We start from the raw sequence: 72,089 nt of genomic DNA, 5'->3' as shown, positions 1-72,089 counted from the left end.
GATGTTACGGTGCTGGAGGTGGGAAGTACAGTGCCTGCGCTCTGAAGGATGAGTGAGGATGTTACGGTGCTGGAGGTGGGAAGTACAGTGCCAGCACTCTGAAGGATGAGTGAGGATGTTACGGTGCTGGAGGTGGGAAGTACAGTGCCAGCACTCTGAAGGATGAGTGAGGATGTTACAGTGCTGGAGGTCGGAAATACAGTGCCAGCACTCTGAAGGATGAGTGAGGATGTTACGGTGCTGGAGGTGGGAAATACAGTGCCAGCACTCTGAAGGATGGGTGGGGGATGTTACGGTGCTGGAGGTGGGAAGTACAGTGCCTGCACTCTGAAGGATGAGTGAGGATGTTACGGTGCTGGAGGTGGGAAGTACAGTGCCAGCACTCTGAAGGATGAGTGAGGATGTTACGGTGCTGGAGGTGGGAAGTACAGTGCCTGCGCTCTGAAGGATGGGTGGGGGATACCGCAATTCAGAAGGCCATCCGAGCTCTGATGTCATCACACTTCTGGCAAGACAGCGATTGAATGAACGACGGTGAAAGTATTTCTTCTTATCCGGGTCACCGTACTTCGGTGGGAGACAGCCGGTGTGTTAATAAATACACCACTACATTAGCAGTATACAGTAACCTCTCTTATAAAACTAACCCACATAATACTACATTTCCATACAAATACATTTGAATAAATGCATGAAAGTGAACGTACTAGGCCTTTTCAAGGCCTATTCAATATCAGCTTTTTTTTCAATTATTTTATGAAAAAATCGTAGAATACCAAAAGAGTTAATAAGACACAGTGTCTAGCACCTGAGTGCCTTTATTATAAAATAAATGAGATACCCAGGTGTTATCCACTTGCCTTATTCGGCAAGAATTGCAGCTGTCGACAGGTGCAACAATTATTCTGGAAACTGAAAATGAGAGTAATAAAAAAATGATTACCAAGAGTGTACCAAAATATTCATTGAGAGCGTTAACACTCGTCTTATAATTTAAGCCAGCCTTTTTTTTTTTTAATTATATCGCCATTTTGGCTATAATAATTGTATCATCGTGGGTAGTAAGAAAGAGAGAGAGAGAGAGAGAGAGAGAGAGAGAGAGAGAGAGAGAGAGAGAGAGAGAGAGAGAGAGAGAGAGAGAGAGAGAGAGAGAGAGAAAGTTAACAGCTCATAGCTTGTAAATCAAGCATGTCTCATAACAATAAAAATGCTTTCAAATGAGCTGATGTAGGTAACAGCTCTTAGCTTGCCAATAAAGTTAGGAATCCTTAACCTGTAAATAGCTGTCAATAAAGCTAGGGATCCTTAACCTTGTCAAACCCTGTGTAAAAAAAAAACTGAACCCAACCTTGTAAAACCCTGTGTAAAGAGAGAGAGAGAGAGAGAGAGAGAGAGAGAGAGAGAGAGAGAGAGAAATATCTCCTAAAGATTTCTGGAAGGCTTAATAGCCAATGTTGTTATTGTTACAGATGGTGAACTAAAGGAGAGGTGATGAAACAGAATAGAAAAGTGGAAGAGAGGAGAGGAACGAAGAAGAAACAACATTGGGAAAGCATTGCCATAAATTGCCTCACAATCTAAGCGTTTATCATGATAAAACTTATACAGACCATAGCTGACATCAAGGTATATATAGAAAGTCCTTTGTTATGCAGACCATTTCGGGCAAATTAGGTTAATTTTGTCCCCCAGGATGCGACCCACAGCAGTCGGCTAACACCCAGGTACCTATTTACTTCTAGGTGAACATGGACAGTAGGTGTCTTAAGGAAACACGCCCTAACGTTTCCACCCGTACCGGGAATCGAACCACGGATCCTTAGTGTCTCAACTGAGTTTCTAGCCTAATTCTTTCAGGAATGGGGATTCGCCAGTTTTCTATGAACCGAAGGCTTCTCATCCTTCGGGGTCGATCACATAGCGATGTATAAGACTTTCGGTAATTCCCGAAGCGGTCGGCTGAGTATCCTCTCAGTTTCCTGAATTGGAGACAGGTGTTAGCCAGTGTGAATGCGCATGTGTAGTTGAGCCTGACCAACTTGGGACCAGTAGACCTGCAGCAGTGTTCCTTCCTTCTTGAGAAGGTGTGATTTAGAATTGCCTAGCATGGGCCAGTAGGCCTCCTTCAGTGCTCCTTATAAGAGCATAAGAAGAAGGAGCACTGCAACAGGCCTACTGACCCTTGCGAAGCAGGTCCATGCCATCCCCCGGCTTCGAACAATGACCACCTAGTCAGGTCACTTTCACTTAAGAAAGGAGCACGGCACCAGACCTGGTAGCACAAGCTAGTCAGGTCGAACTCACACCGATTGGCGCTGTGTCATGAAATACGGCAAACAAACATGGCAGCTGTGGTTAACTTTGTATAACTATCATGTAGAATAAGGCAGCAACAGACTGCTGGTGTTCCACAATGTAACTATCATATAGAATAGTGTAGTAACACACTGTGGGTGTACCACAATATAACTATCGTATAAAATGGTGTAGCAATAGACTTCTGATGTGCTAACTTTTCTTAAAAAGTGAGTAGCTTCGACTATGGTAACTTCCCTGTGGCAGTAAAGTCTGAGATTCTCTGTGGTCACTCGTCCTTAGCTCACTCTCTCTCTCTCTCTCTCTCTCTCTCTCTCTTTCTTACTGGCTCTTCCTCTCCTCCTCCTCCTCCTTCTCCATCTCCCCTCTTCCCTCACTTCCATCTTCTCTTCATATTTCCATTCTTTCTCCACCTCCAGGTTTTCCCCATTTCTCTTCCCTCTTCTATTCCTAATCCAATCCTCCCTCCATTAGCAATTTTACCTCCTCCTCCTTTCAGTACCGTTACTACTCGTCCCTTACCTAAGGAATCATAGTCTACCATCTAAGACAAAACTAGAATGATAACGAACTAAAATATCTAAAACTACCCATGATGCTAGAGAAAAACTCTCCACCTGGATACCAGAAACTTCCTTCTTACTCTGATCAAACCTGATTGCATCCCATTCTCCCAAAGCACTGTAACCCCATACGGATTTAGTGCTTTCTCCTAATGATTATTTTAATAGAGAGGTGGATATAACAGCCATAAAGTATTAGTGGAGCTTAAGGTACAATGTTGTTCATTATTTTCTTGCCGTTCTCGACGTTTAAATTACTGACTCTTAGTGGTTAGAGGCCACAAATGTTGTGATTGGTTGGCAACACGTAGGTAAGAGCGCGTGCGCGACACACACACACACACACACACACACACACACACACACACACACACACACACACACACACACACACACACACACACACACACACACACACAAATTCATCAGGAAGTGGAACTGTCTGGAGAGTGATGTAGATCCATACAGGATCCATACATAGCTTTAAGAAGAGATACGGTATAGTTCTTGGAGCAGGGAGAGAGTGGGCCTAGTAGCGACCAGCGAAGAGGCGGGGCCAGGAGCTATGACTTGACCCCAGTAACCACACACACACACACACACACACACACACACACACACACACACACACACACACACACACACACACACACACACACGGGTGGTTACCACACATTCTGCTTTACATTATATTTCAAAATCCACATCAGTGACGAAAACTGATCAATCTTAAATGTTAACCTCTAATTTCAACCAGTTGAGATAAAAAAAAAATAAAAGAAAATAAGCAACAGTGACGATAAACGAAATAATAATATCGTCCGGGTATCGTTCGCATCGACACGCTTTCACGCGTGATGGGAGAATGAATATCGTAACGCTTTGTTTTTGGTGCGTTCCGTGATTCGTACTCTGTGAACAATGGTACTGTGTGATTAATGATGTTACTTAGTTTACGATAGTCAGTGGTTAACGATCCAAGGTGATTCGAGTTCAGTAACTATCGTGTTGGGACCTTCTTTAGGTACGAAACGACATCGTAATGATACGATTGCAAGTAAGTCACGATATGGATGGGGGTTGAACTCGTGGCAGGTGAGTTGTAAAACTCCAGACCGACGCGTTAGCCACTGGGCCAGCTGGCTACAATAAGCTTCCAGCTAGGTATATTTATACACCATAGGGAGGTTAGCATGGGCCACCACTGTGACCACAAATGCAAGTTTTTGCAGATGACTCTCCCTCTGGCAAGTGTGAGATTAGTATGCAAAAAATTTGCATTTGTGGTCATAGTGGTGGCCCATGATAACCTTCCTATGGTGTATAAATATACCTAGATGGAGGAATCTCATTGTAGCCAGCTGGCCCAATAGCTTACGCGCCGGCCTGGAGTTTTAAGACTCGCTTCCCGCGAGTTCTATCCCCACTCGTACCGTGGTTTAGGTATGAATCTATTACTGTTGTTGCTTTTTAAGTGCTACAACAGCTCCAACTGCCTTCACTGTCTTCAGATTTTTAACCCCGGAGGGTTAGCCACCCATGATATCCCAAGAAAGGCAGTGTGTCATAGAGGGACTGTTATTTCCACTGCGGTCCTCGATCTTGTCCCCCAGGATGCGATCCACACCAGTCGACTAACACCCAGGTGCCTACTTGCTAGGTGAAGAGGACAACGGGTGTAAGGAAACGCGTCGAAATGTTTCCACCCCGCCGTGAATCGAACCCGAGCCCTCAGCGTGTGAAGCGAGAGCTTTTCCAGCCAGACCACGGGGCCTGGTTGGCACCTCACCTTTGACAGCATACAAGTCTCCATACTATTGTTTCATTTTCATATTGTTCCAGATTATTGAGCAATAATCTTCAAGACTGAGTGACTGACCATCTCAAAACTATCTCTTCAAGGGTGGTGGACGGATGACATCGTCTTCACATCTCTACTACCTCCGCTGTACTCGACTGAAAAAGCCTACTGTGTACGCGAAACGTTTCGGAATAAAGTTACCTAACGGCTACACATGTGTCATACTTATTAACCTGTATTCTTGTTTGGGGTTTACAGGGCCACCGAGACTTGTGCCGTATCGACTCGACCCACCATCGACCACACTACGGTAATGGTGCGTCGTGTGGGGAGAGGAGCCGTACCCAGATTCGAACCTGCCGCAGCTCTCTGAACCGGTCTAAGGTAATGGTACATCGTAAAATGGAACTATAATGAAACCCGTGCAATACCGCCCGAAAGTAATTTTCCGACTATGATTAAAGTTCCATTTAAAAATAACACGGCAATAACCTGGTAACGTAATGCCGAGTCTCCATAATGGGTCCATTGTCTGTCTTGTATCCTATTAGTCTCTAATTGGGCCCTCATGTGGTGGTATTGTTCTGTAATGACTCCAGAAATATGGAATGGAAGGAAAATAATGCGTGGAGACTTAGAAAACAAGGAAGGATGGAATAGAGGTTATTGAAGGAAGAAGAAACTGTTGGGGAATGGAATGGATAAACAATGAGAATGTTGATAAGAGGCGGAAAAGGAGATAGGAAGAGAAGAAAGGAAACTATAGAATAGAAAGGTGAAGAAAGGTAAAAGAAGGGAAGGGAAAAATTAATCTTTACATAAGTCTTTACAAGAGAGAAAAATCTGCCAAAAACAAACTAAAAAATAAAAACTCATTATTAAGAGTAATAAAAATAATGAAAATAAACATAAAATAAAAAACGGGAAGCATAAGTATACAAAAAACAAGGCCTGTTAAGGAATTCCATTACCGCTGAGGTCTGTTTTGGGTTGAAATATGAAAAATCCGAATTCATTCATCTTGAGATACGAGAACACAACAATGCTTTTAAGCTACAATTACTGCCGCTTTAATATCACGGTACGGAACACAGGTAGTCGGTACGGAACACAGGTAGTCGGTACGTAGCACAGGTAGTCGTAGTTCACTTTAATAACGGGGGAGGCTCTGGGTAAGAGGATTATGTCCACTTGAAAAGTGTGTTGACTGTGGTCTGTACATCCGCCAGTTACTGCCAGTGCTTCCAGCCACACTGTCTTCTGTCCTACTATTACTACTACCACCATTACTATTACTACTACTACCGTTACTACTACTGCTACCATTACTAATATTACTACCATTACTAATACTACTACCATTACTACTACCATTACTACTACTACCATTACTACTACTATTACTACTAGTACCATTACTACTACTACCATTACTACTACTACCATTACTACTACCACTCGCACCACAACGGCTACTACTACCTCTTCTGCTATTATTGCTTCTATTATTACTACTGCACTACTATTGCCACTATTACTGCTATTATTAATACCACTTCTACTAGTACTACTACTATTACTGCTACCTGTATTACTGCTGCTGTTACTACTAGTACTACTATTATTACTACTACAGCCACCATCACAACCAATAATAATAATAGTAATAATAATAATACCCATAGGAGCCTGTTTGTTCAGAAACCTGGGCAGCGATAAGTGAACAGAGTATCGAGCCTTCACCACTATGGTCATTGAATGATCCACACGGATTTAGTGCTTCAGGAAATATTTTTTTTGTATTTCTGTCTGGTTCCTTTGAATCAAGAGCCCTTCTCTAGCATCAAAGCGTCTCTCTCTCTCTCTCTCTCTCTCTCTCTCTCTCTCTCTCTCTCTCTGGTACAGATTTCAATCCTCGATATTTCAGTATGTAAATGGTGTATTTTTTCACAACTTAACTGAGCATGGCTAGTAAATGAGGCAGAGAGAGAGAGAGAGAGAGAGAGAGAGAGAGAGAGAGAGAGAGAGAGAGAGAGAGAGAGAGAGAGAGAGAGAGAGAGAGAGAGCGCACACATATGCCTAGAAGATATTTTTAAAACACGAACGTGAAAAGGGTTACCAAAACATGAAGACAGAGTACTCAGTTTCCATTTTGTTGAACTCTCCCACTAAATAACCATCAAACCGAATTACACTTGTTAGACTTGTAATCACACAATTGCTCAAGATGGCAAAACGGATCATTTTACGAGAGTCCTGCAAGATAACATCCATCAGCGCAAGCCATACTGGACCACCAACTCTGTTAGACATCCATCATCGAGTGTGTGGGAGGGGGAGAGAGAGGCCATTTTAGCTTGGTTAAGGGAGGAGGAGGGTGGTAGAGGCTGGAGGTAGCTTGGGTGGCAGCCTGGGTGGCACGGAGGGCGGCACGCATCGCCACCCTCCGTCAAATCCACCTCCACCCGTTCCCATGATCCAGCTTACCGACACCGCTATTCTACCAGCCCCGCCATTCGAGTGGGCGGACTCGATATGGCGCAAACTGTCATCGGCCCTATAAACCCTCAACAAACAGACCTTGGTAAAGGAACCCTTCATCCAAGGAATTTTAAACTCCCTTAATAATAATAATAATAATAATAATAATAATAATAATAATAATAATGTAATAATAACAATAATATTCCTTTATCTCTACAAGTACAAGATATACAGACAATAGCTGACATCAGTGACATATTTGTAGATGAATGGTTCAGAGAACCGACATGTTGATAAATTAGACACATGTGCAACTCTTGGGTGGCGAAACGTTTCCCCAATAAAGATACCCAAGAGTTGCACATGTGTCTAATTTATCATCAGTGACATACTTCAATACAGAAAGCCCCTTGTTATGCAGAGCATTTTGGGATTAGGTTAATTTTGTCCCAGGATGCGACCCATACCAGTCGACTAACTCCCAGGTACCTATTTTACTGATAAGTGAAAAGGGAGAGCAGGTGTCTTAGGGAAACACGTCCTGATGTTTCCACCCGTACCGGGGATCGAACGACAGATCTCATTGTGTGAGCTGAGTGCTCTAGTAATCGAGTTATGGGACACCTTGACTCAAACCTGACGACCTCCCTTTATCAGCTGCCATGTAATCCCCTACGGTTTTAGAGCTCTCATAAATATAATAAAAAATGAAAATACCAAATACCGTGTGTAGGACAACACAGTTTGGTATCTTTATTAAGGCAACCATTCGTCTGCTCAGCAGGCTTCTTCAGCGGAAATACAGAGGAGACAACAACATCGCATTAGTAAATAAGCCAATCGTAACGAATTACCGACATTTCGTTACTATGTAAACGTAAATCGTAACGAATACCGATATTTCGTTACTATGTAAACGTAAATCGTAACGAATACCGATATTTCGTTACCATATGAAAATTAATCGTAACGAAATACTTATACTTCGCTACTACATAAACATTAATCGTAACGAATACCGATACTTCGTAACCACATAAGAGTTAATCGTACCAGCTAAGCGATATTTCAGTACTTAAAAATATAGATATTCGTAACAAGCAGGAATACTTTATTGCTAAATGAAGGTTAATCGTTGACAGAAACAAGCGATATTTCGCCCCACCTCGCATTATTACTTTTAAATTGCGACAGTGAGTCAACACAGTGGTATATTTAACCACTAAACCACATTCTCAAGTTTGACTGATGAAGCTCGGTGCCTCGTAAGTCAATGCCTTTTATATTTTTTTCCCCAATGTGATCACCGCAGAGTGTAGCCGAGCAGAAAAATCATATTGTTTTTTTGAGTTAATGTCTTGAAGACGATCAAAAACAGAAAATGGTCTGGCCTGAAGTAGAGGCATTTGAAAATTCTTCAGCAAATTTATTACGGTGTTTGAGAAGTAAGGCATAAGTAGGTATCTTTATTCCGAAACGTTTCGCCTATTCAGTAGGAATAAAGATACCTAACTATTGCATCTATGATTGAGACACTTATGCAGCATATGGAAATCTTTATTCAGGAAACGTTTCGCCACACAGTGGCTTCATCAGTCCAATACAAAGAGGAAGACGTAAGGAGAGGAGGAGAATGAGGTAATCAGTCCCTCAACCTGGAGTCGATGTGTTCAGTCCATCAATCTTGATGGACTGAACACATTGAGTGTCTCAATCTTCAACTTGTCGGTTTTTCAAACCATTCATCACAACTATTGCATCTATACTCGACTAAAGAAGCCTACTGTGCAGGCGATACGTTTCGGAATAAAGTTACCTAACTCTTGCGCGTGTCTCGCTTATCAACATGTCGGTATTGTATTCACGGTGTTAGAGGTGAAAATTTATGAGTTGCTTCACTCTGCTGGTTTTGGAGACGAAAGATGGAGGAGGAAGAGGAGGAGAAATCAGTACGAGGAAAAGGAACGATAAGAAGAGGAACAGGGTAATGGAAGGAGGAGTAGGAGGTTAAAGAGGACTAGAGGAAGTGGAAAACAATTATTCGAGAAACTTAAAGACACAGCAGAAGGATGCGAAGAAAAGCGAATATTACAAGAGGAATTACAAACATGAAAAAAGGAGAGGAAGATGGTAGAGGGGTAGACGGTAGAGGGGTAGATGGTAGTGGAAAAGGAAGGGTTATAGTGGAAGAGTAGCAGGTAAGGGGGTTGAATGTGTTGATGGAACCCGGACGTCATCAATAGTGAGAGTGATGGATGGTTGACCAGGACTTCAGCGGAATAATAATGGATGGGTAATGGTAGGAGACATGAATGGTATACAATACCAACATGATGAAAACTGAGACACATGTGCAACATCTGGGTATCTTTATTGTAGACGTTTCGCCCTCCAGTGGCTTTATCAATACAAATTCTAGGACATAATTTGAAGGAACATTAAAATGGTATGAAATACCGACAGATTGTTAGGTAAGACACATATGCAACAGTTAGGTATCTTTATTTTGAAACGTTTCGCCTACACAGTAGGCTTCAGTCGAGTACAGAAAGGTTGATAGAAGCAGAAGATACTTGAAGACGATGTAATCAGTCCATCACCCTTAAAGTTTTGAGGTGGTCAGTCCCTCAGATTATGTCCTAGAATCTGTATTAATAAAATCAATGGATGGTGAAACGTCTACAGTAAAGATACCCAGATGTTGCACATGTGTCTCAGTTTTCAAAAACGCAGTTGTACGAAGTCCTTTACTGGTAACGTTTCGCCCACAAAGCGAACTTTTTCAAGTCACAGACATACATGTATGTGACTTGCTGAAGGCCAGTCTTCAAGGAATAAAATTTTGATTTTTTTATTAAGTTTAAACAGACAAACGTTCTGTTAACAGAACCCAGCAAACTTTCTGTTAGCAGAAGCGATCTTAGGGAATCCTCTGTTGGTAGAAGCGAATCCAGCGAAGATTCTCCAAACAGAAACAATCTTAGCGAATCCTCTGTTGGAAGAAGCGGATCCAACGATCTAATTTGCCAGTAGAAGCAAATTTGGCGAACTCTTTGCTAATAGAGACGTACTCAAGGAACCTCTTCTGTAGGAATCGTATCCAGAAGAAACTCTGATGTAGAGAACATACCCAAAGAACCCTAGTGAGGTGCAAATTCGAAGTGGTTCTCAGGTATGGTTCCGGTCAGGGTTTTAAGAACATAAGAACATAAGAAAGGAGGAACACTGCAGGAGGCCTGTTGGCCCATACTAGGCAGGTCCTTTACAATTCATCCCACTAACAAAACATTTGCCCAACCCAATTTACAATGCCACCCAAGAAATAAGCTCTGATGTGGTGACCCGGTAAGAGGTACAAGCGAACCCGGCGAACCACTTGCCGGGAGAAACAAATCCAGCCATGATAAACGAGACACTTTTGCAACATTCGGGTATCTCTATTCTGGAGACGTTTCGCCACATAGTGGCTTCTTCAGTCCAATGCAGGAATCGGTGGAATAAGAGTAGTAATTTGAAGTAATTAGTCCCTCAGCCTTGAGTCGATGTGTTCATCAATCTTGACAAAAGTGCTCTTTTGTCAAGATTGATGCCAACGAGCCTAGCTAAACCACCAACTTTACAAGACCAACAAACCCAGTAACGATATAAACTAACGCAGCAGTTCTTGTTAACGTATTTGTGGTAGCCTGTGGCTTAAGATGATCCAATTTAGCCTCACTACTGAAGAATCTTTGCCGTCGGGAGACTGATGAATTCACGTGATGAATATCGTACATAATTTCTGTTTCTCAAAGAGAGGTTTGTAAACAAAACATTGAATGTCGTACATAATTTCTGTTTCTCAGAGAGAAGTTTTTAAACATAACATTGAAGAATGAGACACATATGGAGCATTTGGGAATCTTTATTGCAGAAACGTTTCGCCAGCTATTGGCTTCTTCAGTCCAATGCACAGAAGAATGGTGGAAGATGAGGAGTAGTAGTTTGAGGCAATCAGTCCCTCTGCCTTGAGTCAATGTGGTCACTCCATCAACCTTGAAAAAAGGTTGATGGTTGATGGATTGGACACATCGACTCCAGGCTGAGGGACTGATTGCCTCAAACTCCTCCTCCTCCTCCTCCTCCTCCTCCTCATCTTCCATCATTCTTCTCTGTATTGGACTGAAGAAGTCACTGGCTGGCGAAACGTTTCTTCAATAAACATTTCTAAATACTGCTCAATTGTCTCATTCATCATTTTAGTTGCCTTAAATGTTCTGCATAACAAAGGTCTTTCACATGATTTACAATGTTACCAATTCTCTATAAACATTGTATCATTATTATCATTAACACATCGGCCGTCTCCCACCAAGGCAGGGGGCCCCGAGAAAGAAGAAAAACTTTCATCATTCACTCCATCACTGTCTTGCCAGACGGGTGCTTTACACTACAGTTATAAAACTGCAACATTAACACCTCTCCTTCAGAGTGCAGACACTGTATTTTCCATCTCCAGGACTCAAGTCCTGCTAACCGGCTTCCCTGAATCATCCATTCATGTTACTTTGTTCACACTCCAACAGCACGTGAAGTCATAAAATCCGTTTGTCTCCACTCACTCCCATCTAACACGCTCCATGTATTATGTGGAAATAAATTTGTATTTGTATTCTAGCATTCAAAAAAATATATAATAATTATTTTCACTTTTGTGTAATTCTTATAATTTATTCAAATTTGCAAAATTTTGAATTATATATATATATATATATATATATATAATATATATATATATATATATATATATATATATATATATATATATAACAGCCACGGGGGGGTGTTGAATGGTGGCTCTCGGCCTTTAGTGTTGCAATCAACACGTCTTCAGGAGCTTGCAATGTTGCAGAAATTAGTTTGAAGTCTAGGTAGATTCGTTCAGAGGAAGATGTGTAGATTGCAACACGAGAGGCCTAGAGCTGTCATTCAACTACCCCAGTGGTTGTTCTTTCATCTCTTGTATTGCGATTATATATATATATATATATATATATATATATATATATATATATATATATATATATATATATATATATATATATATATATATATATATATATAATCCGGTCGTGTCTCCAACCAGATTATTTTCCTCTGACAAGCGTAAATAATTTGCATGAACACGGTTTCGTTTCCATGTTCTTACAGCAAGACTTTCCCCTACAAGTCATATTTTGAGCTGGAAGGTAGTGAAGCATCATGACTTAACCATACACCAGCATCACGACAAGATCTGCAAGACTGAGCCTTTAACCACGACACTTCGAACAATGCCAGCGTTTCGCTCTGGGTAGAGCCTCGTTAAGTCGTGAAAATATTGGCTGACAGTACCGATAGGGTAAACAGGTGTTTTAAAACGTGTTATTTTCCAGTATCAGGACGTGATACATGGCTCTGCTCAGAGTGAAACGTAGCTAATTCAAAATTGGGAAGGTAATGATACAGGTTTACACAGAGCGAAACTTAGCTAATCCAAAATTGAGGAAGGTAGTGAAACAGCTCTACCAAGGGCGAAACATAGCTAATCAAAAACTAATTAAACCTACACGGAGATATAAAACACAGTATGCATTAAAAAAAAAAAACTATACATTTCGAAGGTCGTCAGAGACCCTCTTCACATGGAGATTGAAATTTACGAAACCCTTACGCTGCATTTTTGTCAATAAATCGTCGCTACCAATTGATGTTCCATCCTGTTCCATACTGGTCCTGTACCGTCTACCTGTACCTGGGTGAGAGGCCCTCATAACAGTACTGTTTCCAGTTGCTGTGTTACAGCAAAGTAGCATAGGTGAGAGCCCCTCAGAGCACAGTACTGTGCCCAGCTGCTGTGTTACAGCAAAGTAGCATGGGTGAGAGCCCCTCGTACCAAAGTGCTGTATCCAGTTGCCTCCAGGTCTTCGTTAACGCGGTGTTCTTAGTGAGCACGCGTGCGTGTTCAGAGGCAGTTCCAGCAAGTCAGCCGAAGCCAGTCCGTTTGCTGTCAGCCACTTAGCCAACCACCTCACCCAAAAGCTCAACTAACCAGACGAAAACTTAGCCAGAAGACTCGACAGCTTATCCCAAATACTAACTTAGAAGCCTTCGATTGGTTAACGTTATTTCAGAGCAATAGACAGCTAATCTTACAAGTTAGCCAAGATAATCAGACCTAGCTAACATCAGCTAGGTCTTCGTAAGTTGCGTCATATACTTGTAAAAATAAAGATTATTATTATTATTATATTATTATAACCAGCCTACTATCATTTAGCCAACAAGAAAATTAGCGAATAGTCAAACTTACTAGCTAACAAGCTAGACAGCCAACCAATTAATTGGTCAGCTAGGTAGCAAATCAGACAGAGACATAGCCAACTAGTTAGACATCTTGATAGCCGAAAAGTTAGCTATCTAGACAGCTAATTACTCAGGCATCTAGACAGCCAACTAATCAGTCATCTAGACAGCCAAACTAGTTAGCTATTTAGACAGCCAAGACACCGCTTATAGTTGACATCAACCACGCCAGCTTTAACCACTGGAAGTCCACTGGATAAGGCTATAAACCACGTTAACGAACCACTGGGATAACGTATCGCTTGGTTAAGATGTTTAACCATCAGAGCGAAACCTATTTCCTATAGAAACGTGCTCAGCAAAGTGTCTTCTGTTTACAGTTGTCGGCAACACGATATTAAATCCAAAACATATATTTAGATCCGAAACATCTGCTTAGATTCAAAACATTTGTTAAGATTTAGAATGTGTAATTATATTCAGAACATCTAAATTCAAACATCTGTATAGATTCAAAAACATCTGCTGGGGTTCAGTACATTTATTTGCATCCAAAATATTTATTGAAATTCCCCCCCAAAATGTGATGTTGATGTTTCGTCAATCACTGTACTCGTTTCGCCCCTCAAGATGATCAATTTATCTTTGATTAAAGTGTTTTATTCTCTTTGCCTTAGCAGAGACACAGGGGTGCCTTTTCCAAAGGACTGAACACCTGTCAAGGCTGAGGGACTGAACACCTGTCAAGGCTGAGGGACTGAACACCTTCATTCAAGGCTAAGGGACTGAACACCTTTCAAGGCTAAGGGACTGAACGCCTGTCAAGACTACATCACTGAACACCTTCTGTCAAGGCTAAGGGACTGATCACCTGCAGTCAAGGCAAAACGACTGAACACCTATCAAGGCTACATTACTAAGCATCTATCAAGACTACAGGACAGAACACCTTCAGTCAATACTTCGTCTCGGAACATCCTCTATTAAGACTGAGGGACGAACGCCTGTTATCAAAAGTACGGGACTGAACACTTATCAGTTACTTCACCACATAACTAGAGACGCTATCGCATACAGAACCGAAATTAAAGTCTACGCTATTTAGCAAAAGCAAAGAAATAGACTGTGAAAAAGAAATTCTGCCTCACAGACAGGAAACGGAATAAAAAAACACGTTGAATTAGTCTGGTTAAACGCTCGGGTAACAAGGCAGTCACAGCAGAAAGTTTACACTGAAAGGGGGTAATGGCTTCCTGCTTCGAAAGCCCAGATTCTTAACTCTCAAAAATGGTGTAATTTATTTAGTTATTTTTTAAAAAATGAAGGAGAACGAAAAGGCACAATTCCGTGGCTGGAACAATACACAATGTGACTTTGTAAATGGTCCAAGTTGGACTGAAACGTCGTCGTAAACTTCTCTCTCCTATGTGCGGGTTATTTGTGTAAAATGAAGAAGATACAGACACTAGGGCTCTTGACCAACTGAAGAAATGTATGATAAACACACTTGCTAGGAGCCCTGACCAACTGAAGAATACTGAGTACACACACCTGACAGGATCCCTGACCAACTGAAGAATACTGAGTACACACACCTGACAGGATCCCTGACCAACTGAAGAATACTGAGTACACACACCTGGCAGGATCCCTGACCAACTGAAAAATACTGAGTACACACACTTGACAGGATCCCTGACCAACTGAAGGAAAATTACCTAATAATTTAACAGTTATGTGACTGAGGGAAAGGTGGAAAGAGCAAACATGAGGAAGCAGAGAGAAAGAAGCTAAAGTTGGGAGAGGATATACAAGAGAAATGAAGAGTCAGACGAACAAGAATAATGAAAAAAAAAAGAGATAATGAAAGGAGAAACGAAGGAGAGCATTAATTAATATTTTATTATCATATTCAAAGGATTTGTTTAAAAAAATAAATGTATATATAACAGCATGAGAATTTCGAGTAAGATAATGAATCCCAATTAATTCAGTTATTGGAATTTTCCGAAATTTCATCTTCGTAACTTAGACATTTCCAGATGTTCCCGCCTCAGCACTAACATCCTGTGCATAACTAGTGTATTTTAGTGGATCCAGGGATCGTCCTTTTCAGAGGATCAGTCTTGCATCCTGATTCCTAAGCTGGAAAGGATATATTGCAGTAATTGGATATATTTTGGTCGGTATCCCAGAAAGGAATCCCTTAATGTATACTAGAGTGATAGTACTTAGTCTGGTCTATATAAAGTTATCTGCAAGTTAGATTAGGTTAGGTCTGTCAGGAAACAGGACTAGTGTTTCCTGGCGCGGGTCTTGGTCATATAATGACCCGCAGCTGAAGCTTTTGGTCACCTGACCGAGGCCTTCTACTGGCTTACCTGTCCTCCCCTTCAAAAATTATATTTAAAACTCAATACACTTGCAATATCTGCAACACTCCCACAGTCTTCACCCAAACTTTTTCCAATACTGCCCCAGACAAACTACGGGCAACAGTGTTGCTCTGAATGAGACAACACAAATTGTTTTCCATCAAACCATCGCACAGTTGAGTTACTTAACTGTTTTAGCTTATAAGGTTTAAATAAGGTATTACAAGGATCTCATGGAAATAAGTCACTGACTTTTTTGGGTTATCTTTGGTAATCTACATATATGCTACACAAACAACCCGCACATAAGAGAAGCCTACGACGACGTTTCGGTCAGACTTGGACCATTTACAAAGTCTTTGTAAATGGTCCAAGTTGGACCGTAACGTCGTCGTAGGCTTCTCTCTTTTATGTGTGGGTTGTTTGTGTATCGTTCCAGTCACGGTATTGTGCCTTTTTTTATCTACATATATGCTGCTATGTATGAAAATTTATGTGACTGTATGTGTACCTGTACCTAAGTTTACTTAGGCTTTATTTCCGGCCTCGTACTGAATGAGTTAACTAATATCTTTCTTGTAATAAGGTCCGAAGAATTCTTTATTCGAGTTCCTGAGTGCTATTCTGAGGTTAGCTAATCTTGCATATGTTAGGTAAATGGCCATAGACGCAACTAATGTAACATTTTTATTTTAGCAACGTTTCGCTCTCCAGGAGCTGTCCTGGAGAGTGTAACGTTGCCACATTCTTGCATATGCCGCTTAGGGTTTATGTCTGATGCAATGTTTACCCCGAGGTCTTAGCCTTTATGATATTTGCACCACACACGCTGGAGAGCTGTCAGGTGATGGCTCGCCGGGCTTTCATTGCAATAATGATTTGCAATAACAACAAGTCGATAAGTAAGACATGTGCAATTTATTGCCAAAACCCGACTCGTGTGTTACCTTGTCTGTATTTAGGCAAGTTTCTGCATTACATTGGAGAAGTCTGCTTAGCAGACAGGGAGTTAAGTCTGGTGTACATATGTCTTGCTCATCTATTCGCCAGGGGATGAGTTAATGTGTGTGGAACACAGCTATCGGGCGAAGCTTCGCCATTCTGCAAGTGTGGAACAGAGAGTCTCCAGGCGACGCTTCGCTAAGCACTGCGGCGGCGACTACACTCGATCTGGCTATTAAGCCGGGCGTTGTGGCTGAACGAATGCTCTTACTGTAAGAGCTTAACTTCTGCTTTCCCTCGCTCGTGAGATACAGGGAAAGCATTTTTGCGGTAATACACTTTGAGTGTTTGTTGATGTAGCGCTCAGAGCGGTCAAGTTCCTTCCTCTCTTGTGGTTTTTCTCGTGAGCAGCGAAGCAAGGAAGAGTTGAAACACACAGTGCTGTTAAATTACCCCTCGACACCAGCATCTTAACCGCAAGACATCCTAAATGCTAATCTTAAAGCTGAAGATGCGATGCTCGAACTGGTTGATAGGTATGGCTGAAGGAAAGAGCAATCTTGCACTTATAAGAACGATGTCAACAACACGAAGTCCAAGAATAATTTATTGTTCAATGGCCACTGTATCGAGCATATGTTCATGTACCCTTGTTCCGTGGTCACTGTTTGGATCACAGGGTCATCACTGCTCAGAATTAAATGGTTTCCCAGCTCCTCTAGGCCTAACTATTGTAATACTTGACTATATCCTCGTTGCACTACTGAATTCAGTCTCCCAGCTCAGCCAGACATTACTGAAGCTTCTCAGCTCAGGCTGACATTTCAGTACTTTGTATGAACACCATCCTGCGTGATGACAAGGGAAACATAGCTAGCTCTGGTCTCCACTGTGTGACTCACGAAAGGGAAGCAATACATTGCTGTTGTACCAAATTTTGCTTAATACTGAGACTCAACCATGTCCACCATTCTCCACCATTCCCTATCATCCCCACTTTCCCTAAAATCGCTTCGCTCGATGAGGAGCACCATCTTTTACTCCAAGACTCCATTCGAAGGGAGTTTCAGCTCGTCTCCAAATTATTCAAACTTCACTTTTCACAATGCAAAACTCCAATGATATATACGCTTCTCTGACGCATGCAACACTCCCAGTAAATATACTTAAACAGTGGCATTCCCCACTTACAGGCACTCGTCTCACACTCTGAGGTCCGTGGTTCGATCCCTGGTATGGGTGGAAACATTAGGATGTGTTTCCTTAAGACGCCTGCTGTCCATGTTCACCTATCTGTAAAATAGGTACCTGGGTGTTAGAAGACGGGTGTGGGTCGCATCTTAATTTGACAGAAATAATCTATATAATAAGGGGGGCTTTCTATATAGTAGTATGTCACTGATGTCAGCTATGGTCTGTATACGTCGTACTTGTACTTGTAGAAATAAAGATTATTATTATTATAAGGGGTGAGAGCCATCTTCCCTCCGTAGTGTCTCCAGCAAGCACTGGGGAGGGTTGGGGTGAGGGCTATCTTCCCTCCGTAGTGTCTCCAGCAAGCACAGGGGAGGGTTGGGTGAGGGCCATCTTCCCTCCGTAGTGTCTCCAGCAAGCACTGGGGAGGGTTGGGGTGAGGGCCATCTTCCCTCCGAAGTGTCTCCAGCAATCACTGGGGAGGGTTGGGGTGAGGGCCATCTTCCCTCCGTAGTGTCTCCAGCAAGCACTGGGGAGGGTTGGGGTGAGGGTCATCTTCCCTCCGTAGTGTCTCCAGCAAGCACAGGGGAGGGTTGTGGTGAGGGCCATCTTCCCTCCGTAGTGTCTCCAGCAAGCACAGGGGAGGGTTGGGTGAGGGCCATCTTCCCTCCGTAGTGTCTCCAGCAAGCACTGGGGAGGGTTGGGGTGAGGGCCATCTTCCCTCCGTAGTGTCTCCAGCAATCACTGGGGAGGGTTGGGGTGAGGGCCATCTTCCCTCCGTAGTGTCTCCAGCAAGCACTGGGGAGGGTTGGGGTGAGGGTCATCTTCCCTCCGTAGTGTCTCCAGCAAGCACAGGGGAGGGTTGTGGTGAGGGCCATCTTCCCTCCGTAGTGTCTCCAGCAAGCACAGGGGAGGGTTGGGGTGAGGGCCATCTTCCCTCCGTAGTGTCTCCAGCAAGCACTGGGGAGGGTTGGGGTGAGGGCCATCTTCCCTCCATAGTGTCTCCAGCAAGCACAGGGGAGGGTTGGGGTGAGGGCCATCTTTCCTCCGTAGTGTCTCCAGCAAGCACAGGGGAGGGTAGGGGTGAGGGCCATCTTCCCTCCGTAGTGTCTCCAGCAATCACTGGGGAGGGTTGGGGTGAGGGCCATCTTCCCTCCGTAGTGCCTCCAGCAATCACTGGGGAGGGTTGGGGTGAGGGCCATCTTCCCTCCGTAGTGCCTCCAGCAATCACTGGGGAGGGTTGGGGGTGAGGGCCATCTTCCCTCCGTAGTGTCTCCAGCAAGCACTGGGGAGGGTTGGAGTGAGGGCCATCTTCCCTCCGTAGTGTCTCCAGCAAGCACTGGGGAGGGTTGGAGTGAGGGCCATCTTCCCTCCGTAGTGTCTCCAGCAATCACTGGGGAGGGTTGGGGTGAGGGCCATCTTCCCTCCGTAGTGTCTCCAGCAATCACTGGGGAGGGTTGTGGTGAGGGCCATCTTCCCTCCGTAGTGCCTCCAGCAATCACTGGGGAGGGTTGGGGTGAGGGCCATCTTCCCTCCGTAGTGTCTCCAGCAAGCACAGGGGAGGGTAGGGGTGAGGGCCATCTTCCCTCCGTAGTGTCTCCAGCAATCACTGGGGAGGGTTGGGGTGAGGGCCATCTTCCCTCCGTAGTGCCTCCAGCAATCACTGGGGAGGGTTGGGGTGAGGGCCATCTTCCCTCCGTAGTGCCTCCAGCAATCACTGGAGAGGGTTGGGGTGAGGGCCATCTTTCCTCCGTAGTGTCTCCAGCAAGCACTGGAGAGGGTTGGGGTGAGGGCCATCTTCCCTCCGTAGTGCCTCCAGCAATCACTGGAGAGGGTTGGGGTGAGGGCCATCTTTCCTCCGTAGTGTCTCCAGCAAGCACTGGAGAGGGTTGGGGTGAGGGCCATCTTCCCTCCGTAGTGTCTCCAGCAAGCACTGGGGAGGGTTGGCGTGAGGGCCATCTCCCCTCCGTAGTGTCTCCAGCAAGCACTGGGGAGGGTTGGGGTGAGGGCCATCTTCCCTCCGTAGTGTCTCCAGCAAGCACTGGGGAGGGTTGGAGTGAGGGCCATCTTCCCTCCGTAGTGTCTCCAGCAATCACTGGGGAGGGTTGGGGTGAGGGCCATCTTCCCTCCGTAGTGCCTCCAGCAATCACTGGGGAGGGTTGGGGTGAGGGCCATCTTCCCTCCGTAGTGTCTCCAGCAATCACTGGGGAGGGTTGGGGTGAGGGCCATCTTCCCTCCGTAGTGTCTCCAGCAATCACTGGGGAGGGTTGGGGTGAGGGCCATCTTCCCTCCGTAGTGCCTCCAGCAATCACTGGAGAGGGTTGGGGTGAGGGCCATCTTCCCTCCGTAGTGTCTCCAGCAAGCACTGGGGAGGGTTGGCGTGAGGGCCATCTCCCCTCCCTCCCCTCTTCGTGAGTTCTGGCCCCAACTTGCTTGGTGAAAGTTCATAAGGAGTTCTGTTGGTGAGGAAACTAGGTGTGAGGGTGATAATTACCTGCTGGCAGTGTCTCACGCTAAGTGCGTCATGCAGAGCGCCTCACGCATATAAAATGCTTCACGCAAATTGTCTAACGCCAACGCTGCCACGTATTAACAGTCTTGTATGTTATTGTAATCAAAAAGAAGCGCTAAGCCACAAGGGCTATACAGCGCTCACAGTCTTGTATAAATATTAGCTTGCGTGTACTGTCTCACGCAAATAGACAGTACTTCCGTTTACCATCTCAGTCACCACTACCTCTATCACTACCACCACCACTATCACTGCCACTACCACCACCACTATCACTGCCACCACCACTACTACCTCTATCACTACCACCACCACTATCACTGCCACTACCACCACCACCACCACTATCACTGCCACCACCACTACTACCACTATCACTGCCACTACCACCACCACCACCACTATCACTGCCACTACCACTATCACTGCCACCACCACTACTACCACTATCACTGCCACTACCACTATCACTGCCACCACCTTTATCACCACAACCACAACCCCTCCAACCACCACCACCCAACATACAGTTCCACTCACTACTCCATCATCAACTCTCATTCTTCACACTTTCTTACGTCGTCTTCACTTGTGTCAATTACTCAACTACATCTATCCTCTCCACAATCTATCCAAACCTTGTTTAAGTCCGCAAGGTAACAGTTGTGTTCAAATTACACTGTATTGGTATTTTCTATATTTTTCCTATAATTTAATTTTTATATAGTTATCTATATTTTTTCTGTATTTATTATTTTCAATATCACTTTTCTAGTTTTTAAAATGTTCAGTCTTTATATTTTTCTGTAACTTTCTATATTTGTCTATTTTCTGTGTATTTTTTTTTTTACATTTTCATATAATTTTCTATTTTTTTATATATTTTTCTATTTTCTGTATTTTTCTATTCTTTCTATATTTTTCTATATTTCCTCTGTATATTTCTATGTTTCTTAATATTTTTTCAACATTTTTTTCCATATTTTTCAATATTTTCCAAAAACAATTAGACGACCCACTGAAAATAAGGTGATTTTTTTCCCTCATGAAAAACCTCATTTTTCACCATTAAATTTTTTCGGGGATATAATAGGAGACAAAATATCACGGAGTTTCATTTGTGTTTATAAATCTTAAAAAAAAAAAAAAAAGGAAAATCTAGGCAGAGGGAAACATTGCCCCAGAGGAAGCCTCTTCTGAAACCAGTGACACATTGCCCTGGAGGAAGCCTCTTCTGAAACCAGTGACACATTGCCCTAGAGGAAGCCTCTTCTGAAACCAGCGACACATTGCCCTGGAGAAAGCCTCTTTTGAAACCAGCGACACATTGCCCTGGAGGAAGCCTGTTTTGAAACCAGCAACACATTGCCCTGGAGGAAGCCTGTTTTGAAACCAGCGACACATTGCCCTGGAGGAAGCCTGCTTTGCCTCTTCTGAAACCAGCAACACATTGCCTTGGAGGAAGCCTCTTCTGAAACCAGCGACACATTGCCCCAGAGGAAGCCTCTTCTGAAACCAGCGACACATTGCCCCGGAGGAAGCCTCTTCTGAAACCAGCGACACATTGCCCCGGAGGAAGCCTCTTCTGAAACCAGCGACACATTGCCCCGGAGGAAGCCTCTTCTGAAACCAGTGTTGTTTCTCGATTTCCATCTTGCTTTCTTGTGTCAGCAAGAATGGAGAGAAGGCGGGGGGGTCTTGATGCCAGTGAGGAGCTCTTGATCCAAACGGTTGGAGTTACCCTCCTTGGATCAAACTTGTTTATCCACCATTCACTATGTTCTCTATGACTCTCATACAAGCCTTTATCTTTCCCAGAGAAATTATAATAATAACCACAAAACAATACCAAGAAAAACAAAAATTATTATTACGGTATTATTACTACTATTATACGTTTTACTATTACTACTATAACTTCTTTTAATAGTAACACTAACACTATTACTGTTACAAATACTATCACTACAACTACTACTGTTAGTAGTACATAGTAGCAGTACTACTGCTACTACTATTACTGCTACTATTACTACTACTATTACTGCTACTACTACTGCTACTATTATTGCTACTACTATTACTATTACTACTACTATTACTGCTACTATTACTATTACTACTACTATTACTATTACTATTACTGCTACTACTACTATTACTACTACTATTACTGCTACTACTACTATTACTACTACTAAAAATAATAATCTAAATTCTAGATTTTGCTTCAATTTTTTTTTTTTGAGATTCGTCTGAGAAATATTTAAAATTAAACAGTAAAATGATTAATAATGATTTAAAATTAAATTACATATAAATTATTAAAAAAAAAACTATTGAGGGAGTCGATCCAAATAAAAATCTCGTCTTCAATAAAGTATTAAACAATAAAAAATAAAAAAAAATAGCATTTTTTTTCACGAGTTGAGAGTCTCGGGTTTCTCAATCCTCTCAGCCAGAATGAATGAGATTTTTAACCTGAAGATGCTCCTTGAGGAACACTGCCTCAGACATGCTCCAGGAACGTTGCTGCACGCTTCTGAGGGTGTTACGTAAGCAGCACTGGCCCGTCTGTACTTGTGTGTGCGTTATTTAAGGAGGAAAACCCCTCAAGACCTTTGCTGAAGGGATCCCTGGAACATTCCTGCACATTCCACTGCTCCTGGAACACTCCTAAAGGTGTTATTTAATGACCCATGTTCCTGGAAGACTTCTAAAGGCGTTTTTTAATGGCCAGTACTCTGGTAACATTCCTGAAGACTTTTTTTAATGTCCAGTGCTCCTGGAACACCCCTGTAGGTGTTCTTTAATGTCCAGTGCTCCTGGAACACCCCTGAAGGTGTTCTTTAATGTCCAGTGCTCCTGGAACACCCCTGAAGGTGTTCTTTAATGTCCAGTGCTCCTGGAACACCCCTGAAGGTGTTCTTTAATATCCAGTGCTCCTGGAACACCCCTGTAGGTGTTCTTTAATGATCACTTCTCCTGGAACACTCTTAAAAGCGTTCTTTAAAGCCCAATGTTCCTGGAACACTTCTGAAGGTGTTCTTTAATGGCCACTTCTCCTGAGATGCTCCCGAAGGTGTTCATTAAACAGAACGGCACTGGAGACACTTATAAAGGTAATGATGGCCGTAAAGTGAGAAGTACACTGTTACTGACCACCACAGCAGGCAACCACAACACCGGTATCTTCTCTCTTAACATGCACTCCTGGAAGCCACGAGAACCAGCCATATACATTAATCTGCCATTCAGAAATACAAGACCCAGCCAGATATATTTATTTGCCATTCAGAAACACAAGAACCAGTCAGATATATTAATATACCATTTAAAAAAACACAAGAACCACCCAGGTTTGTAGAAATTGGTCATAGGTAATATATTCTCACTGCGTCACGAGAAGGCCCGGTCATATGGATGATTTTAATTTATTCTGTAGAGGTTATGAACTCAGAGAATGGTCATAGGTAATGTCTTTATTCTCATTATGTCACTAAAAGGTCCAATCGTTTGTAGGGTTTCGGTTTATTTTATTTAGGTTTCATTTGTTGAAATGGTTCAAAGGGCTCTAATCAACTTATTACATCACGTGAAAAGTACTCGTAGGGATTTTAATTTTTTGGGAGTTTCGTTTAAGATAATCCATAGGGTGTCAATGCTCTGGTGTCTCCTTTGCCAATACGTAATCTGTTTATCTTCATTACATAACTTAAAACGTGATCGTTTAGAGGGTTTTATTTTTTTTTTTTTTTTTGCGGACGTATCTTTTGTATAGATTATCCATAGGTAAAAATATTGGAATGTTTACAAGCCGGGGCACCGAAGCGTTTCTTCCGCTCTTAACGTTCACCACAACCAGACTTCCTAAAAGCGTCGATGCTCTTAATATACAGTTTTTCGAGCAGTTACAAAATAGTTCGGGTAATGCGAGTCTAGCAAAATTGCTTTTACTCAACCTATTTTTACAGAAACCAATTTCTCTCTTTTTCTCTCTCTCTCTCTCTCATTGTATCAAAAGCTGTTAAAAGCATAAATGAATGTTCGCTTTGCGGCGTCGTTGAAGGAAGCGTGTCGTAATGTCTTACTAGCTGGGAGTGTTGAGTAGAGATCTTCAAGAACCACTATTATATATGACTGATAGTGTTGCATCTTTATAGATTTAGCAGAACTATGACTTGGCTGCATCCAGTTATGACTCTTGGCTTTTTAAACTCAAGATAAATTGCTGAACGACTGTTAAGGATTAAATAGGAGAATGGGAGGGAACTTGAACGGTGATCCTGGCATGTAGAAGGACTAGGAGCTGTATCACTGTTTTTTCTTTTAGTAACAGTTGAGCATTGATAATGGCCAAAATGGACCGAAACGTCATGTAAAGTTTCCTCTAAAATCTGAGAGTCAATTAAGAGGGGTAAAGACGTCTAGTTATAAAACAGATTGCCAATCTCTTCCAGCTACCAGAGGATACGAAGACTGCAATAGGGATATCTTCTCTCAGTCTTCATACTGAGATGTTGTATCATATTCCTGATGGTATATAGTACCGACAAGTTGATGAATAAGACCCGTGTATAACACTCATTACCTTCAGCTTTGTTTTCACCTGAATTCAACTGAAAAAGCCTCTTGTGAAGGCGAAATGTTTCAGCCATAAAGATACCTAAGTGCTGTACATGTGTGATTCATTACTGAGATGCTGGAAAATGTAGGTAGTAGCACTGTCTCTACACAGAGATGATGGAACAGGGAGGTAGTAGCACTGTCTCTACACAGAGATGCTGGAACAGGAAGGTAGTAGCACTGTCCCTACACAGAGATGATGGAACAGGGAGGTAGTAGCACTGTCTCTACACAGAGAAGGTAGTAGCACTGTCCTTACACAGAGATGATGGAACAGGGAGGTAGTAGCACTGTCTCTACACAGAGAAGGTAGTAGCACTGTCCCTACACAGAGATGACGGAACAGGAAGGTAGTAGCACTGTCCCTACACAGAGATGATGGAACAGGAAGGTAGTAGCACTGTCTCTACACAGAGATGATGGAACAGGAAGGTAGTAGCGGTCTCACACAGATGATGGAACAGGTAGTAGCGCTCTACACAGAGATGCTGGAACAGGTAGGTAGTAGCACTGTCTCTGCAGAGACGCTGAAACAACTAAAGATGCTGGAATATATAACGAGTACCACTCTGCCTCTAGTAGCGTCGATAAGAATGTGTCTTCTCCAGACTGGAACCCAGGTTTTTAATCAAGGTAAAGAAATTTATACAGATTCTGCAGAAGAGCAATTGCTTGCATGACCACTTGCCCTGCCAGCCTCAACGATTAGTCAGGTAGAAAATTAACTGCATGTTCTCAGGTATACTTCAAGATTATGGATGCTAATAACGAAGCAACTTTAGGCAATCTTTCGATCTATTCTGGATCATTATCAGGTAACACAAGAGAAATTTCACTATTTTTTAATGAAAATATGAAGAGTTCCTTAAAATCCAGAAGAACAGGGACTTTGAATAATTTTTTTTACTAAAAATATATTAGTTTTAGTGGAAAAAATATAATTTTATTTAAAAAGCTTATGGTAAATGGGAATTACTAACCACTGGCGTGGATTCTGAGGAAGCACTGGTGCCTGTAACACTGTGATAGTCATTACAGAGCCACAATATGACCGGTGAAGTGGTGATTACAGGTGCACGAGGCACCTCTTAGGTACATCAGGTGAACCGTGAAGACTGTGGTCGTAGCTCCTTCACAGGACTCTGAGGTGCTCGAAGACTCCTGCTTCGGAGGAATCTGCTTATGTCTTTTTTTTTTACAGACTCATCTTTCTTCTCCTGTTCTTCCTGATGCTCATGCTATAGTTGTTGCTGTGGTTGTTGAGGCTGCTGGTTCTGTGATTGTCAATGTTGTTATAGAAGTTATTGATCTGTTGATGTGGTCGTTGCTGTTGCTGCTGTTAATGTTACTGGTTGTTGACATTGCTGCTGCGGTTAACGATGGTGCTCCGTTGTTGGTGTTTACGCTGTGGTTGTGGATATTGCTGTTGTGGTTAACGATGGTGCTGCGTTGTTGGTGTTTACGCTGTGGTTGACATTGCTGCTGCGGTTAACGATGGTGCTGCGTTGTTGGTGTTTACGCTGTGGTTGTTGACATTGCTGCTGCGGTTAACGATGGTGCTGCGTTGTTGGTGTTTACGCTGTGGTTGTTGATATTGCTGTTGTGGTTATTAATGCTACTGTTGTGCTTTTAGATGTTGCAGTTGTGGGTACTGATGCTACTGCTTCTGCTACTGTGGCTACTCTAGTGGTGCCACCACTATGGCAGAAAAGCGACAAAACTGTCTAAGGACACTTGAAGTTGATGCAGCCTAAGGCACTACGATGGGCTACTGTTGCAGCAGTGACCATCGACTTACTCGTGCTGAACTCAGAGATCCGATTTTTAGCGTTGTCTTCCGGGACGAGCAGGTAAGGAATAGGAGTGGGTGAGGTTAGGGAGGGCGGACATCACTTGAGCCTCGGGGAAGGGAAGTCACTGATACTTCTGCAACTAACACACTCACCACCATTATCACCCCAACCAGTGGTAGTACTGGTGGTAGTGGTGGTGGTGGGTGGGAAGAGAATGTTGCAAGTGGTCGAGGGGGTGGTGATGGTGAGGAGAGTTGGTGGTGAGGGAAGAGGTTGTGTTTGTGGTGCTGTTGGTATACCTATGACTGGTTCCAAGAGTTTGTCTTCCCTCACAGCCCGGCCTGCGGCCAAACTATTGATTAGATTGCCTGTTTAACCAGGCTGTTGTTGTTAGTGGCCAGCTGGCCGTGACAGCCCTCACAGCCTTGTTGATCAGACCCTTCAAAGATATTTCCTCTTAAAGACTTCTGTTGTTCTGGCAATATTTCTGATATCTACTAGAAGGGTAACATTGGACCACGGATGTTGATACAGTGTTCTCTTATTGTGACCGTATCTCTCCACTTTTACAATTCCTCCCATATTCTCTCTAATACTTTGTATGTTACTGTATAGATTTTGCAACAGGCTTTAAGTGGATTCCTAGCACTTTGAGGCGTCCCTAGTAGTTTAGATGTTTCATTGGTTCTATGCAAAAGGTAACGATCGTTTCCTGGTATATATCACCTGCCCTGAACGGGGCCGTCAACACAACAATATTCTAAACGACTGCTACGGCCCTGTGCTGTACTTTCTACAAGATTGATGGACTGAACACATCGAGTCCAGACTGAGGGACTGATTACTTCAAACTCCTCCTCTCCTTATACCTTCCTGCTTTTTATAAGACTGATGAAGCCACTGTGTGGCGAAACGTTTCTTCAATAAAAATTCCCATATGTTACATAAGTGTCTCAATTCTACACCTATTTTACTGCTAGGTGAGCAGTGACAGCAGGTATAAGGTAACTAACACCCAGGTACCTACTTACTGTTAGGTGAACATGGACAGCAGGTGTCTTAAGGAAGTACGTCCTAATGTTTCCACCTGTACCGGGGATCGAGCCACGGACCTCAGTGTGTGTGTGCTGAGTGCGCTACCAACCGAGCCACGGTAGGCATCACCCACTATTTACCTCCCTTCCCCCGTCAAAAAAAAAAAATCACAGAAATATTAATCTCGTGCACTGTGTACCATATGCCTTATTAATCTGATTATTGAAATCTGGTGCTTACCCTCGTGCACAGGATGTGCACCTGTTCACGGTCTAGGAGCAAGCTGGTGCCCCGGGGGCAGGATGAGAGATCCTGCCCCAGGGCGCCACGGGTGAGGAAGGATACCACACATATCCTTCCGTTGAAGCAGCGCAGGAAGATCAACCTCGTTCAGCACGTCTCGCGCACCCACACATTCACGAGCTTCGTCAGTACCACGTTTCGCTCACCAGGGGCTTTATCGATGCAATATTAAGCTTACCAATTCTGTCAATACGACGTCTCGACCACCAGAAGCTTTAACAGTCCGTTATGATGCTCACTGGTTCTGTCAAACCAACGTTTCGCTCACCAAGAGCTGTATCATTTCAATCGATGGACAGATACAGCTCCTGGTGAGCGAAACATTGGGTTAACAAAGCTCTTAGAGAGCAAAGCGCTATTATTAGAGCTCCCAGTGAGCAAAACGTTGGAAAACGTCTGATTTACACGAGCGGAAATGAGTATTACCAAGAGTACTTCTGAGATTGCTCTAAGATCGATCAAAGATCGCTGAGATTGCTCTAAGATCGTTCTAAGTTGCTGAGATTGCTCTAAGTCGATCAAAGTCGCTGAAAGTGCGCTAAGATCGAGCAAAGTCTCTGAAAGTGCGCTAAGATCGAGCGAAGTCGCTGAGAGTGCTCTAAGATCGAGCAAAGTCGCTGAGAGTGCTCTAAGATCGAGCAAAGTCGCTGAGAGCGCTCTAAGATCGAGCAAAGTCGTTGAGAGTGCTCTAAGATCGAGCAAAGTCGTTGAGAGTGCTCTAAGATCGAGCAAAGTCGCTGAGAGTGCTCTAAGATCGAGCAAAGTCGCTGAGTGTGCTCTAAGATCGAGCAAAGTCGCTGAGAGTGCTCTAAGATCGAGCAAAGTCGCTGAGAGTGCTCTAAGATCGAGCAAAGTCGCTGAGAGTGCTCTAAGATCGAGCAAAGTCGCTGAGAGTGCTCTTAGATCGAGCAAAGTCGCTGAGAGTGCTCTAAGATCGAGCAAAGTCGCTGAGAGTGCTCTAAGATCGAGCAAAGTCGCTGAGAGTGCTCTAAGATCGAGCAAAGTCGCTGAGAGTGCTCTAAGATCGAGCAAAGTCGCTGAGAGTGCTCTAAGATCGAGCAAAGTCGCTGAGAGTGCTCTAAGATCGAGCAAAGTCGCTGAGAGTGCTCTAAGATCGAGCAAAGTCGTTGAGAGTGCTCTAAGATCGAGCAAAGTCGCTGAGAGTGCTCTAAGATCGAGCAAAGTCGCTGAGAGTGCTCTAAGATCGAGCAAAGTCGCTGAGAGTGCTCTAAGATCGAGCAAAGTCGCTGAGAGTGCTCTAAGATCGAGCAAAGTCGCTGAGAGTGCTCTAAGATCGAGCAAAGTCGCTGAGAGTGCTCTAAGATCGAGCAAAGTCGCTGAGAGTGCTCTAAGATCGAGCAAAGTCGCTGAGAGTGCTCTAAGATCGAGCAAAGTCGCTGAGAGTGCTCTAATATTGATCTAAGATCTCTGAGATTGCTTTAATATGGATCTAAGATCGGTGAAAGTGCTCTAGGATCGATCTGAGATCGCTTCTAGATTCCTCTGAGATCGCTTCTAGATTGCTACAAGATCGCTTTGAGCACCGCATCCCTCCGGACACGTACGCACGCACTAACGCATATGCACGCAAGTGTCCGCGCATGCACGCACGAGCATTTCCTTTCCGTGCCTGAGGGCGGGATGATCCAATGGACCATCCCTTCTCTTCCTGTTTCCTCTCACTCTTCCTCCTTTTTCACTTTGTCCTCAACTCTTTCTCTACTCCTTTTCCCTTTCCTTGACTCCTTCCAGCTTTCCTCTCTCTCTCTCTCTCTCTCTCTCTCTCTCTCTCTCTCTCTCTCTCTCTCTCTCTCTCTCTATACATAGCAAAGGCTCTCTCTTTCCCATACTGGATAGTCATTCTTTTTTTTAGTGAGCTTAATGTTTTGATGTGTGAGGCTGCATGTCGTAAGAGAGCTCAGGAAGCTTCTGAATGACTCTGGCCGAGTTGGGACTGAAGCACACAGTACCTAGGTTCGAATCACCGTCCATTCTACAGGTCATTCTTTTCCGTGATTGAGGGCGGGATGGTCCGATGGGCCATCAAGTCGTTCATTACGACTTCTGAAGAGTTAGACACATGTGCAGCATCTGGGTATCTTTACTGTAGACGTTTTGCCATCTTTTGTATATAATTCTACTGTCTTCCAATTATGTCCTTGAATTTGTATTAAGCCATTGGATGGCGAAATGTCTACAATAAAGATACCCAAATGTTGTACTTGTGTCTAATTCTTTCTGTACTAAATGAATATAACTACGACCAAAAATTTTAAAGGGATGGAGGGGTAAGCCAGTGAAAGGCCTTGGTCAGATGACCAAAAGCTCCAGCTGGGGTCATATGACTAAGACCCGCGTCAGGAAACACTTGTCCTGTTTCCTGACAAACCTTACCTACTCTAACCTGTCTAATTCTTCATCTTGTCGGTATTGTATACCATTCATGTTATTACAACTTCTCTGGAGTTTACAGATTATATGGAACAAATAGGTACAATACTGTGACTGGAACAACACACAAATAACCAACACATAGGAAAATGAAACTTATGACGACGTTTCGGACCAACTTAAATCATTAACTAGTCACTATTTAATGCTCCAGGTGAGACCGAAACGTCGTCATAAGCCTCAGAGATTCCGGCTGTTCCAGGAACTCCGATCATTCCAACAACTCCGGCTATTCCAGCAACACCAGTCTTTCCAGGAACTCCGACTGTTCCAGCAACACCAGTCTTTCCAGCAACACCAGTCTTTCCAGCAACTCCGACTGTTCCAGGGACTTCAAGAATCTACAGACTCCAGTCTCTGCATCAGTAGCTTCCAGCTGTCTCTTACATCAACAAAGGCGTGGGGAAACACCTCCACCTCCATACCACTAAGAACAAAGAATGTGGAAACCCTCAATTGGAGTCCCCAAAAAAAAGGGGGAGCAAGACTCGTGACAACTTTCAAAGTGGGTTGACTTCATTAACCAGGCGGCCATTACACCGTCCGCTGGTCTTAGCCAATCAGGCTGCTACCAACCTCTGACGTCACACTTGCTTTAACCAATCACAGAGCTCCTCGCCTCTGACATCACGCTCATCCCGCCTACTTGGAGGCGGGAAACTAAAAATGCCAGAATTTCCTCAATTATTTTTTTATATATAATAAAAATGCATTCCATTATAAATAAATGAGGGAAATCTGACCAAATCACAAATTACTTTCCATAAATTAAGTAATCTGTGTTATGTAATTCTTGATAAAGATATTTAGTAACGCAAAACGGAGAAATTGAAGAGAAATCCAAGCAGCAGCAACTAGTAAGAGAACTAATAATGTCGGTAGAAGCATAACGTTATTATGCGCGTTATTCGCTACAAATGAAATGTGCCGTGTATCAGTGAGCGGGAGTGCGCGAGAGAGTGCGGTGTCGGCCTCAGTGCGCGCACAACACATGCGCTGGACCGGGATTTTTAACAGCTGGTAGAATACCAGTGACTAATGTGCTTATCTTGTAAGATTGTGTGTCAGGTATTGCGCAGCTTGTGTTTCTAACTTTGTGTGTTGAGAAGGACGCTAAGATTCTCCTTCTTACGAGGAATCTTGACTACACACCGTCACAGCTGCTGGGGTAAGCTAAAGAACCTCCGATACACTTGGAATCAGGGGCGGACCTGTGTTTCTGGGGCCCTGAAGCTTGAACAGCTGTGGGGGGCCCTAAAGCTTGTACTGTTAAAGGGGCCTTGAAGCTTGAACTGTTATGGGGGCCCGGAAGCTTTGAACTCTTATGGGGCCCTGAAGCTTTGAACTGTTATGGGGCCCTGAAGCTTGAACTGTTATGGGGGCCCTGAAGCTTTGAACTGTTATGGGGGCCCTGAAGCTTTGAACTGTTATGGGGGCCCTGAAGCTTTGAACTGTTATGGGGGCCCTGAAGCTTTGAACTGTTATGGGGTGGGCCCTGAAGCTTTGCACTCTTATGAGGGACCTCGTACCCAGCAACAACTAGCCTACATACTATAAAAACGTTTTAATTATTCTAGCTGTTATTTGGTACTGAATTACACTATATTAATACCATTAAAAAGAGTTGCCCTTCTTATATAGAAGACCCAAAATTTTATAATATGGACTAAAGAGGCTTCTGGGGTCCCATCGGGATTAGGGTCTCTGAAGCTTAAGCTTTATTAGTCTCATAGTAGATCCGTCCCTGTACTTGGTATGTTGTATAAATATTTTAGAAAATCGACAGTTTGATAATGGGTCGATAGTCATTCAGTTATTGAGTGATGACGAGGCACAAGAGCATCTCTTGGGGGATTTTTATTGTGGAGAAGTTTCGCCTGCTCAGCAGGCTTCTTCAGTCGAATACAGATAGCTGAAGCAGTGGAGAAATAATTTTTGAGGTGGTCAGTCCCTCAGCCTTGAAGAAATAGTTTTGAGGGGGGTCAGTCCCTCAGCCTTGAAGAAATAGTTTTGAGGGGGGTCAGTCCCTCAGCCTTGAAAAAGTAACTAAGATGGTCAGTTGCACAGCCTTGAAGAAATAGTTTTGAGGGGGGTCAGTCCCTCAGCCTTGAAGAAATAGTTTTGAGGGGGGTCAGTCCCTCAGCCTTGAAGAAATAGTTTTGAGGGGGGTCAGTCCCTCAGCCTTGAAAAAGTAATTTTAAGGTAACTATGTAGACGTGTAGGATGTTGGCAGCAAAAACCTGACACACATTGGGTCAATGTTTCGGTCTTTGAAGTGCTTTATCAGAGCGAAACGTTGACCCAATTAAAAGCTTTCTCTGCAACGTGTCTTTTCCTCACTACTGTAGCTAGCATCCCATTTGCACCCCACAACAGCTTGCTTGATCAAACAGCGAAGAAGTCTACTCTTCAGTGTAAATAAACGGTATAAAATACCGAAACGATAAAGAAACACGTTAGGTAAAAGGACAAGTGCAACTAATGTGGCATTTTACTGTGGCAACGTTTCGCTCTCCTGGAGCTTTATCAAACTGTTACAAACAATACATGGACACAGAGGGTATATATAGGCTTAGAGGTGTAATACTAGTGGTAGTAGTAACATTAATACTAGTGATGGTAGGTGTAATACTAGTGGTAGTAGTAACATTAATACTAGTGATGGTAGGTGTAATACTAGTGGTAGTAGTAACATTAATACTAGTGATGGTAGTAGTAATACTAGTGGTAGTAGTAACATTAATACTAGTGATGGTAGGTGTAATACTAGTGGTAGTAGTAACATTAATACTAGTGATGGTAGGTGTAATACTAGTGGTAGTAGTAACATTAATACTAGTGATGGTAGGTGTAATACTAGTGGTAGTAGTAACATTAATACTAGTGATGGTAGTAGTAATACTAGTGGTAGTAGTAACATTAATACTAGTGATGGTAGTAGTAATACTAGTGGTAGTAGTAACATTAATACTAGTGATGGTAGTAGTAATACTAGTGGTAGTAGTAACATTAATACTAGTGATGGTAGTAGTAATACTAGTGGTAGTAGTAACATTAATACTAGTGATGGTAGTAGTAATACTAGTGGTAGTAGTAACATTAATACTAGTGATGGTAGTAGTAATACTAGTGATGGTAGTAGTAATACTAGTGGTGATAGTAGTAATACTAGTGGTGATAGTAGTAATACTAGTGGTGGTAGTAGTAATAATACTAGTGGTGATAGTAGTAATACTAGTGGTGATAGTAATACTAGTGGTGATAGTAATACTAGTGGTGATAGTAATACTAGTGGTGATAGTAATACTAGTGGTGATAGTAATACTAGTGGTGATAGTAGTAATACTAGTGGTGATAGCAGTAATACTAGTGGTAGTACTAGCAGTAACAATATTAGTGGTAGTAGTAGTAATACTAGTGGTAGTAGTAGTAATACTAGTAATAGTAATACTAGTGGTAGTAGTAATACTAGTGGTAGTACTAGCAGTAACAATACTAGTGATAGTAGTACTAGTGGTAGCAGTAATATTAGTGGTATTAATACTAGTGATGGTAGTAATACTAGTGGTGATAGTAATACTAGTGGTGATAGTAATACTAGTGGTGATAGTAATTCTAGTGGTGATAGTAATACTAGTGATGGTAGGTGTAACAATAGTGGTAGTAGTAGTAATGCTAGTGGTAGTAGTAGTAATACTAGTAATAGTAATACTAGTGGTAGTAGTAGTAGTAATACTAGTGGTGATAGTAATACTAGTGGTAGTAGTAGTAGTAGTAATACTAGTAGTAGTACTAGTGGTAGCAGTAATATTAGTGGTAGCAGTAATACTAGTGGTAGTAGTTATAGTAATACTAGTGGTAGCAACAGTAATACTAGTAGTAATACTAGTGGTAGTAATACTAGTGGCAGCAGCAGTAATACTAGTAGTAATACTAGTGGTAGTAGTAATAGTAATACTAGTGATAGTAGTGGTATTAATGCTAGTAATAACAGCAGTAGTAATACAGTCGACTAGTACAAGAGTTCAAAATGTTAGTCAAGCCCATTGCTTAGGAAGCATAAAATTAGGCAAATAATTTTGTTAGTTGGTCACAAACAGATCTGTTTGTGACTTGATAAAGACCACTGTGTGGGCGAAACATTGTCAATAAAGGGACACATTATACTGCAGGAGCACAGAAAAATCCTCGACATCAATCACAGGCATCTTACAAGTGTTTGGAAACAGTAACAACAGAACGCTAAAAATAAATTGACAAACGTTCATGACATCTCATGGAATTTTAATCAACAAAAGAAAGTTACCATGAGTGCTATTATCTTAAATATAACAAATATTAATGGTCACTTCTTCGCACATATTCTGTATTCTTTTCAAGATTGATGGACTGATTGCATCGACTCAAGGCTGAGGGACTGATTACTCCAAACTTCTCCTGTTCTTCACCATTCTCCTTTGTATGGACTGACGAAGCCACTGTGTGGCGAAACGTTTCCTCAAAGATACCCCAAGTGTTGCACATGTGTCTAATTTATCAACTTGTTGGTTCTCGGAACCATTTATCCACAGTAGAAGAACTCTTGTGGGCCCTGAATGCCCTGAAGGCTCGATCCTCTGTTCTTTGACAGTAATTCCCAGTAACTTCTGGAAGTAATATCTTCCTATTTTAGTATTTATCATTTTTAAACAAATTTATAGTCTCAAACCTGACTTAACGTAATTATTTTAGGTATATTCTAATATATATTTTTTTGTTATTTTCAGATTCTCAAAATGTAGCATAAAATTTTTCATTCTGCTTATTCGGCAGAAATTACCCTTGCTTTTTTTAAGGCCAAACTCGCCAGGGTGGGCTTATAATAAATAAATATATATATATATTATATAACACATCTAATAGATTATAGATATATATATATATATATATATATATATATATATATATATATATATATATATATATATATGAAAATTTAGATATCCGCAGATGTGTATGAGAATCTCTTATTTTGCGGATGTAAGAAATTGTGCGGATGTTCTACGGATGTTGATGCGGATGTAAAAATTTTGTGCGGCTGTTCCACGGATGCGGATATCTGTTTGCAGTAAAATGCTGATGCAGATGTGGATGCGGATGTAAGAAAATTGTGCGGATGTTCGGCGGATTCGGATGTCCGATACATCACTAATATATAAAATTAATATTTGTGTTTTATTTTGAATTTACACGAGTCCAAACTTTGGAAAATTTAATAAATTCTTGGCATGAAGAAACAATAAAATTTTGAATCCTCAGTAGGTGTTAAAAAATAATATAAATATTTCGTATAAATTATTTAAAATTTGGATATTTCCTCTTTTAAGTTTTCATAATTTCTTTAATAATTATGGGCGAGAATCCGAGGACATTGCCTAGATTTGAAGGGTTTTTGATTCAAGGAATTGGAGCTTGCCTCCCTCTCCTTGGATCAGCCCTGATTACCTCTCACGGGTCTAGCGTTTCCTTCTGAATATAATAATAATTAATATTAATAATCATAATATAGAAATTAATAATAATGCAGAAAATAATATAAATTAACGTACTCTGAGACAGTACTAACGCACTATACTTTATAAATAACGCTCCCTTATAAAAGTAACGCAACATTGGTTATAAATAACGCAATCTGTGTCTCTAGCATCTCTGTGCCTAACCTTCTCTCTGGATATCTTCCTGTTTCTATGCCTATCCTCCTTCTATGACTATTCTTCTTTTCCTGTCCCGCTATTGCTCTTCCTAACTTCCTGTTGCTCCTCTTATCCTGCTGTCTCTCTCCTTATCCTCCAATTTATCTCACTATTAATCTATATCTCGGTAATCACCTGGGACTAGTCTTATGACAGTGACAACTGGAGTGTATGTATAAATGTGTGTGCGTGTGTATGTGTGTGTGTGTGTGTGCGTGCGCTTTTTGGATAATCATCTGTCACTTGCGGTCGTGTGCACGCGCGCGCACACACACACACACACACACACACACACACACACACACACACACACACACACGCGCGCACACACACACACACACACACACACGCGCGCACACACACACGCGCACACACACACGCGCACACACGCACCACAAAACACAAAACCGACTTAAAATACCAAAACTTCTAAATGTTATAATGAACGAGAGTCGTCAGAAGAAATACCTCAAAATATCTACAAAGAATTGCCAAACAATGACAAAACATCGTAACTGGCAAACAGCCGCACAATCACAAAGAGAATTACTCCCAATTTGACCTAATGGGCAGATTTACTGGAAATTTATTAATGGGTCCTGAATCACCAGAATTGGTCCTTGACAGCAATTGCAAAACGAACACCACTAATTGGCTAGATAAATTGTTTAACTAAATGCTTTATTTTATAGGAGCAGACCGTAAGAGTTTTGTGTGTGTGTGTGTGTGTGTGTGTGTGTGTGTGTGTGTGTGTGTGTGTTTGCTCATTTATCTAGAAATTACTTAATAGGCGATATACTACAATTGTTCACTACCATACCTGACAGATAATATAGAAATATATATATCTTCCCATTTAGTTCTAGACAGCAGGAATGAGGTTCAAGATGATCTAGTGTGTACTATACTCGCTGGGATCTTTATAAAATTTTATGAAGCTAAATTCTGAAAGTGGGACACCACGAGTATAACGAGTCATGTTCCAATTGTTCGGAGCTTCATTCCAGCAGTAAAGAATATCGTTTCAGTTCTTAGAGGCTTCGTTCCAGCACCTCGAGGTCTCCTTCAGCAGTTTGGAGTGCCGTTCCTGCAGTTCAAGGTGTCCTTCCAGCAGTTTAGAACTTAGTTTCATCTCCTAGAGGCTTCGTTCCAGCATTCTGAGGTCTCGTTACACCAATTCGGAGTGCTGTTCCGCCAAGCAGCAGCAGCACAAGGTTTCGTTCCAGCACCTCAAGGTCTCATTCCAGCAGTTCAAGGTCTCATTCCAGTAGTTCAAAATCTCGTTCCAGCAGCTCTAGATCTCGCTGCAGCAGTTCCAGGTCTCGTTCCAGAGGTTCAAGATCTACTTCCAGCAGTTCGGAGGTCTCATAACTAACTTAGCTCTTTGGAGATTTTCAGGGTATGGGTGAGGTCAAAAATTTAATTACATTAATGTTATACAAGCCCGACAAATTGATTATGTAGGCCCATGTGAAACGCCTAGTTATCTGCATAACCTGGAGAGTTCCAGGGGTCAACGCCCCCGCGGCCCGGTCTGTGACCAGGCCTTTCCAGGACGTTTCCGCAACTAATCGCTTTTTTCAGTAAAGACTGTGGAACTGATTACTTCATCTTCCACTATTTCCAGTACGTAATCCCTGTATTGCCTTGGAAATAGCCACTGCCTGGCGAAAAGCCACCAAAATAAAGATACCCAGGTGTTGCACGTGTCGAGTGCATAAGAAAAACTCTACGGGATCTACACTATCAAATTCATGTTACTAAACCATCAACTGTGTTCCCGCTACTTGAATTTATTGATGATGTGAACACTTGCATCTTTACGTGCAAATCAATATGATAAATAATTTAACCTGTTTAATGCCTTATGGTTTCATGCACAAAAAAGTTCTCTATCCATACTTAGCTGGTCTCGCAGGACTCTCGTTAATTCATAGAAAGTTCTGTATCCATACGCTGTCTCCCAGAACTGTCGTTAATAGAGTTCTTCATCCATACGGTGTTTGATCCTAAGTTTGTTGTTTATACAAGAAAATGCATTATGATATATTTATATTAATTATCGGCAGTGAATTAGTGTATTATTTTTTAGACGAAGCGCTGAGTATATGTGGATGATTCAGTATAAGGAAGGATGGATGCTTGATTTTCCGTCCGTTAATTCAGAGAATGTTGGTGTTCAACTCTGTAGTGTTCACAGATTATTCTAACGAGTTTGCTTCTTTTCAGTTGTGTGAAGGTCGCCATGTTGGCGGTCATGTCTGGGGTAAAGAGGGAGCGTCCGCCCACGCCCACATCTCCGTCTCATCACCCCCCCACGACACATACACCCACGACCACGCCTCCCACGCCTCCTTCACCCCAACCACCAACCGAGCCTCTGAATTTTTCACGCCCCAAGCCGCTCTTGTCCGACCCTCCCATGCCGCCCACGAGTCTTCACGCCTGTTTGAGTATGGAGATGGCGCGGGCGGGTATATGTGGAAGCGGTGGGCGGCTTGGGATGCTGGGTGGTCACCCTGGGCGGCTGGGCGGCCTTGTGCCACCTCTCCTGCCAGCTTCATCACTCTTTCCACACTTACGCTTCAATCTTGGTCACGAAGAGGGAGAGGAGAGAGGACTGAAGCGACCGCTGGAGAATGACTTCGAAGTTCACCACCAGCTAGACCTGACCTCCCTGGAGGGCCAGCAGCGGCCCATGCGCCTCGAACCCCCACACTTGGAAGAGCCACGCAGAAAACAGCGAAGATACCGAACAACCTTCACTACCTACCAACTGGAGGAGATGGAAAAGGTGTTTCTTAAGACACAGTACCCAGACGTTGTAACCAGGTAAGTCTTACTTCTTGAACCCCATCGCTAGAACAAGGTCTCTGTAGACAGTTCCCAGACGTTATAACGAGGTGAACTCCGTCCCTAGAACAATGTTTCTGTAGACACAGTACCCAGATGTTATAACGAGGCGAACCCCATCCCTAGAACAACGTTTCTGTAGACACAGTACCCAGACGTCGTTACAAGTCTTACTCCTTGACCTCCATCACTAGAACCAGGGTCGCTGTACTCCACAGTCTGATCTGAGAAGTCAAAGGGTTATATACACTACAGAGGATCGAACCCCCGCTTTCCATATGTTTTCCCCACTACTTGACCAAGGTAACAAGACAGTCAGTGTCTAGCGCATCCCTATAAACAAAGTAATTATCGTATGTTAAGTTCTGGTATCTCACAGTCGGGTGGAGACTGCCATTGCTTCCTTATAGGAGACAGGAGGTTTGAAGCTCTTGGATTTTACACAGTAACATTTCTAATATGGTGGTAGAGGCTTGATCCTCCGTCCGTAAATGGCAAGATAAACTTGATGGTAACATGTCCCTGAAGCTCAGCCGTGAAAGTTTACACAATTTCTGTTTGTTGGGAATTTTTTGTTTAATGTAGTTAACTCTTACTTACCTTGAAGCAGTTCTGTTTAAGATTACAAGCACACACACACACACACACACACGCACACGCACACGCACACACACACACACACACGCACACGCACACGCACACGCACACGCACACGCACACGCGCACACACACACACACACACACACACACACACAGGAGGGTCAGGGGAGACATGATAACGACATATAAAATACTGCGTGGAATAGACAAGGTGGACAAGGACAGGATGTTCCAGGGAGGGGACACAGAAACAAGAGGCCACAATTGGAAGTTGAAGACACAAATGAGTCAGAGATAGTAGGAAGTATTTCTTCAGTCATAGAGTTGTAAGGCAGTGGAATAGCCTAGAAAATGACGTAGTGGAGGCAGGAACCATACACAGTTTTAAGACGAGGTTTGATAAAGCTCATGGAGCGGGGAGAGAGAGGGCCTAGTAGCAACCGGTGAAGAGGCGGGGCCAGGAGCTAGGACTCGACCCCTGCAACCACAAATAGGCGAGTACAAATAGGTGAGTACACACACACATATATACTCGACCCCTGCAACCACAACTAGGTGGCGTGAGCACACACACACGAAGCGAAGAGGTGAGGCCAGGAGCTATGACTCGACCCCTTCAACCACAACTAGGTGACGTGAGCACACACACGAAGCGAAGAGGTGAGGCCAGGAGCTATGAATCGACCCCTTCAACCACAACTAGGTGACGTGAGCACACACACACGAAGCGAAGAGGTGAGGCCAGGAGCTATAACTCGACCCCTTCAACCACAACTAGGTGAGTAGTGATGAGGAGTCACAGTTGTTAGGAAGTGGAACAGTCTGGATGTCGTGGAGGCAGGATCAATACATAGCTTTAAGATGAGATAAAGCTCTTGAAGCAGGGAGAGGATCTAGAGAGGACCAACGAAGAGGCGGGGCCAGAAGCTACGAATCAACCCCTGCAATCACAAATAGGCGAGTACAAATAGGTGAATACACACACACACACACACACACACACACACACACACACACACACACACACAAATGTTACGACTACCTTCAACATACAATATGGAAGAATATTCGACACCCACCCTTTTGCGTGTTTATAAGCGTGTATGTGTGTTTTCGTTATGTATACGTGTGCCTGTGTGCGTTCTTGCGTGAGAACACTGTGTACACACTTGTGTGTGTGCTTTGAATTCTTCTTAAAACACTTTTCACCTTTTTTACAGAAAAGTAATTACGGAGAATTAGAGTGAGTGAAGAGTGGCAGATCTGTGTTAGGGCTGTAATTATGAGTATGTTATTGCAGTAATTATTTAAATAAAGTCTACAGAAAGACCCAAAGCCCATTGAAGATATTAAAAGATATATATAAGTAGCAGTTTTGCGTTTTACTACTTTGGTTCAGCTAAATTATATTAATCTATAATTTCATAGTTACCCTGGCAATAACTAAATTTAAGGAGAAAACGGGAGGTTTAGGTCTGGCAGAGCTGGCCAAATCGCTCCTTTCTGAGACTGGATTCACGAGTTTGTATATTATCGTGTTGCCTGGGAATTCTCACCGTGAATCGAAACTTGGCATCAAGTGGATTCATCTGTAGAAATATCCAAATGCATTCTTATTCAATTTTGTGGGGCCTGGTCCCAAGGCCTTTCTTGTAATCATATATTTTTGGCTACCATCCACAGGATGGATATGAGGTGCACAATAAACTAGCCACTACCATCCACAGGATGGATATGAGGTGCACAATAAACTAGTTACTACCATCCACAGGATGGACATGAGGTACACAAACTAGCCACTACCATCCACAGGATGGATATGAGGTGCACAATAAACTAGCCACTACCATCCACAGGATGGACATGAGGTACACAATAAACTAGCCACTACCATCCACAGGATGGATATGAGGTGCACAATAAACTAGCCACTACCATCCACAGGATGGATATGAGGTACACAATAAACTAGTTACTGCCATCCACAGGATGGACATGAGGTACACAATAAACTAGCCACTACCATCCACAGGATGGACATGAGGTACACAAACTAGCCACTACCATCCACAGGATGGATATGAGGGGCACAATAAACTAGCCACTTCTGCGGCAAAATCTAATCGTGCCATAGTCGGACGTCTAAAGACGCAGTTCTAATGATCTCTTAGGAGCAGACAACATTTTGCCCGTATGAACAATAGAACAAAACTTAAGATGAAAAACCTGACTGGCGAAACGTCTTCATAAATATGCTCAGGTGTTAAACATGTGTTTTAGCCTTCAAGTTGTCGGTTTAAAAATCACAGAACGGTGTGGGATTCGAACTCACGGCGAGAGTGTTTTAAAACTCCAGCCTATTAATAAATCACATTAAAGGGCGATGTTAAAAGTCATTTTAAACCAAAATTCTTTTTGTCAAGAGATCGAGACTTCAAAATTGATACCTGGAGTTTACCTGGAGAAGGTTTCGGGGGTCAACGCCCCCTCGGCCCGGTCTGAGACCAGACCTCGTGGTGGATCAGGATCTGATCAACCAGGTTGGAAGTTTTTGCTTTGGTTCTACGGAGATAAAAAATTTCACATATATAATTTCACTTTGTTTAGAGACTATATATAAACAAGGATTTCTTTACTTACCTTTCTTTACTTACCTTGCTTTACTTACCTTGCTTTGACTGTAGTTAATTGTTTAATTTTAAAACAGACGAAACATCCAGGACTTTCACGAGTCTTAAAAATAACAATAGAAAAAAAAAGACAATACCGTGACTGGAACAATACATAAATAACCCGCACATAGAGGAGCTTAGACGACGTTTTGGTCCGATCTGGACCATTTACAAAGCCACACTGACTTTGTAAATGGTCCAAGTCGGACCGAAACGTCGTCGTAAGATCCTCTTTATGTACGAGTCGTATTAAGGCTTAGTTAAAACGAATTTCTCTCAATAGAACTTACCAAGTTTTGTACCACGACTTATTTAATATTAGCGTCTATCAATAGAAGTTAAAAGAGTCGTATAAAGCCCAAATTAATACGGACATCTATCAATAGAAACTACAATGGGTCGTAACATGTCCTAGTTAATAGGAAAATCTATCGATAGAAGCTGAAAAAGGTGGTATCATACCCCAGTTAATTCGATAATCTATCAATAGAAACTACAAGGGGTCGTAACATGTCCTAGTTAATAGGAAAATCTATCGATAGAAGCTGAAAAAGGTGGTATCATACCCCAGTTAATTCGATAATCTATCAATAGAAACTACAATGGGTCGTAACATGTCCTAGTTAATAGGAAAATCTATCGATAGAAGCTGAAAAAGGTGGTATCATACCCCAGTTAATTCGATAATCTACCAATAGAAACTACAATGGGTCGTAACATGTCCTAGTTAATAGGAAAATCTATCGATAGAAGCTGAAAAAGGTGGTATCATACCCCAGTTAATTCGATAATCTATCAATAGAAACTACAAGGGGTCGTAACATGTCCTAGTTAATAGGAAAATCTATCGATAGAAGCTGAAAAAGGTGGTATCATACCCCAGTTAATTCGATAATCTATCAATAGAAACTACAATGGGTCGTAACATGTCCTAGTTAATAGGAAAATCTATCGATAGAAGCTGAAAAAGGTGGTATCATACCCCAGTTAATTCGATAATCTATCAATAGAAACTACAATGGGTCGTAACATGTCCTAGTTAATAGGAAAATCTATCGATAGAAGCTGAAAAAGGTGGTATCATACCCCAGTTAATTCGATAATCTATCAATAGAAACTACAATGGGTCGTAACATGTCCTAGTTAATAGGAAAATCTATCGATAGAAGCTGAAAAAGGTGGTATCATACCCCAGTTAATTCGATAATCTATCAATAGAAACTACAAGGGGTCGTAACATGTCCTAGTTAATAGGAAAATCTATCGATAGAAGCTGAAAAAGGTGGTATCATACCCCAGTTAATTCGATAATCTATCAATAGAAACTACAAGGGGTCGTAACATGTCCTAGTTAATAGGAAAATCTATCGATAGAAGCTGAAAAAGGTGGTATCATACCCCAGTTAATTCGATAATCTATCAATAGAAACTACAAGGGGTCGTAACATGTCCTAGTTAATAGGAAAATCTATCGATAGAAGCTGAAAAAGGTGGTATCATACCCCAGTTAATTCGATAATCTATCAATAGAAACTACAAGGGGTCGTAACATGTCCTAGTTAATAGGAAAATCTATCGATAGAAGCTGAAAAAGGTGGTATCATACCCCAGTTAATTCGATAATCTATCAATAAAAACTTGAAAGGGGGTCTTGTCAGGGCCAAATAGATACCAAAATGTCAGCATAGTTGCTGATCCCTGTATTCCCAGTATTATATAGCATAGCATATTAGTATCATCCCTGTACTTTAGACACGAGATCCCTCGTAGGCCTTTGGCTTTGTGTGACGTCATGGGATACACATGGGCAGTGATCCCTCTGTCCCGTCCTCACTCGGCGGCAGACCATCAAGGCGTAGACAGGCTAGGCACTGGGCCCCATCTCTCATCTCAGTCTGACAATACACCTACCATCCTACAAGTGTGTCTACCTTATCCTACGATATCTTCATTTAAGAACCCCCTTACGATAAAAATACATCGTTAGAGGATGATAGCGCCTCGAGATGACAGTGTTGACAGTCAGTAATACCCGACTGCTTTACGTCGCCACAAGGAGGGGGATGAGGGGGAGGGGGATGAGGGGGAGGGGGAGGGGGAATGGCGAGAAGGGAGGGCGGAAGTGGCGTGACGTCACGTCTCACCGATGTTAACTTTCTTGTCACTCTGTATTTTGGTTTACCGTTGGTTGATTTTGGTTTACCGTTGGTTGATTCTGGATTACCGTTGGTGGATTTTAGTTTGCCGCATACATAAGGGGGATTACCAACAGACCCCTGGCAGTCTTCAAGCTGGCACTGGACAAGCACCTAAAGTCGGTTCCTGACCAGCCGGGCTGTGGCTCGTACGTTCGTTTGCGTGCAGCAACAGCCTGGTTGATCAGGCTCTGATCCACCAGGAGGCCTGGTCACAGACCGGGCCGTGGGGGCGTTGACCCCCGGAACTCTCTACAGGTAAACTCCAGGTGGATTCTGCCTTACCGTTGGTTAATTCTGGCTTGCCGTTTGCCGATTGTTATTTACCGTTAGACCCTTTTAGCTTCCCTATGCAAATTTTTCATATTTATTCTTGTTGTTAACCGTAACATATATGTCGTGCCGAATAGGTAAAACTTGAGATTTTGGCTTAAATAGCAACGCTCTTCTTGCCGAATAAGGCAAGCGAAAATTTGAGTATGCAATAATTACCCAAAAATCATTCTAAACCTAACGAAAAAAAATATTTCACTGCGTTTATTAATAAATTACTGTAAACTTATCTAAAATATATTTGCAATAAGCTAAATTAAATTGCCCTTGTAATAATGTTAGGCAAGTTTTCTAAGGTTCTTTTGGTACGAAATTATTAATTTTTATATTAACATGAATGAAAAAATATTTTTTAAAAGTATAAAAATTATAGAAAGGACTTAATTTTATACGAGTTCTTGCTAGTTGACCAGTTTTACCTATTCGGCACGACATACGAGTATATATATGATTTCATGTATTAGACTTCCCTTCACACGTACAAGAGACAAGATGGAGAACGAGGTGTGGTAATTGCGTATTCATGTCGTAGGTGTGAAGGTCTGTATACGCCTGGCTGCTCCGGGACTACGCCCTCTTTTGTACGTAAAAGGGGGCGGCCTGCTTGTTAGCTAGTTAATTAGGTATTTAGGTTTCAAAGTTTTCCAGTTGCAAGGGGGTCAAATAGCCTAAATTTAAGCCGAGCTTTAGTATAAAGAATTTTTTATTGTCATTTAGTTGATACATATTTCTGAGAGTGTATATACACACATACCTCTCAGTGTATATACACAGATATACACACGTCGCAGTGTGTATATATTGACACTTCTCAGCTCACACACACACACACACACACACACACACACACACACACACACACAATGTCCTATGAAGAAAGGTTAAGGGAAATCGGCCTGACGACACTGGAGGACAGGAGGGTCAGGGGAGACATGATAGCGACATATAAAATACTGCGCGGAATACACAAGGTGGACAAAGACAGGATGTTCCATGGAGGGGACACAGAAACAAGAGGTCACAATTGGAAGTTGAAGACTCTAATGAGTCAAAGGGATGTTAGGAAGCATTTCTTCAGTCAGAGTTGTCAGGTAGTGGAATAGCCTAGAAAGTGACGTAGTGGAGGCGGGAACCATACATAGTTTTAGGACGAGGTTTGATAAAGCTCATGGAGCAGGGAGAGAGAGAACCCAGTAGCAACCAGTGAAGATGCGGGGCCAGGAGCCAAGACTCGGCCCCTGCAATCACAAATAGGTGAGTACACAACCTCTGTCGAGGTGCCAGCCAGCGCGTAACATACGCATTTTTTCCACCAATCAGCGTCTGATACCACCAACTCTCTAAGCCAATGACAGCAGTCCTGAGGCGTGCTGTTTCTTACACATGAATGCCTAACTCAGACCAACTTTCCATCTCTCCGCCTCGTAGTGTCTGACCGGCAATATGGCCGCTCCGGGGAGAAAATGGGAGATTATCTGACGAAATGCACTTTTCCCTCAAATTTCAATGGAAAGAGCGAAATGTGTCGTATATTTATCCATTACCTTCAGTTAAGGAATTTCTCCTTCGTATTTTTATTATTAATAAATATGTTATTAATAACAATACCCTTATTTATAAAAATATTAATTGATAGTTATATTCGGTTTAATAATTATAACTATTGTCATTATTAATATTTTTACTAATTTTATTATCGTTGAAGACTGTGACTGTGAGGAAACGCATCATTTCAGAGCAGCTTAGGAATCATTTAGGAACAAAATACTCTCTCCGGGAGGGAGGATCGAGCTTCCACCCTTCCCACACAGGTTTAGCGCTTTCGCGAAGTACCACCCTGCGGGATCTGTAAGAGGGTGAGCGCATAAGTTCGGAGGACAATTCGGATACATAATTCAGTTTCGTAACTGTCTCGGTAAATAATTAGGCACGTGGTTGATGAGGTTGAAACAGAGGTTTTAGTGAGGTTATGCATTTTGTTTACGTTAATATCTTTATTTACTACAAGTACAAGGTATATAGACCATAGCTGACATCAATGACATACTACTATATAGAAAGCCGCTTGTTATGCTGAGCATTTCCCGCAAATGCAAATTAGGTCAGTTTTGTCCCAGGATGCGACCCACACCAGTCCACTAACACCCAGGTACCCATTTTGAACTGATGGTTGAACAGGGACAACAGGGGTCTTAGTGGAAACACGCCCCTAATGCTTTCCAGCCGTACCGGAAGAGATTCAAACTCCAGACCTCAGTGTGTGAGCCGAGTGCACTAGCGATCGAGCTGCCAATGTATTTCTTGCAACGAAGACAGAAAATATTTGTATATTCTAACAGCTTTTGGTAGAAATCTTCAGATTTCCCCATGAAGTATATTTATTCTATAATTTTTCCTTCTGCGATGCCTCAGAGAAGTTTCCTCCCTATCTGTTGCTGTCTTGCAACTTTGCATAGCTCCTGACGACGTACGAGATTGCGAAAGATCTAGAGTTGCAGATTTCCATCCATATGTGGCTTCTGTATTGTTAAGATCGCCTGTTTTCGATTGAAATGAACACATACACAAGTATATATATATTTTATATATATATATATATATATATATATATATATATATATATATATATATATATATATATATATATATATATAATATATGCCGAATAGATAAAACTGGTCGGTTAGCAAGAATTCGTTAAAAATTAAGTCTTGTAAAATTTTATCTTATATGTTTAAAGATACATTTTTCATTTATGTTAATGTAAAATTAATAATTTTGTACCAAAAGAACCTTAGAAAACTTACCTAACCTTATAACAAGCGCAATTTAATTTAGCCTAATCCAGCTAAATATATTTTAGATAAGTTTACAATAATTTAATAACAAACACAATAAAATATGATTTTTCGTTAGGGTGATAATGATTTTTCGAAATTATTATATACTAAAATTTTCGCTTGCTTTTCTTGGCAAGAAAAGCGTTGCTATACAAGACAAAATCGCAAGTTTTACCTATTGAGCACGATATATATATATATATATATATATATGTCGTGCCGAATATGTGAAACTGGTCAATTAGCAAGAACTCATTTAAAATTAAGTTCTTTCTGAAATTTTCTCTTATACGTTTAAAGATCTACTTTTTTTCATTAATGTTAATGTAAAAGAAATTAATTTTGCACCAAAAGAATCTTAGAAAACTTACCTAACCTTATTATAACAAGCGGAATTTATTTTAGCCTAACCCAACTAAATATATTTTAGATTTGTTTACAATAATTTAATACTAAACAAACAGTGAAATATATATTTTTCCTTAGGTTCAGAATGATTTTGGCGATACACAAATAACCCGCACATAAAAGAGAGAAGCTTACGACGACATTTCGGTCCGACTTGGACCATTTACAAAGTCACTTACAAAGTCATTTACAAAGTCACAGTTCCTTGATAATGTGAGTAGTCACGAAAGCGCTTGGAATTTCTCTATTCTATCAGAGTGGTTGTTTTGCATATTCTGAAATCACCTGTTTACTGTGATCTTATTGCATATATATATATATATATATATATATATATATATATATATATATATATATATATATATATATATATATATATATATATATATATATTTGAATATTTGCTTGTCATTGGAGCTATCTCGTAACAGCTTCCGTCTCCGCTGCACATTCAAGGTGACCTAAACACATAAGATGTGTGCATGTTCACGAAGTCAAGCCTCTTTATACCTGTTGCCCCTGTTCAACCCAACAGTAAATAGGTACTTGGTTGTTAGTCGATGGCAGGGGACTCTTAGGGTAAACTGGGCTTTGAAATGTTCCAAGGGAGGGTAACTGGAGGTATTTTAACCATCATCGGTATTATAAAAATATGCTGATGATCTTATTTAATGGAGCTTTTGATCACATGGCCGAGGCCTTCCGCTGGCTTACCGGACTTGCACCCCCCTTTATAAAAAATAAAAGAGCACCATTGACTAGCATCCTAGAAAAGTTCTCAACTTGTATACACAAAATAATAAACACGTACAATCAGGGGCGAATCTACTATGAAACTAATGATTAAGGTTCAGGGCCCCTAGTCCCGGAGGGGCCCCAGAAGCGACGTTAGTCCACATTGCTTAAAAATTTGGGGTCTGCTGTATGAGAAGGCTGCGAAGAGGGGCTCCCATAAGCTTCAGGACCCCAGAAATGCAGGTCATCCGTAGGGCACAGTACCGTCACTGAATAATATAAATAACCGCACAAAGGGGAATGAAACCCATGTATTAAAAGCGTGTCATATTTAAGCACATGGAGGAATGAAAACTGATAACCAAGAAGAACTGAACCTGACGTTACAGGAGATGAGGATTAGGAACACAAGATCAGCTGATCATGCTAACGCTGTGTGCCAGCCGTGAAATAGATTCTACGCTAAAGTCGAGGAGGCAGGCGGCGCAGTTCCTAGTCATTGTTTCCCAGGTACACCCATGAAGTCGTCAGCCAGTCAACGTGTTGGTTACATCCAATGGACGGAATGGATCACTGAATTTGTGTGGGGACAATGGCGCAGCTCCTGCCTCAAGGATAGCCGCATATTTACGTCAGGAACTGAATTGTCCTCAGAGTTCCCCCTAAGACATTTAAGAATGTGTCATTAGGAGAGATTGTGCTCCAGCATATGCAGACAGGATATACACACAGACGTAAACGTTATCTCTCAGTTCACAGCAGGATTCGAACCTGCACAATACTTGCGCCACTGCCAGATCCCAGATCTGAGTACACAGTATGCAGGTTCGAGTCCTGCTGTGGACGGAGATATAATGTTAGTTTAAAAATTCGCCCGTTGGCGAATTTACCGATACACAGATATGAGTAAACAATACATGTATAAACACTATACATCTATACATCTTTCAGTGTATATACACTTAGGTGCACATCTCTTAGTGTATATACGATGATGCGAATATCTGAAACTGTAAATACATACATGTGTATATACGTTAAGGCATATATATATATCCTTTGTTTATTTTAAGGATTAAAGGAGACTGCTAGTCTACAAACAAACTTCAGCCTTAATGACATACCTGCAGTCGATATTCCTTAAACCTAAAATGCCATATAATCCACGACATGCATTAAATTCCCCCAGAAATATCAATGAAATTCCAGAAAAAGGTCGACCCATTTCTCGTAGCCTGTTAAGGTGACAATTTTTTTTACAGTATATATTAAAATAACGTAAATTGTGCGCTATCCTGCAATAATCTTCAAGGTAAAGTGAAGCTGATTTAACTGCACAGAGCGGAAGTGTTTTATCCAGGCTGAATGATTTCGCTATGCACTTTCCTGTATTATTGTCACTAACATGAAGTTGGAGAATAATATAGTAACGTGGATGGAATAATTTACAGCTCACAATACCGTGGCTGCGCCAATTCATAACTAACCCATAAAACTGTGGCTACACCAATTCACAACCCACAATACCTTGGCTGCACCAATTCACTACTAACCCACAATAACCTGGCTACACCAATTCACTACTAACCCACAATAACCTGGCTACACCAATTCACTACTAACCCACAATACCCTGGCTGCACCAATTCACTACTAACCCACAATAACCTGGCTACACCAATTCACTACTAACCCACAATAACCTGGCTACACCAATTCACTACTAACCCACAATACCCTGGCTGCACCAATTCACTACTAACCCACAATACCCTGGCTGCACCAATTCACTACTAACCCACAATACCCTGGCTGCACCAATTCACTACTAACCCACAATACCCTGGCTGCACCAATTCACTACTAACCCACAATAACCTGGCTACACCAATTCACTACTAACCCACAATACCCTGGCTGCACCAATTTACTACTAACCCACAATAACCTGGCTACACCAATTCACTACTAACCCACAATACCCTGGCTGCACCAATTTACTACTAACCCACAATAACCTGGCTACACCAATTCACTACTAACCCACAATACCCTGGCTGCACCAATTCACTACTAACCCACAATACCCTGGCTGCACCAATTCACTACTAACCCACAATACCCTAGCTGCACCAGTTCACTACTAACCCACAATATTTTGGCTGGAACAGTTCACAAATGATTCACACCAGAGAGGAAATTTCAGACGATGCTACGGTCTTTCCTGAATTATTCGGTTTAAAGTATTCTTGAATGGTGGTAAACAGGTTACGTACAGCTTCAGCGACCCTCGTATAGTCGGTACACTTTCAACCCCACAAGCCTATGGACTGGCAAACTCCATCTGTTCCGAGGTTTGTCTGCGTTTGTGTTAATGCGATTTTGCGAATCATGACGGTGGCGTTTAGGGGACATGAGCTAGAGTTCGCCACAGCCACGCTGGTGTGGGACTCACCTGTAAAAGTTTGCATCTGTCGTCACAGTGGTGGCCCATGCTAACCTTCCTATGGTGTATAAATATACCTAGTTAGATGAATTTTGGCGAAGGCATCTGGCCTACTGGTTAACGCACTGGCCTGGAGTTTTGCGACTCACTTGCCGTGGGTTCACACCTATATATATGTCGTGCCGAATAAGTAAAACTTGTGATTTTGGCTTAAGTAGCAACGCTCTTCTTGCCGAATAAGGCAAGTGAAAATTTGTGCATGCAATAATTTCTCAAAAAATAATTCTGAGCCTATCGAAAAAAATATATTTTGTGTTTATTATTAAATTGTAAAATTATCTAAAATATATTTGGCTGCATTAGGCTAAATTAAATTGCGCTTGTTATAATAAGGTTAGGTAAGTTTTCTAAAGGTTCTTTTGTTACAAAATTATTAATTTTTACATTAACATAAATGAAAAAATATATCTTTAAACGTATAAGGGAAAATTTTAGAAAGGATTTTATTTTAAACGAGTTCTTGCTAATTGACCAATTTTACCTATTCGGCACGACAATATATGCATATAAATTAAAGGGGAACCGACTTATTTGCAAATATGTAAATTCTTTGTATGTGAGAATCTCTATCAATTATTCTTACATAAACATAAATCACTATCTAAACATTCTTCGTCTATTTAATTCTATCTCTCAGCTCGGTATGGCACGACAGCCGTGTTAGGTACCGTCCTTCCCGACTCCGCCCACGCCCCAGCGCAGCGCCGCCCCTCCCATACCTCAGAGTGGGAAATACAGTGGACCCCCGGTTAACGATATTTTTTCACTCCATAAGTATGTTCAGGTGCCAGTACTGACCGAATTTATTTCCATAAGGAATATTGTGAAGTAGATTAGTCCATTTCAGACCCCAAAACATACACATACAAACGCACTTACATAAATACACTTACATAATTGGTCGCATTCAGAGGTAATCGTTACGCGGGGGTCCACTGTAATTTGTATTATTATAAACCTCAGTACCCAACAAGCAACTCTGAAAACAATTATTTAGTTGTTTTCTACGAGGGTTTCAATGCCACACCTCAAACATTTATTTAATGTATATATATTTCCTTTCGATTTGTTTCTGGTGTCCGAATGTGGGCGAATAAATCAGTAGATAATAACGTTCCTTTCAAGGATACAGCACTCACTGGCTCGTTAACTCTAAATGGACCATCAGACACACCGGATAACATTAACATGCACATACCTTGTGTTTAACGTGACTTTCCGCGTATATCACCAGTGATGGTATCCCTCCTGAGCACACAACTAATGTGACAAGCGAGAAGTGTGCGTCTGTCAGTATATATATACCCTGACAGCTGACTGTAATCTCTGGTGGTGAACAGGTGACATCAAGCCTTAATGACCCTTTGATAATCAGTAGGCTTTAAAGTCAATTAACCATTCTGAGTACAATCTATGGAAAAAACTGAATAAAAGGCTTGTAACAGAAATAATCAGCATTATTTGAGTTTATTAGGTTTCCCTAGTTAAAACTACAAGCTGTATTACAGATTTATCCTGATTTTGCCATCGAAAAATCAGGATAAACCATCCTGCCCAAGGTTATTTGATGTAATTATTACGTACCTAAGCCCACGGCTTCCTTGTATCTTCAGAATCATTACACACACACACACACACACACACACACACACACACACACACACACACACACACACACACACACACACACACACACACACATACTGCTATCTATAAAACCATTTGGAGATTTTCCTAAACCAAGATGGGTTTGGGCAGCGAGTGCTTAACCACCGAGCAGGTCATTATTTAATTACACACCATGCCAGGATTATTATTATTATTATTATAATCAAGGGGAAGCGCTAAACCCGGAGGATTATACAGCGCCTAGGGGGGGATGTGGAAGACATTCAGGCTTAATTCGGGGAACTGGAGCACAGATCCAATTCCCTAAATCAAGAGCCCCTCACCAACATCAAGGAACCTTCCTTGAGGGGTTAATTGGGGGAACTGGAGCACAGATCCAATTCCCTAAATCAAGAGCCCCTCACCAACATCAAGGAACCTTCCTTGAGGGGTTAATTGGGGGAACTGGAGCACAGATCCAATTCCCTAAATCAAGAGCCCCTCACCAACATCAAGGAACCTTCCTTGAGGGGTTAATTGGGGGAACTGGAGCACAGATCCAATTCCCTAAATCAAGAGCCCCTCACCAACATCAAGAAACCTTCCTTGAGGGGACCATGCCAGGAGAGTGTTGTCTCCTGACGAACAAAATGCCACTACCCTTAGTTATTCTCAAAATGTTATGGTTACTGAAGGCTAAATCTAATGATGATGAGTTAGACACATGTACAGCCCTTATGTATCTTTACTATACAAACATTCAACAATAAAGTTACCTAATTTTTGCACATGTGTCTTGATATCTACATACACAGGTAACCCGGACATAGGAGAGGGAAACGTTTACGACGACGTCTCGGTCCAATTTGGACCATTTACAAAATCACATTGTGACTTTGTAAATAGACCCAAGTCGGACCGAAACGTCGTCGTAAGCTCTCCTTTCTCCTATGTGCGGGTTATTTGTGTATTGTTACAGTCACGGTAGTATGATTTTCTGTTCTATACGTAGCCTGGTGGCTAAAATCCTCACTTCACACGGCGAGGGTCTGCGTTCGATTCCCAGCGCGGGTAGAAACATTGGGCGTGTTTATTTCCACCGGTTGTCTATGTTCACCCATCAGTAAAATGGGTACCTGGGAGTTAGTGGACTGGTGTGGGTCGCATCCTGGGACAAAACTGACCTAATTTACCCGAAATACTCCGCATAACAAGCGGCTTTCTATATAGTAGTATGTCACTGATGTCAGCTATGGTCTGTATACCTTGTACATGTACGTTTAGTAATAAAAATATTAACGTACGTCTGCTGTATTGCAGGTCAGGTTAGGTTAGGTTAGGTTAGGTTAGGTTAGGTAAGGTTAGGTTAGGTTAGGTTAGGTAAGGTTAGGTTAGGTTAGGTAAGGTTAGGTTAGGTTAGGTTAGGTTAGGTTAGGTTAGGTAAGGTTAGGTTAGGTTAGGTTAGGTTAGGTTAGGTTAGGTTAGGTTCGTCAGGAAACAGGACAAATTTTTCCTGACGCGGGTCTTTGTCAGATGATAACCCGCCTTTGAAGCTTTGGTCATCTGACCGAGGCCTTCCGCTGGCTTACCGGTCCACCCCTTTAAAAAATTATGGTCAGCTATAACTATGTACGTTTTTTTAATGCCATATTGCAGATATTTATGATACTGCCTGTTTAATCTTTGTAGATATTGTGAGTAAAGTTTATCTATCTATTCGTTCCTGGTTAACGAAGATTAGTGTCAGGCCACACATCTAACACCTGTGTCAGGCCACACATCTAACACCTGTGTCAGGCCACACATCTAACACCTGTGTCAGGCCACACATCTAACACCTGTGTCAGGCCACACATCTAACACCTGTGTCAGGCCATACATCTAACACCTGTGTCAGGCCACACATCTAACACCTGTGTCAGCCCACACATCTAACACCTGTGTCAGGCCACACATCTAACACCTGTGTCAGGCCATACATCTAACACCTGTGTCAGGCCACACATCTAACACCTGTGTTAGCCCACACATCTAACACCTGTGTCAGGCCACACATCTAACACCTGTGTCAGGCCATACATCTAACACCTGTGTCAGGCCACACATCTAACACCTGTGTCAGGCCACACATCTAACACCTGTGTCAGGCCACACATCTAACACCTGTATCAGGCCACACATCTAACACCTGTGTCAGGCCACACATCTAACACCTGTGTCAGGCCACACATCTAACATCTGTGTCAGGCCACACATCTAACACCTGTGTCAGGCCACACATCTAACACCTGTGTCAGGCCACACATCTAACACCTGTGTCAGGCCACACATCTAACACCTGTGTCAGGCCACACATCTAACACCTGTGTCAGGCCACACATCTAACACCTGTGTCAGGCCACACATCTAACACTTGTGTCAGGCCACACATCTAACACCTGTGTCAGGCCACACACCTATCTAACACCTGTGTTTTGGGGCCAATAAAAGCACTTTGGTGTTCGTTTTCCTTGTAGACTTCTGGGTCAGCTCGTGCTGTCTGTATTTGTCTGGATGTTCGTCTGTCTGTGTGGTCATCTTACCGTGTGTTTGTTAATATTTATCTGTCAGAAAGTCTGTATAGTTGCATGTGGCTGTGTGTCTATGTCTTGGTGTATGTCTGTGTTTGTCTAAGCGTGTGTTTGTCTTTCTATGCCTGGCTGGTTGTGTGTCTACTCTCAGCCACACATGGAAAGTCCAGAATTAATTACAGAACCACTTACACAGTAACATACATACATACATATATACATACATACAGACAGACAGGCAGACAGACAGACAGCCAGTCAGCCAGAAAGCCAGCAAGAGTCTTTAGAAGGGCAATCACACTAGCAGCGAGGGTTGGTTCAACTCACTTGTACCTCTTATATAAGGTGTAATCAACTAACCACAAACGAGGCTCGTTACTAGCGTTACTTGGGCTGGAGAGGTGCTGTACTCACCTAGTTGTACTCAACTGCTTGTACTCACCTAGTTATGCACGTCTGTTTGTAGTCCCTTAGTTCTACTCACCTGTTTGTTCTCCCTTAGTTGTACTAGCTCGGTTGGCAGCGTATTTAGTTCACACACTGAGGTCCGTGGTTCGATCCCCGGTACAGGTTGAAATATTGGGCGTGTTTCCTTAAGACACCTGCTGTCCCTGTTCATCTAGCAGTAAATAGGTACTTGGGTATAAGTCGACAGGTGTGGGCAGCATCCTGGGGACAAAAGTAACCTAATATGCCTGAAATGCTCTATATAACCAGGGTCTTTCTATGTAGTATGTCACTGATGTCAGCTATGGTCTGTATACGTTGCACTTCTAGAAATAAAGATTACTATTATTATTTTAATTATTATTATTATTATTATTATTATTATTATTATTATTATTATTATTATTATTATTATTATTATTTGTTCAAACCCATTTAGTTTCATTTACAAGGGATGAATCACATCTTCTGACCCAGATGACTGGTAATCTGGTTTGATCTGAAGGGAGGTTAACATTAATGCCTTGGATCGAGAGCCCTTCACCAGCGTCCCTCAGTGTTTACTTTAGGTCCCAAAATAGTCAATGTAAGGGGGAAGACTAGTAAAAAATTTTCTGTCGGGATCAGATCTATCAAAATTAACGGTAATCGTGACAAGTGTATGGAAATATAAAATTAACAGTGTTACAGAATCAGTTATGTCATTTGTAAGGATTCTGTATGAAGGATATATAAATAACAAAGTGGAAAAAAATAATGCAGATTGTAGTTTTGGGGTCATCTTTGGCTATAATAATAATAATGATGAATGTTATGTCATCTCGTGTAATCTTACTTAACATAGTAACATGGGATATAATGGCTCTGGTGGCCTGGTGGTTAACGCTCTGGCTTCACACGGTGAGGGCCTGGGTTCGATTCCCAGCCAGAGTAGAAACATTGGACGTGTTTCTTTCCACCTGTTGTCTATGTTCCCCATCAGTAAAATGGGTACCTGGGTGTTAGTCGACTGGTGTGGGTCGCATCCTGGGACACTGACCTAAGGAGGCCTGGTCACAGACCGGGCCGCGGGGGCGTTGACCCCCGGAACTCTCTCCAGGTATCTCCAGGTATAGGGGATGAGGGACAGTTTGTGACAACACAACGTTAATCGTCTGTGTTCATTTAGACAATGAAATTTATAATTTTGTGTAAGAACTGATACTGTGTTCTTTTATCTATTTAATGTATTGTGTTGTTTTAAATAAAATAAAAAAAATAGTCAATATATGTGTTATGACACAGGAGAGTTATTACATGTACCGTGACGTATGATGGACGTGTTCCTGACGTATGATTGACGTGTTCTTGACATATGAATGACGTGTTCTTGACGTATGATTGACATATTCCTGACGTATAATTGACGTATTCCTGACTTATGATTGACGTGTTACTGACGTATGATTGACATGTTACTGACGTATGATTGACATGTTACTGACGTATGATTGACATGTTACTGACGTATGATTGACATGTTACTGACGTATGATTGAAGTGTTCCCGACATCTAATTTACAAATTTCTGATTTTTTGACGTGTTTCAGGGAGGAGCTGGCGATGAAAATAGGCCTAACAGAAGCAAGAATTCAGGTCTGGTTTCAAAACCGACGAGCCAAATGGAGGAAACAGGAGAAAGGTAAACTTCCATTCACCCTATACCCTTAATAAATGGAAAGGGAAGGGGGGGGGGCATACAGAGCCTGGGGAATGGGAGATCATAAAGTTAAATCAAAGGGATAAAAACGGAAATCTATTTCCTTGAATCAAGAACTCTTCCCTGGCATCAAGGCACTCACTACCTTCTACCTTGAAGAATCCATGGAGAAATATTCTTAGAATACTTCTGAGGGATAATATTTATTTTTTTTAATGTCTGGTCATGTTAGGGTTAGATTAGATTAGGTTAAGTTAGCCTGGGACCACGTTAGGTTAAACAAGGTTAGGTTAACCTAAGTTCGGATCACGTTAGGTTAAACAAGGCTAGGTTAGGCTAGGTTGGGATCACGTTAGGTTAGGTTAGGTTAGATTAGGTTAGATAAGGTCAGGTTAAGTTAGCTTGGGACCACGTTAGGTTAAATAAAGTTAGGTTAACCTAATTGGGATCACGTTAGGTTAGGTTAAACAAGGTTAGGTTAAGCTAGGTTGGGATCACGTTAGGTTAGGTTAGGTTAGATTAGGTTAGATAAGGTCAGGTTAAGTTAGCTTGGGACCACGTTAGGTTAAATAAGGTGAGGTTAACCTAAGTTGGGATCACGTTAGGTTAGGTTAAACAAGGCTAGGTTAAGCTAGGTTGGGATCACGTTAGGTTAGGTTAAACAAGGCTAGGTTAAGCTAGGTTGGGATCACGTTAGGTTAGGTTAAACAAGGCTAGGTTAAGCTAGGTTGGGTAGATTATAACTCATTTCGTTGTTGTTAGCTTCTGAAATGAGCCACTTGACCTAACTTACTGTATAAAAAAAGTTTCTAACAAATGTAAGTGTGTTACGCTTAGACGTTTGTGCTAGAAATATCTAGGAATATATTCCAAGTGATGCATTTCTCTCAGGGAATATATACTGGGAATTTATTTCATCCCCTATTTAAGGATATAAGGTGTTCTTGTCAGGTAGTGCAGACTTAATGACCCTAGTGTAATCGATAGGTTATAAATCCCATTAACAATAAGGGTTAGTTAGGGACTGATAAGGATTAGTTAGGCAGTGATAAGGGTTAGCTAGGCAGTGATAAGGGTTAGCTAGGCAGTGATAAAGGTTAGCTAGGCAGTGATAAGGGTTAGTTAGGCAGTCTAACATCTTTATTATGCACCCCATACCCATCCTGTGGGCAGTAGTCAAAGGATGGTACTTAATGGGTCCAGGGACTGGGCTGCAAAGTTTTGATAGCTGAACAAGTTACAGTGGTAATGAACAAGTTACAGTGGTAATGAACAAGTTACAGTGGTAATGAACAAGTTACAGTGGTAATGAACAAGTTACAGTGGTAATGAACAAGTTACAGTGGTAATGAACTGTTTACCTGTTTACATCCGGTCACAATGAGTTATTTATACAGACATTAATTTCCTCAAAAGGGCCACCGCTTATATACGTTTTAGGATTCAGTTGTTCCAGGGTCAAATTAGGGTCGGTGTTGGTCCTGGCGCTCACAGTCGTTAGTCCCTAGATAGATATGTAGATAAATATTTGATTCAAAAAAATAAAAAATATATAGGGAGGTACTCACTCCTGTGATATACGGTGACCCTCGTCCTCACAGATAAGAATAAACTCAATTCATTGAAAAATGATGGGATTTCCTTCCCGAACTGAGTGTTTTTTTCGTGTATTCTAATAAATATGTATGTATATATGTATTTTTTACATTTTTTGATGCATTCTTATAATAAAAAAAAATTCTGAAGTAAATCATTTAAATTACAACAAACTAGAAGATTGAATTAGCATTTTTCTTTTCAAATTTTTGACTCGACTAAAATTTGGACACAGCAGTAAATAATCAAGGCCAGTAAATAATCAAGGCCAGTAAATAATCAAGGCCAGTAAATAATCAAGGCCAGTAAATAATCAAGGCCAGTAAATAATCAAGGCCAGTAAATAATCAAGACCAGTAAATAATCAAGACCAGTAAATAATCAAGGCCAGTAAATAATCAAGGCCAGTAAATAATCAAGGCCAGTAAATAATCAAGACCAGTAAATAATCAAGGCCAGTAAATAATCAAGGCCAGTAAATAATCAAGGCCAGTAAATAATCAAGGCCAGTAAATAATCAAGGCCAGTAAATAATCAAGGCCAGTAAATAATCAAGGCCAGTAAATCAAGACCAGTAAATAATCAAGACCAGTAAATAATCAAGGCCAGTAAATAATCAAGACCAGTAAATAATCAAGACCAGTAAATAATCAAGGCCAGTAAATAATCAAGACCAGTAAATAATCAAGGCCAGTAAATAATCAAGGCAGTAAATAATCAAGAACTGTAGAACTGTTGAAGAATTACTATTAAACTGTTCTATTGCCTTTATCCATAAGTTTCTTTATCGATAATTGTCCATTGCTGTCCCGTAGCTCGATAGCGCACTCTGCTCACACACTGAGGTCCGTGGTTCGATCCCCGGTACGGGTGGGAACAATAGGACGTGTTTCCTTAAGACACCTGCTGCCCTTGTTCACCTAGCAGTAAAGTAGGTACCTGGGTGTTAGTCGACTGGTGTGGGTCGCATCCTGGGGACAATAATTGACCTAATTTGCCCGAAATGCTCTGAATAGTAAGGGCCTTTCTATATAGTATGTCACTGATGTCAGCTATGGTCTGTATAAGTTGTACCATGTTCTTGTAGACATTATGACTATTATTATTATAAGAGTCTTTATCCATAAGCTTCTTTATAATAATAATAATAATAATAATAATAATAATAATAATAATAATAATAATAATAATAATAATAATAATAATAATAATAATAATAATATCTTTATTTACTACCAATACATGTACAAGGTATACAGACCATAGCTGACATCAATGACATACTATTATATAGAAAGCCACTTGTTATGCAGAGCATCTCCCGCAAATTAGGTCAGTTTTGTCCCAGGATGCGACCCACACCAGTCGACTAACACCCAGGTACCTATTTTACCGATGGGGAACATAGACAACCGGTGTAAGGAAACACGCCCAATGTTTCTACCCTCGTCGGGAATCGAACCCCTACCCTCGTCGTGTGAAGCGAGAGCTTCAGCCACCAGACCACCTGCCATAAGTGTCTTTTTATCTACAGAATCTTGTGGATATCACTTTAGGTTTTGCAACTCAACGCTCACTGCCCCGTAGGTCTGACTGGCGCCAGTGGTGGTGTGTCATCCTCCTCATCACCCTACTCATCACTTGCCAGCAAACTGACCGCTTTCTCTAGCTACCAGCGTCCCCCACGGTCAACCCACGATCAATCTGGCTTCCCGTCTCTCCTCTACTCCCACGCTTCCTCCTCCTCCTCTTCCTCTTCCATCTCTCCTTCCACGTCTTCGTCGGGACAATCTGTGTTCCCACCTCTGCTGCCGTTGGTGAGGGATCCGCGTACTACTGCTGCCTACAGGTAAGATATTCTCCAGATAATAACGTTTGATCTGACGAAGGGAAGTGGTAACTCCAGTTCCTTGAATAAAGAGAACTTTGCCAGCATTTAGGCACCCCCTTAAAGGGCCTAAGAAAATCATATCTATTGACGTTATCAACTTAATAATAATAATAATAATAATAATAATAATAATAATAATAATAATAATAATAATAATAATAATTAAAAATATACATACGTACATTGTAATGAAGAAAATATCACAGTGAAATTAGGAAATAAACCTGAGCGATTTCGTGTGCTTATAAACATATTCCCTGAAGATGTCTGTAAGCACATGAAAGTGCTTAGATTCTATATCTTATTTACACTGTGGCATTTTTTCATATTAGCAATCATACTTTTAATTGTGATTTCTGCCATACGTTGAAATACATTAGCTTCGAACCTATGAACTAAGACAACAGAGACAAGATTATACACAAGTACCCGACGACATTCCGGGTTATATTAATATTTTGACAGTGCCTGGGTCTCTGTAGTCTCGTATGTATAATATTCACCAAGACCGGGATCCTGGCACGGGTCTTAATCTTCCGATGACTCGCCTCTGGCTCCTGAAGGAGCGTTTGTAGCCTCTCGTTAATAGTATAAAACGAAATGTTACAGATTACTCACGTTTTCCTCCTTGTCCTCCACAGGTACCCACTCCTCAATCACCTGAGTAACCCACTTCTCTACCCACCCTCCTTTCACGCCCTCCTCGCCCAGCTCTCCGCCCACCACAAGGCTGAGTCCGCCCTGGAGCCTAGCCACAACACTGCTGAATCTGACAGAGAATCTGCTCATGAATCCTCCAAGCACAAAGCCGAGATGGCCAACGACTCCCCAAGAGAAGATGATCCCTTCAACTTCGATCCTCGTGATGTTCCGGAGGACCGGATACCTTTGAGGACGCACAAGGAAGCGTCCTCACCGAATCCTGACCAAGAGACTGGAGACGGAGGCGTGGATGAAGTAAAGAATAAAGACGAAAGAACGAACGAAGAGAGGACAAGTCCAGGAAGGAGCCTTGGAGTGAAGCGGGTGAGTTCCGCTTCCCCTGAACCGCCTAGATCACTAGATGTCAAGGGTTTGGCCACGCTGCGGGCCCTAGAGCAGTACCGAGGGACCTTAGACCTACACGCCCTGGAGGAATACCGAAGAGCCTTGGAGATGCGCAGCCTGGAGGCTCGCGCTGCGCAGATAAATGCCCAAGCACATCTAGAGGCTCCTCACCTCTCCAGAAGGTCAACACCTTCACCGGATCCCGTCCCATCTACGCACACGCCTCCAGAATCACCCTCCCTCAACGAAGAATCCCTCACTATCAAACGGCCGGAGTACAACATAGATTCTCTATTGAAGAAGGAGACATGAGGTCACCTCGTGTTTAAATTTTGATAGCATTTCCCACAATAAATTAAAAAAAAGACATGCGAGGAACAAATATGACATGTGTAGCAGCCATGTTTCATTCTCCAGAAGCTTTGCAAAGCCAATACAAGCAGTACAAGAACACAGAGAGCGAAACGAGGCTGTAAGAAACGTCTCATTAGTTGCTCAAGTATCCTTTTTAACGAACAGGCTCTTTCAGCATTGCATTAATGATATACAATACTAACAAGTTGATAAATAAGACGTAAGTGCAACACCTGGGTATCTTTTAAATGAATATGTCTCTAATCAGCTGCTGTTTCAGTCTAATACAATATTCCGTCTTTGTACTGGAATGAAAAACATTGATTAGGAAAACGTCTCCATCAATAAAGTGTAAGTGTGACGCAGTGTATGGTTTCTCGTCCCGGCTAAAACTTCGAATCTCCATCAATAAAGATAGCCAACTGTTACACATGTGTCTTGTTCAACAGGTCTACTCATGATGATACTTTTAAACTACCTCCGCGTCCACGCTATTGTAATATTTATCTATTCGCAAACGTTGGATTTAATATTAGATTAAACAAATCGTGAGGTTGGCTGATCTATGAGTCCGGCCTCAGACTAGGCTTCAAGAAGTCGTCTTTCATAGCAACGTCCATTTAAGACATGGCCTCCAAGGAGACGTCCTCCAGTTAGACAGCCATCGAGAAGACGTCCTCTAAGATGTTTTTCAAGAAGACGTCCTTCAAGGAGACAGGCTTCAAAGTGACATCCTTCAAGAAGACGCAATTCAAGAAGAACATCTTCCCTTCTTACCTACAACACATAGTACAGCCCACCACTAAAACCATTAAACATAAACCTTTATCAAACATTCTTTTGTTACGAATGATAATCATTCATAATATTTATCATCATCGTAAGTTAGAACAAACTATGATTATTGAATAGTCTTTCTGTTCTACTGTAAATATTGAAGAAAAAACGTGCTGAAAGAACCACCATTGGGACAACGTTTCTCTCTGAACCTGACAAAACTTTACGAAGAAAGAAACATTGTCGCAGTACAGACTTGGTGTACTATTGTCGATAGTACACCATTTTGATTTAGTGTAAATACGGTTCGATAAGACCGCTTCAGTATGGGAAAGTAGAGGAGTCTTAGCTTCCCTTGAGACGGGTCGTCGCTACCTTGAGAGGGGTCGTCACCACCTTAGAGAGGGCTAGCTGCCCCCTCTTCGAGAAAATATCTCCACAACTTTGATATAAACTTGAGAATCTATAAGATAATCCTTCACTTCAAACTTTAAATCACTTGAAATCTATGACAGGCTTTCAAAAAGAGAGAAACTAAGACAGAAGTTAGAAATTTGACTCTTTCAGCACTTCTAACATTATTAAGCAGACCCAAGTTAGCTTTATGTTAGCTAAGACTTTAGTTTACACCATAATTTATCTAAGATCCCTGCAGCCTACACAATAGACTAGCATACACACTACAGTGGTACAGTGGTACCCTCAGATATTCCTATGCACCCTACTGTCCTATGTTGTACTTGTGTATGTATCCCTGTTTCTCGTGTATTTTCTACTAACTTGATTAAACCCACTGTGTGGGCGAAACGTTTTTGTTAATAAAGGTATCCACAACATCTAAGTGTCATTTCGTCCACCTTGTAGTTAAGTGTTTGTTGATATACGCATTTTGAGTCTAGTGATTTTTTTGTTTTTACATTTTTACAGGAGATTGTTGTCGCCACAGTGATTTAAGAATTAACAGATACATTTCTGGAACTTCAACTTCTCCGGTTTTCTGATTCATTACCGTAGCTAGAATTTTAAGCTTAGGAGCAGCTTAAAATTCATAAGATGCTGGGAAAAAAAAATCACAGAAATCATCTTGAAAAACAATTTTTAGTATGTATGTGAAATTTCTTAAAGTGTCGTACATGTTCTTAAAATATCGCACTTTTTGTGGTCACAGGATAATATAATACAGTGAAAATTAGCAATTAATTGAAAAAAATTGCATCGGGGGCTTTAGTCCCCCTTAGCTCCCCGTGACTTATTTACAATTTTTGGAATTGGCCTTATATGCTCGAGTAAATTATGAAGTCGCATAGTTCAGTATAGAAAATATAATTCTTGAACAATACAGGGTGTTTCAGAAAGATGAACCCGATTTGAAATATATCCTGGTCGGAAATCGGGTCCAACATTTGGAACACTCTGTACATTACACAAATGTGTACCAGAAAACGTTGCTCACCTCAGAGACTGCATTAATATGTATTATGTACAGTGTTATTATATATGTCATAGTGTTTATCTTATGATGTTTATACCATGAAGTCTGTTACATACTGTTGTACACACATAGCACTTGCGTTCGTTTATTTATAATAATCTTTATTTACTACAAGTACATGTACAAGGTATACAGCCCTAGCTGACAACAATGACATACTACTACATAGAAAGCCACTTGTTATGCGGAGCATTTTGGACAAATTAGGTCAGTGTCCCAGGATGCGACCCACACCAGTCGACTAACACCCAGGTACCCATTTTACTGATGGGGAACATAGACAACAGGTGGAAAGAAACACGCCCAATGTTTCTACTCTGGCTGGGAATCGAACCCAGGCCCTCGCCGTGTGAAGCGAGAGCGTTAACCACCAGGCCACCAGAGCCTAGTGTATACGATGTAGTGAATAAACTCCCGAGTAAACTGTTGATTTATTTTGTTGATTCAGAACCTTTGAGTTTATTTTTTATCAAGAAGAATTGGTTTATAAGCAAGCAGTGTGCTGCTACTCTGTTCTTTGTGAGAGATATGGTCTGGAAATACACACAGGTGAATTTATGTTATTCTGGATAAGAGTTACATTGTGGGAACACTCATACAGGTGTAGCTATTTTTTTTATAAGATAGTTACATTGTGGGAACACACACAAGTGTGGCTACCATGTCTTGTATGATAGTTACATTGTGGGAACACACACAAGTGTAGCTACCATGTCTTGTATGATAGTTACATTGTGGGAACACACACAAGTGTTGCTACCATGTCTTGTATGATAGTTACATTGTGGGAACACACACAAGTGTGTCTATCATGTCTTGTATGATAGTTACATTGTGGGAACACACACAAGTGTGGCTACCATGTCTTGTATGATAGTTACATTGTGGGAACACACACAAGTGTGGCTACCATGTCTTGTATGATAGTTACATTGTGGGAACACACACAAGTGTGGCTACCATGTCTTGTATGATAGTTACATTGTGGTAACACACACAAGTGTGGCTACCATGTCTTGTATGATAGTTACATTGTGGGAACACACACAAGTGTGGCTACCATGTCTTGTATGATAGTTACATTGTGGGAACACACACAAGTGTGTCTACCATGTCTTGTATGATAGTTACATTGTGGGAACACACACAAGTGTGGCTACCATGTCTTGTATGATAGTTACATTGTGGGAACACACACAAGTGTGGCTACCATGTCTTGTATGATAGTTACATTGTGGGAACACACACAAGTGTGTCTACCATGTCTTGTATGATAGTTACATTGTGGGAACACACACAAGTGTGGCTACCATGTCTTGTATGATAGTTACATTGTGGTAACACACACAAGTGTGGCTACCATGTCTTGTATGATAGTTACATTGTGGGAACACACACAAGTGTGGCTACCATGTCTTGTATGATAGTTACATTGTGGGAACACACACAAGTGTGGCTACCATGTCTTGTATGATAGTTACATTGTGGGAACACACACAAGTGTGTCTACCATGTCTTATATGATAGTTACATTGTGGGAACACACACAAGTGTGGCTACCATGTCTTGTATGATAGTTACATTGTGGGAACATACACAAGTGTGGCTACCATGTCTTGTATGATAGTTAAATTGTGGGAACACACACAAGTGTGGCTACCATGTCTTGTATGATAGTTACATTGTGGGAACATACACAAGTGTGGCTACCATGTCTTGTATGATAGTTAAATTGTGGGAACACACACAAGTGTGGCTACCATGTCTTGTATGATAGTTACATTGTGGGAACATACACAAGTGTGGCTACCATGTCTTGTATGATAGTTACATTGTGGGAACACACACAAGTGTGGCTACCATGTCTTGTATGATAGTTAAATTGTGGGAACACACACAAGTGTGGCTACCATGTCTTGTATGATAGTTACATTGTGGGAACATACACAAGTGTGGCTACCATGTCTTGTATGATAGTTACATTGTGGGAACACACACAAGTGTGTCTACCATGTCTTGTATGATAGTTACATTGTGGGAACACACACAAGTGTGGCTACCATGTCTTGTATGATAGTTACATTGTGGGAACACACACAAGTGTGGCTACCATGTCTTGTATGATAGTTACATTGTGGGAACATACACAAGTGTGGCTACCATGTCTTGTATGATAGTTACATTGTGGGAACACACACAAGTGTGTCTATCATGTCTTGTATGATAGTTACATTGTGGGAACACACACAAGTGTTGCTACCATGTCTTGTATGATAGTTACATTGTGGGAACACACACGTGTGTCTATCATGTCTTGTATGACTGAGTAAACTGGGCATAGTTAAGCCAAGCTGTTTCACAAATTATTTATTTACTGTTTCATAAGTTGAATTGTTGAATTTATTTGTGCTAATCAAGTGAATTTTAATTTGTAAAGACTGCATTTTAATTGTGTGGTTTTCATTATAATTGGCATTTTAATGTGCGATTTGTGATTTTTACCATAGACTTGCTTAAGTTCCGTAACTATTTACTGACGTACAGGAAATTGCTAGGTTAAACTTTCGCATCGATATACCTTTCAGTTGGGGTTGAGAGGTTGCAGCGCACATTTTTATTCAGAGTAGAGTCAATTTAATAAAGGGAGTCATTAAGCTTGTCGAGGAGTCTTGAGACTCGTTCATTCTTGCCTAATACCGTTTCGTGCTGTGGGGTGGGCTAATTGAAGTACATATTAGTGCCGTGCTCTTAACTAAACCTCGACTATGTCGGGTGAAGATGACGTACCAGCTGTCTCATCTGTAAGACATCTAAAGCAGTCTATTGTAGCCTATAAGGGACGCCTAAACAAAGCACGTGAGGAGTGTCGTATTGCCAGGCAAGATCAGAATGTAGACTGTGAGGAACCAGAGAGCTGCCTGAAACCTTTGGAGGAAAGGCTGGAGGCCTTTGAGAAATCATTTATCCTTTATGAGACAGAAGCCTGTGCTGCAGGTAAGTCTAATGATACTGTGGAAAATTACATTTATCTGAATGTATCATTGTGTACATAACAGTAAATGAACAAAGATAATTATTATTTATCAGTTAGACAAGTAGGAATTTGGGACACCTAGGTCGCAAAAAATGTCCCCCTTCGATACCTACCACTGTCATATCCACAAGTTGCTCTGGACCTATTAATTACAAATGAAATATGTACCACCAGGAATGCTGGTAAATATATAAATTTATGGACTGTATATTAAAAGTAAAAAAAATAGTATGTATACACACATTTACATAACAGAAGAAGAATATCTTAAAATCACTCACCAATTTGACTGGAGATTAAGGTGTATCATACTCAGAAAACCTCACTGTCTATACATGAAATTAACACTGTCCACAGTTAAAACATCACAGACTTATCTGAGGCTCCTGGAGCTGCCTTGTCCAGTCGTCTGATATCCCAAGTTATGCAGGAATGCACATTCAACAATTTCGTCTCCTATTTGAGAGGTGTCAGCCCAATTTTAACCTCTAGAGCACGAAAAATTCTTCTCATTATTCACTAACATGTGTGCAATTCAAATAACAATGACGAGTGTCTTCTGCGCAGGCGCAGCTTCTTCCCATTTTCAATAACATAATTTTTAATTATATGCAATATAGGCCATCTATTCACCTTTAAATTACTGTATTTCCGGAAAATATACAGTATTTTCCACAGATACTGTTGAGGTAGCTCGGAAGGACTATGACAAACGAAGGGCAGAGTGTAAAGCAGAGATGAAGCTTTGCAAGCAGTTAATAAAGACTTTGAAGGCTGGTAGGGCAGGCACAGCAAATATTTCAGGGAGCATGAACGCCCACACACTTGTTAATGTGTTGCCCAGATTGCCCCAGCTGAATTTGCCAACGTTCGACAGAACCTTAACAGAGTACATTGCTTTCGGGGATCAGTTTAAAGCTCAGATAGATGACAGAGATGATTTGTCAAATGCCGTGAAATTACAGTATTTACGATCACAGCTCAAGGGTAAAGTCTTGGACTTGGTCCGTCATTACCAAACCACTGACACTAATTACCAACATGCCAAGGACCAATTAAAGGACATATTCGGCAACACTGAGGAGATAAAAGTAGCTATACTTTATCGGTTGTTGGACCTGGAGGCTTGTCAGAGCCTAGAGAAGTTCCAAATTGAAGTTTTGAGTTTGATAAATAGTCTTAAAGATTTACATGATTGGGTTAAGTCAGAATGGTTCATCAGTCAGGTGACTCAGAGGAAACTGGCTGGCACTACAGTGCATGAGTTACACTTAAAATATCGGACAAACCGGTTCACGATACAACAAACTGTTGAGGGGTTGGGAGATCTCGTTTCTCATTTGAGTATAGGTGTGAGAGAAGAGTCACCACCATCACCACATAAAAACACAGATAGTTACTCAAAGATCTCGGGAGATAAATTTAAAGCTCCTCAGACAAACGTTGGAGTGCACTATGGCAAAGAAGTGTCTAAAGCAAGAACCTTTAAGCAGAACCTCAGAGGCACTCGTGCCAGAATATGCGTGTTCTGTGAAGGTGAACACACTAGCACGAGTTGCTCAGAGTATACAACACTGAGCAGTAGGCAACGGAGACTAAAGGGGTTGAGACTCTGCTTCAAGTGTTGTGGGGAACACTTTGCCAGAGACTGTGACACCCAGCTCAATGAGTGTCGAGGCTGTTGGAAAGGTAAGCACCATACTGCACTATGTCCCAATAATTTAAGGAAACCCCAGGCTAGTAGGGATATCCCTCAGGTAGAGATAGAAAGTGAGTCTGAGCCTGAAGTGGTAGCCAACGTGATTAGTGGGAGTGAAGTCTCTAATCCGAGTGAGAATCACAGAGGTGCTGCCCTATCTACAGTCATGGGAGAGGTTGTGAATGGGCACAGGTCCAAAACAACCCAATTATTCTTTGACTCTGGAGCACAAATATCCCTGATAACAAAGAAGTTGGTGGCTAAATTAAAGCTGAAGGCCACCAGAAAGGTTATTATGACGTTGGGAGATGCTATAAGTCAGGTCCCACCCAAATCTTACGATGTTGTGGATGTCACAGCTAAATTAGGTGGACATCGCAGAGACATTACCGCCTTGGTGGTAGAGACGCTACCCACGGCAATTACAGCAAGAGGTCATGCTGCAGCAGCCAAGTGTTTGAAAAACCTTGTCGTAAAGCTGGCAGACTAGGGAATTACCACTGACACAGTCAGAAATGTAGGTATCCTGGTGGGAGCCAACCAGATAGATGACTTCCTGTCTACACTACGGACTTTTAGGAAAGGAATTGGTTTGTACAGATCCCCAGTAGGATACATCATAGGTGGCAGGATTCCACCTGAATTCCCTGCCACGCCAGAAAGGGAAGAAGCTGTCCCCATGATAGCTGGGGGAGTAGTGATAATGAGTATCAGTATACACGATGAACTGCCAGGTAAGCTGAACAAGGTAGTGAGTGACAAACACTCAGCCACCTTGGGAAAACGCTTTTATGGGGGTACATAAAGAGGGAGATAGATTGCCATTAAATCCAGGGAACCTCGTATCAGTGGGAAGAAAGGCTACTAGGGCATGTGGGTCACTGGGTGGGAAAGTAAGGAGCCGCTCAGCCAATGCTAGACATACGAAAGATGTTAAAGTTAAAGGGAAGGGTGCTAAGACCACCGGAACCAACAAGTTTACACTCCCAGAGGTCCACGTAGCGGAAACCAGACGGTTAAAGTTAGACCAGAGTCTGCTCAACGAGAGTGGCCGGACAGCACTCGTGTCCAGGGTCAGCTGTGGGGGCTTGTGGAAGGTGAACTTGATATAGACTTATGGAAACTTATTCGGTCCTAAGTCCCACAGGGTAAATAAGTTGTATGAAGGCCCTAACATTTCACAGATAGACCGTCTGAGTTTTGCGGATCCTCACACCTACCCAAAACATATACATACACCCGGGTTGGCGAAGATGGTTAGAAGGTACATTTTAATTGATAGATTTACCCTTCAAGGAAGAGTTAGGTAGTTTATACTGTTAGTAAACTAATATTAGGATTATTGAGGCAACTGTAGATAATAACAATGTAGACCTAAGACCTTAATGTAGGTAGGAATAGGCAAACACTAGGTCATATTAGCTAGCGAGAACTGGCAGCCTCAAGCTTGAATGGCGAGGCACGGGGTTTTGGGAGACGAGTGCCTCCTACAACGAGACGGCAAATTTAACACACTGCCGTGAACAGCAGGGCGGCGCCCCACGTGTCTTCATATACTAGACCTGGGGAAATCTGGTGGAGGCACCCCGAAGTACCGTAGATGCCCTCCGTCAGGCCCAGACAGTAAGACAAGACCTCCCTTTCTTTCTCAGTATTCTGGCCAGTTTCTGGGGGAAATTGCGAGTGAGTTGAACTGTGGGTCTTTGTGCAGTCGGACGCCTGAAGACCAGAATGTACCGGTGTCCCCTCTTGTTGCGCTTAGAAGCTAGTGTCACTTCCTGCATAGTTATACTAGGGGATACACACCTCCTTGGAATCAGAAATTTCTGAGGTGCAGGCAGGCCACTAATACCGACTGAATACTGCAGGAATAAGGTTCCCGGCTGCACGTGGTCTTGAAGGGGAAGTCCAGAGGGGCTAAGGCTTAGGGAGGTTGAAGACCGGGATATATTCTCCAACACCATGTAAGTTAGTCCTCTATTCGTGCATGAAGGCGAGATTTCTTGCAACATCAGTTATTTATGGAAATCTGTCATATAAGCCACTTGTGAGGCTGAGGTACCATCCTCAGAGCTCGGTGTCAACAGAGCTTGCTAGGGTAGACAACGCACTCGGCGGCAGTCCAGACAAATTTCCACAAAGTAGGTACCTGGGTTTTATTTGCTTCATACCTGCTATCCCTGTTTACTTAGCAGTAAGTAGGTGCCTGGGTGTTAGTCAGCCTAAATCTGGCTGTCCCTGTTCACCTAGCAGTATGTAGGCACCTGGATGTTAGTCGACTG

General features: G+C 41.9%; 1 protein-coding gene across 1 annotated transcript; it reads left to right on the top strand.

Annotated features, from left to right (window-relative positions):
• Window positions 1-31,651: 31,651 nt before the first annotated feature.
• On the top strand, window positions 31,652-65,161 carry LOC128702971 (homeobox protein aristaless-like 3). The gene is made up of 5 exons (XM_053797472.2): window positions 31,652-31,887; window positions 38,681-39,283; window positions 57,808-57,899; window positions 61,101-61,362; window positions 62,046-65,161. Exons 2-5 carry the CDS (start codon window positions 38,697-38,699, stop codon window positions 62,761-62,763), a joined length of 1,659 nt encoding a protein of 552 aa, XP_053653447.1. The 5' UTR covers window positions 31,652-31,887; window positions 38,681-38,696; the 3' UTR covers window positions 62,764-65,161.
• Window positions 65,162-72,089: the final 6,928 nt, after the last annotated feature.

The sequence above is a fragment of the Cherax quadricarinatus genome, chromosome 86, assembly GCF_038502225.1.
Source record: "Cherax quadricarinatus isolate ZL_2023a chromosome 86, ASM3850222v1, whole genome shotgun sequence".
NCBI lineage: Eukaryota > Metazoa > Arthropoda > Malacostraca > Decapoda > Parastacidae > Cherax > Cherax quadricarinatus.
Note: the sequence above shows the minus strand (reverse complement) of the source record. Positions and strands in the feature narration are given on the sequence as shown.

Bases quoted from the DNA above. Each gene is read 5' to 3' on its own strand.
- LOC128702971 (XM_053797472.2), top strand. From the start codon at position 38,697: ATGTTGGCGGTCATGTCTGGGGTAAAGAGGGAGCGTCCGCCCACGCCC. The intron at 39,284-57,807 runs GTAAGTCTTACT...GACGTGTTTCAG, and splicing joins TACCCAGACGTTGTAACCAG to GGAGGAGCTGGCGATGAAAA. The intron at 61,363-62,045 runs GTAAGATATTCT...TGTCCTCCACAG, and splicing joins CGTACTACTGCTGCCTACAG to GTACCCACTCCTCAATCACC.